At 38.8% G+C, this 72,089-nt stretch overlaps 2 protein-coding genes across 4 annotated transcripts; both read right to left on the bottom strand.

Moving 5' to 3' along the window:
- Positions 1–671: 671 nt before the first annotated feature.
- HMGCS1 (3-hydroxy-3-methylglutaryl-CoA synthase 1) lies at positions 672–28,691 on the bottom strand. 3 transcript variants are annotated; one of them, XM_034440828.3, is made up of 11 exons: positions 28,558–28,683; positions 27,870–28,041; positions 11,468–11,925; positions 10,229–10,354; positions 9,121–9,285; positions 8,161–8,329; positions 7,080–7,250; positions 6,347–6,453; positions 5,016–5,141; positions 3,815–3,975; positions 672–2,485 (listed from the first exon to the last, which is right to left on the bottom strand). In XM_034440828.3, the coding sequence occupies exons 2-11, from the start codon at positions 27,884–27,886 to the stop codon at positions 2,393–2,395; spliced, it is 1,593 nt and encodes a 530-aa protein (XP_034296719.2). In that variant the 5' UTR covers positions 27,887–28,041; positions 28,558–28,683; the 3' UTR covers positions 672–2,392. The 3 variants fall into 3 exon arrangements, with proteins under 3 accessions (XP_034296719.2, XP_034296720.2, XP_034296718.2); XM_034440829.3 differs by lacking the exon at positions 27,870–28,041 and having other exon boundaries at positions 28,558–28,691; XM_034440827.3 differs by lacking the exons at positions 27,870–28,041; positions 28,558–28,683 and adding an exon at positions 15,545–15,758.
- An 18,250-nt stretch (positions 28,692–46,941) lies between these two features.
- On the bottom strand, positions 46,942–69,119 carry CCL28 (C-C motif chemokine ligand 28). The gene is made up of 3 exons (XM_034440752.3): positions 68,966–69,119; positions 49,094–49,220; positions 46,942–47,167 (listed from the first exon to the last, which is right to left on the bottom strand). The coding sequence occupies exons 1-3, from the start codon at positions 69,024–69,026 to the stop codon at positions 46,969–46,971; spliced, it is 387 nt and encodes a 128-aa protein (XP_034296643.2). The 5' UTR covers positions 69,027–69,119; the 3' UTR covers positions 46,942–46,968.
- Positions 69,120–72,089: the final 2,970 nt, after the last annotated feature.

Raw genomic sequence — 72,089 nt, forward strand, 5'->3', positions numbered from 1 at the left:
CAGAAGCATGTTTTCCGAAAGGCAATTTCCTCACATTAACATTTTCCTTCAGATATGGAATTGTATTATAACACAGTTGAAAGAGGAAAGCATGGAAAGGATTAAATTAAAATTAAATTAAATAATTAAATTAAATATCAAATTGAAAAAATCGGAAGAAACATCTCCCCCCTGCCATCAAAATAGGATGAAGAGTTCTAATTTTCTCCCTATTTTTTTTCTATACCTTCACTACTACTATCTGATACTATCAAGAAGTAGCTGATTTAGCCTCTCAACTGAATTTCCAAATCCATTTGTTGAATCAGATCTCTCTAAAATGATGATGCAGAAGAGGACATGCCAAAACTTGCTCTGATTCCAAAGCATGTATAATCTGTACGTACGGCAACAGCCTGGAGGCTGTTGTTAAGTCTTTTGCAGTAAAAGCCATAGTTTTGCAGCACTTCAAAGATCATTTTATTTTTACATGGCTTGTGTACTCCATGTATCTGGACCATGATCCAAGAAAGCATATACATAGAACTAGGCTTTAAAGCACCATAGCACCCAGTGCAACCATAGATGACTTACCTGCTTAATTACATAGATCTGTCTTTTGAAATGCCTGCTACTAATTCCTTGTTGACAGGTTCATAGGATACAAAGCATAACTTCACTGACGCAAAAGATTCAAAGAGTTTTAACATTTATTTTTACAAGGCATTTGCCTCATTGGTTTGTGAGGTTTATAAAGGTTAAATTTGTGCTACAGTTCTCGGCCCATCCATTGCCTGCAATGGACTGGATACATTTCTGACATAAAAATGAATCCCACAGGTCTTAGGCCACCAGTTTAATCAGTTAATGTTAAGTCAAAGGATATGCATATCTAGAGATTGCCAAACCTTTGTCACTTTAAAAAAGAAAAGCTATGTAACACCAAAACCATCCGTCTTGTGATGTTTGCACAATCTGCATTAGTTCTTCAAGTTTTATTAGACAATGCTTTTTGAACTATTTTAAAGGAAAAGGAACCAAAACAGAAACTTTAATATAAATGCATTATATTCTACAAGCCAGAAAGGTTTTTTTTCCCCTCTTAAGTTCCAGTTCATCCAAAAGATAAATGGATTCTCTCAGTGAAGCCTATATTTGCAAAGGTTCAAATGCTTAAGTGTGATGGAGATCTACAGAAATCATTCTTAAGGAGAATTCACAGGCCAAAAAGCAGCCTACAAGTAATGCATTTCCCTTGACTAATGCTCTAGGTTTTTGCTGTCCATGACTGGCAATCAACATAGGAGCCACATCGAGCAAGCTAGATGCTTATCTCGTGAGTGGTCTTTGAAACAGGCGTGTCTGCTGTTAAGTGCTTGGAGATTGCAGTCTTTGAGTATCCTTTCAGAGGTGAAACTGAATTTAAATAAGCTTGAAATATCAAACAACTTACACAAGGGCAAAGCCACAGATATTCTTGCAGAACAACTTTTCAACACATCCCTAAAACAACACAAAATGTTCAGGATCATTGATCTTGGGTTGAACATCTGATCAGATCTTTATCACCTGGAAGCCAATGATACAAACTACTCTTGAGTAACCTTTATAAAAGATTACAAGAGAAAGGTTCCAAGAAATTTATTTTCCAACCATTTTTTAATTAAATGGCCACTATTTGGACAGTACTTTCAACAAAGAAAATCTGCTCAGAACAGAAACATCGTATTTAGGAGAAGGGAAGCAAAGGCGTTTACAAAAGTGTAAACACACACACACAACTGGAAGCCAAGTTATCAATAGTTACATGCCTGCAGCTTTTTGGATAGGATAGAAAGAACAACTGAAAAAAAACCCTATATCCAATTATTAGCACCTTGAAGAACAAGTGAGTTGTACTGACCTCAAAAATGTGGGGAATTCTGAAAAGTGGAATCAGAGTCATATTTAAGATTTAGGGCATTTTTATTGTTAAGGCACATAGGACCCTAACACTAAGATCAAATAGAGATATGAAAGGCTTTAAATCACAATAACTGATCGCAATAATGACTTTTATAACAAATCTGGCTTCTTCTCTGGAAACTAGTTTCAGAAAATGTTATAGAGATCTTAGTCAAAAAAGGGTAGGAGGAGGAGGACAACTGAAGTTACATAACCTATTCCTGTTTTTAATAAAAACTGTTTTCACAAAGAGCCCTTGGTAATTTTAGTTCCAAGAAGCACAAGAACTTTTAGTGTTATTAAACTACATACATCAACAAACCGCATCAGACAACAGAGCGTCAAGCTTAACATTTTTCATGCCCCAGTTAAGCAGTACTGTACAGCTGAATGTGGGTTATAACAGGTTAATCCCATGTATGTCCCCATGTTCCCCGTATCTAATCGACTTCCACCTCACAGAGGCGTCTTAATGCTCCCCATTGGAAAGGGTAACAGCAACTGCTTCAGTGTCCATTTTTGCAGGAATTCGTGGTACTTTCTTGGCAGGGCTGGGAATATGCTAGGAAAAGGAGAAAGAAGCCATAGATTAGAACCCATCAAAAAACAAAGCTAACAGTTCTTTTAAATGCGTGTTTCAAAACATAATGAGAAAACCTAATGACACATAAGGAAAGAGCAGCATAATAATAAATACATGGTTGTAAATACTTGAGCTACATAGTACTAAACACCGTTCAGGCTGAATTCTGGGAGTTGAAGTCTATGCATTTTTAAGTTGCCAAAGTTGAAAAAATGTTAGCAATGTTAGTGTAGACAATGCTCTATAATGCATAACCAAGTGGCAGTTTCACTTCTCCTGACTGAGGCGCATGGAGAGAGAACAGGTCAGGGCCCACCACATATTGGGGGTGGCAATTTATTCTCACCTGAATAATTGAATAATGAATGCCAAAAATCCCAAAGAAAACCATGCCCCAGATTTAAAGGACATTCGTGACAATAAATTATAATTAGGTAAGAATTGGATACTTTTGAATAGCAATAACATGAAATAACCTGGCATGCTTTAAAATTTGGAGAATGAAAACAAATAATCTTGAGTATCATGTTCCAAATTTAACAAAAGTCCAATTTATAATTTTTGGACAATATATAGAGCCACAAAAACTAAATGTGGTACATAGGAGAAATTGAACTCTGTATGTGAGAGTCCCAAAGGTTTTTTCAAGAGGCAACTGGACTTTCTGGTTTTTCTTTGAAGACATTTCGCTTCTCATCCAAGAAGCTTCTTCAGCTCTGAACTGTTGCCTCTTGAAAAAGCCCATTTGGGAGAACCATGATCTGGATGTCTGAGAATCTCCATAGACGTATATGTGAGAGAGGACACTCTTTTACATTAGCTCAAGAAAGTGAGAATAGACACGATTTAATAGGATTTAAGATTGTGATTTGCCAGAATAACAACAAAGTACAGATGTACTTTGTTACATGTGCTTGTTGCACAGCTATTTATTTTTCAGGAAATAGAAATACCAAAAAAGAAAGTTAACAGAAAACCAACACACAAAATAGCAAGGAAATGTGTTTGAGAGAAAGCAAGCAGATTGCTGCACTTCTTCCAAAAGAATACCCTTCCTTTGAGTCACAAAGACTGACATTAATAGTATTTAGGACACACAGGTTTGCATTTAAACAGAATTTCTATTTGGCCAAGACTCCAACTTCATTCAGCAAAGTCATAGTTAAAACAGAAGAGGAAAGAAATTTGCAATTATGCAGTTTTAAACCATAATTAAGACTTGCAGTTATGCAGCCTTAAACCCAGTCAATATGTGCACTTGCTCTTGGATATAAGGGAAGAACGGAGATTATATGACTGCCCGGTTACCTCGCCAGCCAGGTTCAGATGAACTTCCACTCCTGCTTCCAGAGGTCTGTCACCCAGCATGGGACGACGGGCATATGTCCTTCTGTGCTTTTCATCCACTCGTACTAAGTACCATGTTCCCTCAAAAAGGTCATCGACTGAACACTGGGGGATATAGTTTGCTGTAAAAAATAGGAGGGTTGGGAGGCAGAATTTCTAAATAGGCATTTTATCCCAGGTATTAACATACTGTAGTTATCAGCACCTTTTCAGATGACTCATTACTTTGAATAAAGCTAAGGTCCCAAAAATAAAAGTAAAAAATGAATTAAAGTTTAACAATCTTGAAATTGTTTCTTAAAAAAATAAAACTTAAAGCAATCTTTAAGTTTGAGGACCCAGTTTGTGGGGGCAATAAGCTGACTTTCTATAAATATACAAAAGTATGAAGGCTATTGCTTAACGCATTGTAAGCCGCCCTGAGTCTCCGGAGAAGGGCGGCATATAAATCAAATTAAAATAAAATAAAAAAAAATAAAAAATCTTACACATGAACACAGAAACCCAAAAGTTACTAGACATTTTTGTTTTCTACAAATTTGTATATTTTTAGAAATAAGTCGATAGTAACAAGCCTTGTTACAAGTGTTTCTTGGAATGCAGTAGGGCTACATAGAACGTTAGTGCAACTAATTTAATTTTTTAAAAGCTATTGATCCTAATCTGTTAATAACCTTCCTAATGATTAGCAAATCTCCTTCAGTGGGAACTGTAATACATTTTATGCATCAAGGTTTATTATCCGAGTACAAAATACATTATCCAGATAATTCAGAAGTTAAAAGGGGATGGATACAGGGCTTAAGCTGCAAATCCTTATTAATCACAAATGGGATGGTTTTATTTCCTAGATATGGCCTAACTTATCCACATATCTCTAACCCAAGTTGGATGGAAAGTTTCCTAATTATTGGAAAAGCTACAGATTCATTTCATTATTGTTTTTAGAAAAATAACCAATATTTTTATGTATCTGTAGTTTTAAGTTTTGATGTACAGTACATCATCCTTTATGTCATCTTAGAAAAGATGGAGTTGATAGAAAACAACAAACTTGCCAAATTTGACAAATTTTCTGATACAGGTCCTATTCATTTCCATAAGCATACACCAAATATGACTTAATCAAGATCAAATATATCACTGATTATCTACCACTCACCTAAGTGGTGAGTTCTTTCTCTCAGCATCATGTTTTCTGCAAATACTTCTGGTGAGATACATTTCCTTGAATCAAGCCTTGCTTTCAAATCAGTCAGGCTTGATATTATTTTATCCAGAGAAGAGCCTGCAGTATAAAGGATTAAGTTAAGTTTTGTGGGAAACATTATTATAATACACAAACAGCTACAGACTTGGGCATGCAAGAATAAAGCTAGTAAAACAACCCTTTTATTTCCTATAGATACTCAAGAAGGGAATTCTTGTGGCCCTTTTTAATGGCATTAACTCAAACTAGTAAAGCAGAAACTCACATTTTAAAGTTTCCTGACATTCATGCCAGCATAAACCTATTATATCACACATTAGAATAGAATAGAATTTTTACTGGCCAAATGCAATTGGACACTCAAGGAATTTGTCTTGGTGCATATGCTCTCATGTACATAAAATAAAAGATACAGGACTTAAAACAGGACTCATCATCACAGCTAAATTCTGATAAATTTTAAATCTATGGAATAGGGCTAGTTGATGTTACAGGTCTATATCCAAAATATGCTTCAGAGCATGCGAGGCCAGAAATGCAAGATCTGTCAGCAACTCCTTAAAGCAACTGAATTAATATAGTTGTTTTAAAGAGCCACAAGTAATGCTACGTTCGCACTCTGGTGCAAGCCAACGTATCTCTTTGGAATCTAACCTAAAATGCTGCCCAGACCTTCTAAACAATTTGCTTCAGAGAAAGTTATAGTAGACCACAGAAATAGCTTCCTTTAGTTTTAATGTTTTATACAAAAGAGATTTTCATTATACATGGGAGTTTCTTCCCAATCTATTGCCCTCCAGAATGGTTGATTTCCTAGAATATTCAGAATGATGTGAGTTGAAGATACCTGAATAACACAAAGTGGAGGGAAAGACTATCGTAGAGAAGACTTGGAGGTAAGTAGTGGACTTAGAGACAAGAATATGACTTAATCACAACACTTGAAGTCAAAATATAACCAGTAATAGTTGCTAAGGATTGGCATTTCCCTAAGTTGAATTCACCTCTCTATCTATGATCAGCAACTTTTGGCTTTCAAAGGTTCCTCAGGAAGCAACAGCATACATACATATTCATAACTCAACTATCACACATGCCTCCCTTTTAAAAAATTTAAACTCAAGATTCTAAACATGTTGAATTGTATGCTTGCACAGAGTCAAAACACTATAAACAACTACTAGTATTTACACCCAATAGGAATTCAAAATTGGCCATATCTTATTGTGCATGCATGTGTGTGTGCGCGCACACACACACACACACCTGGTGGCTTTCCTCACCTGGGGTTGCATCTTGGCTAACCTTGATAGAGTAGAGGGTAGCAGCAAAGCCAGAACCGTATGAGAAAACTCCAATCCTTTGTCCTGCCAGTTGCTGTAGAGAGTACCTGCATTTCATAGGAGTCCAGTAGTTAGCAAAAAGTTTAAAGAAGGTGAAGGAAAGCATCTAGAAAATCTAATTGGTTTGTTTCAGCCAATATTTCCTATTAAATTGCATTGTCCCTTTTTTCTCATTTTCCTAATTGCTCTTGGGAAAAAGCTACATCAATTCTTATTCTCTTTTGTTCTATTTCATGTACAATATTACATACATTTATAGGAGAGAGTGACTGGATGTTAATGTAAAAGCAAATATTACATCTGGATAAAAAGAAAACAGGCAGCTTTGCTGTTTAAAGGTACATGCATTTTTCTTCTTTCCTGCTTCTCCTCAAGTATTCACAATTCTACCCACAAAATGTATCAGAAAATACTTTTTTAAAAAAGAAACCTATGGCTTCTTGAAACAGTACATTAATGCTGTGTAAATTTCCAAGATTTTCAGTTTCAGAAATTCCTATACGGTTTCTAGAAAAAATATTTGGGGAACTTACAATAAAAATACCATTGACATCTTGGGGATTTGTCTCCGTTTCTTGACAAATTAAAACTGGGCTTTAGGAATACGCTATCTGAATCAGTCAAATCATTTCAATGCATCTCAAACATATTCCCATATTACCATCATACATACTGGGCTAACAGAGAAGCAAGGCAGCCATAAACAGATGGTGTATACATATTTCCGTTTTGATTGGAGACAAGCAAAGAAGCCTTTGTTTTTTGGCTGAAGATTTCAGAGCTAGCCTTCATAAAAGCCTTTTCCACATCTCTGTCAAAGTAGGTGTCTTCCAGTTTTAGATCTCTGAAAATAAGATAAATATGTAGAATAAATACATACAGAATCCTTTTTTTCAACCTGCTGGGTGATTTGAGATTAGTGAAGATTTGGAAGATGTCTTATCTAGAGGCAAAGGATTTACATATATTGGATTATGCTGATATATGAGGAACAATCCTAAGGCTTCACAATCCAAACTCACTTACTGAGTTATAAATTCCACTGAATTCTTTAGAAAAAAGTATTTCTGAAAAACTCTATTTATTTTTAACTACAATTCAGCTATCATCTTGACTTGTGCAAAGAAGCTTTCTCTCACATTCTTCTTCTCTACATTTTCTTTATATGCCCCTAGTGTGTCACTGCTGATCACTGGGCACTCAACAGCAGATCTCGGGCACGTTAGGATGGCATACAAAGGAGGGATATTCCTTTCCGCTGGCATATGCTCTTCCCTTTCTTATATATAATTTTATTAAGCATTTTATTTACAATAGTAAAAACTAATACAAGCTAAATGTAAAGAAAAGAAAATGCAAAGAATAAAAAGTGGACGAAAAAAGAATGAAAGAAGAAAAGAAATATAATAGAAAGAAAACAAATAGATAAGTAAACAAACAATCCCTCTTCACCTTCTATAAAGTTAAACAGATATCTCTTCATCCCATATCCCATCCCTTATCTATAAGCAAGTCCATAAAACATCAACTTTTCAGCCCATGCTCTTCCTTTCCTACGTAAACACTGTTGGACACAACCCATTGTTTCAGCCATCAGTGAGAAGGCTTAGTACAATTTATCTTTAACCAATGAAGAATAAAATATTTGGGTGACATAACTCTGTAGGCCTCATTTATATATTGCCATTAAGTACAGTGTTAACATATTTGCCAAATCTTGCTTTTGAGGTAACTATTGTATTGGGATAGTTTACCTAAATGCTTCCAGGCCATTGTAAATGTCATTTTCTTTCGAGAGTGTTGACTCATTAAGAAAGTCATTCAGAAGCAGGCGGGCTACAGATTTCTGAACAAGTTTGCAATATGGAGAATGAAAGATTATGAAGCCAAAATCATTCAGGGTGAAGTCCTTATCAATTCCCTCTGAAAAAATTAAAAAGAAAAACAATAAAAACAATGGCATTCTAGAAATGATCTGTCTAAAATTGCAAATCCCACATATGCCATTGAAAAACAGAGTTTATTCCATTTAAGCAAACATGGTACTGGAATGTAAATATATTAGTTATTCTAAGTTTAAGACTCCTGAAACAGTATTTACAATTTACATATCTTACACTTATCATTTAACAAAATTTGACACCATCTCTCAGTAGCAACTAAACACAAACCACCCCGGTTTGATTAAAGCCTCAATACACATAGGGCTAAGTATTTATTTATTGATGTGCTCTAGTTTTTCCTTACTCTTGCATACCCATACCTTCTTTATCTGTTCTTTCAATTTAGCACAATTCATTTATTTCCAATACCTGCGTCTTACATTTTTTTTATTTCATGAGTGGAATAGTATTCCTCCTTTTCAAATACCTATTTTTCCCCATTCACCTTTTCTCCACTTTCTAAAAGTTATCAGGTGGGCTTTCTCTTAAAAACTTACAGGTCTTGTGCATTATTAAAACACACCTCTCAAAAACTATTATTACTCCAAACAAAGCCCTTCCTGAGTCAAAATGGTATTAATAAAGTACTACAATGTCCTTGCAGTAAACATTTAGTTTCGAGACCTGTGTACCTAAACCAGTAAAAGATTTGTGTGCCATTTTCAAGTGTGCATGGGAAATGTTTTAAGTCTGTAGTAGCTTTCAAAATGTTAAAGAAAAGAATAACATCCCAAAGAGAAGAAAGGGGAGCCTGAGTCTACAACTACATACCTTTCTGCCACTGGGCACAGATTTTCTTGCGATAGACATTGTAACAGCGATCCAGTGCATTGAGGTAGCATTGTATGGATAGTTTGCCATCTACCACAGGATACTCAGATACCATATCAGGTTTATAAAAGTCATATGCATGCTGCATGTGGGTCCCACGCAATCCTACAGGGGAAAATTCACATACAAAAGAGTTATCGATTCACAAGCTGTTTTTCCAATTCCGAGATGCGCTATGCAGAACTAGAGTTAGATGGGAAGTGCTGAAGAAGTGAGACACTACTTTCAATTTTTCATTTCTCTGAGAAAATGAAACGTGCAGTATTTAACAGCCAAAGAGAGGGGTTTGGTAGAATTATTGTATTAAGTTCTCTTGATCATTGAGGTAATTCATTTGTATAGATCTGTGATGTACAAAGATGCGTACTACGTCTGGGCAGGTTTTGTTAGGTTGCTAAACCAGCCAGTCTATCCATATCTTAAAAAGCCGATTCTTTCATTCCAGTAGAACCCCACTGAAAGGGCAGGCTAATACTTGGTGGGAGGGGAGAAAAATTAATCTTGATGAATCCAGTAATCCCTATCCTTAGCATGCCCTACGTAATACCATTTGCTGACCTGTATGTGACAGGATAAGGATTACCAGTAGGTCAACAAAAACTAGAATATGCTACCATAAATGCTAGCATAGGATATGCTGGATCAAGGACTTTAGGCACTTTATCTCAGCCATGTGAAAGAACCCCAAACAAATGCCCTGGACTTGTGCATCAGGCTAAGCTAGCCAAAAAACTCCAATCAAAGTTAAACAATGGAGTCCTTGGTGCTCTGAGCTTAGTTTATTGCCCAACTAAGTGACCTCATCACTGGCATGACATTACCTAGTTGGGTAATGAAATGTCTGCAAGCAAACCATCAAACCTGGAGAGCACCAAGGACTCACAATTCAACACTGAGATACACATATTTGCATACGCTGAAGGTTAAACTAACTAGATATGTGAGTGTAGCACTGTAACTGAGTTGGCTAAGTGTGTCATGTGAACGTGGCCATTAATATGAACAAAAGCAGTATTTCTTTTAGAATACGTGGTAACAGAGCACTAACCTCGTTCAAAAATGAGGGGTGCATTTGGACCCACAAGCATAGCAACAGCACCAGCTCCTCCAGTTGGTCTGGCATTCCCAGTTGCATATACAGCTATGTCTCCAGCAACAACAAGTGCGTAACGCCCTGAAAAAATACAAATACAAGCTATGAATGGACTGCATCAAGATTATGAGAAATGTCAGTTGTGACAACTTTATGCGAACAGAAACAACCCTATCCAGAGTTATTCAACCTGCAATTATTTTAATCAACTGCAACCATTCATTTCTACATTTAGCATTTAAAATCCTATTAAAAATTTCTGATTATATTGTGTTGACACATATCCTTTTATACAAATTTGCATTTTGTATATGAGGACAAGTGTGAGCATTTCTAAGTGGCATTTGTGTCAATAACAAGGAAGTAGCACAGAGGAAGGTATGTCTAGATTAGCTGCCATAGAACTTGTAGGATAAGCAGAAAATGTTCATAGGGTAATAGCTTATGATGCTGGATTTCTTATGAAAGCCTGATAAACCATAAATATATTATCTCACAGAATATTTTTATATTTCATCTTAAGTTGACCTACATCATTATAACCTGTTAGTTGCTATACTCAATGACACTTATCAAGAGTTTTGTCTTGAAAATTTTTCTAGTACAGCAAGAACTGCTATAAAAGCTACTCAAATAAGTGTGATTTGACAATCAGAATTTATCCTATTTTACAGATAGAACAATGACTAGCATCGTTATCTTTTTGGGGATTATAATGTTTTTCATGCCTCACATATCAGGATACAAACCTCTATCCTCACCCAGATAATTTCTGATACCTCCGCATGTCAACATTGCACCATCCTACTTCATATGGTGTTGCAATGAGCAACTATTTCAACTAGATAGTTGAAACAAGTACTTTATACTTGGCTAGAAGCTGAAAAGCATTCATCATTAGTTCCTCCCATAGATTCACACTGATACTGTAATAATTAAACCTTTTTTAAAGTGTCTTCTGCAATGTAAACAACAGCAGAGGATTTGGCAATGCATTACCTCTCTGGATTTCTATAACATTTCTAACAAGTTGTGGCTAAGAGGCAATAATTGAAATACATATCGAGAAAATCTTGATTTGAATAGGTGTTAAGTACCAGGGTACTTTTATAGAGGGTTTTGGAAACTGTATCTTTGTTTACTCTTTTTTCAATTTATTCAAGGATTTGGGTTGCCCCAGGTGATCAAACTTACCATCCCAGGAACTAGATTCCACCCAGTTAATGGCATTGAAGAGTGCAGCTGTGCCTCCATAGCATGCATTTGTTGTGTCAATGCCCTCCACATCTGTGTTACCAGATTCTTCAAAGAGCTGCATCAGGACTGTCTTTACAGATTTGGATTTGTCGATGATCGTCTCCGTTCCAACTTCAAGTCTTCCAATGCAATCATAGGACAGACTGTTCCGCTCCATCAGCTTCTGGACTGCAGTGAGGCAGAGTGAATTGATATCCTCTCTGTCAGAGCAGAAGCCCATCTTGGATTGTCCCAAGCCAATGGTGTATTTGCCTGCATCCACTCCATCAAATTTCTCTAACTCTACCTGGTCAACATACTGGGAAGGGAAATAGATCTCCAAAGCTACAATTCCCACATCTTTTGGCCAACAGGCTTCAGCATTCACAGGTAGGGATCCAGGCATATTGGTGTATCTAAAAAAAAAGGTCATAGTTTTATACCAATGTACAATACTGAAATTTAGTTTAAAAAATATCAATAATCCAATATTTGACACAGTAATTGTCAAGAACAAATATTATTTGTTAGACAATTTTAAGCTATTCCAGAAACAGCTATGAGTAAACAGAAAGAATACTTCATACAGAAATGAATTCTTCTGCTTCAACTGATGCTATATATGTCAGCCACTTTCTAATTCTAGTCTATTACAGTGTTCTCAATCTTGTCAATTTTAAGACACGTGGATTTCAACTGTCAGAATTCTCCAGCCAGTCGTTGTTGTTGTTAGTCGTGTCCGACCCATCAAGACCCCATGAACAACTTTCCTCCAGGCCTTCCTGTCCTCTACTATCCTCTGGAGTCCATTTAAGCTTATGCCTATTGTTTCAGTAACTCCATTCAGCCACCTCCTTCTCTGTCGTCCCCTTCTTCTTTTGCCCTCAATCTTTCCCAGCATTAGGCTCTTCTCCAGTGAGTCCTCCCTTCAAAGTAGGTGGCCAAAGTATTCAAGTTTCATCTTCAGGATCTGAATTTCATTATTTTAATAAGAACCCGTTTTTTTTAAAAAAAGCAAATACTCATTGAGAATGTGTTTTCCCTACTCTAGTATAGATGAACATCTAACTTGTTTTGCTTCACACCTATTAATAATGTCCAAAATGAAAAAAAAAGAGCAAAAATATTCTGCCAGAATGGAAAATATAATTTGCATTCTTCCCCTAAATAGTAAAGAGCAAAAACATAAACCACAGGAACAAAATGATGTTAATGCTGTTCCTGTTCATAAAGATACCATATACCTATTGGAATTCAGAAATATATAATACAGTATCCAGTATATATACATATACTGTAAATATTATTAAACAGCATTTTAAAAAAATCACTATATCTGCAGGAATATAATTTTTCTTTTAAAATTATGAAATAGAATGGGAAGAAACAAACATGCAGGAGAGAAATGCCAAGAATGTTAAAGAAATTCAGAAATATATAATATAGTATCCAGTCATGGAAACTATATGCCTTTTAACACCTAGTTTCTATTTCCACATACTGTAGCTGGAACGAAACTAAATAAAACAAGCACATATGGTACAGAAGTCTCAATTCTGTTCAATGACTCATGCCCTACTGGTACTTTGCTACTCTTTGCTACTAACATTATACTACTTGAAGAACACCACTCTTGATTGAAGAGGCAATTCCAAGAATCAACTATTTCATATTCACAACAGTAACCTTTTTAGTCTTATTACATTTTTCTTACTTTTCCTATATCAACTTGATTTCTTTCTGCCATTCCCATTCCTCTTTGCACTGCTTTGTTTTCAAACCACAAAGTCAGACAACCATTGGCCTTTGCCCTGCTTATTCTTGAAAACTAAATTTATATTCTAATGAACTAATTAAGGAATGACAACAAACAACAGAGCTTAATAGTTATGGCCCTCAGGAATAAAGAGGCAACATTTGCAGCTACCAAAGCAGAAATTAACATAAGTGTCGATGTCAAAAGATAATTGTCTGAGTTGTGCTTAATTCATGGGTTTTTATGTTAGAGATTTCCCCGGGGGATATAGGTATTGATTTTTTTTCTTTCAAAGACATATTTACTATTTTTTATTTATTTTTCTAGGCTTATCAACTGACTCAGAGTAGTTTATAATCCTATTATAGACAAGCAAGATTAAAACAGCAATATAATCAGCAAGAAACAACTCTATATAAAACATTCCTATGTCAAGAAATTACACTCTTATATAGTCATGTATTCTTACAGAAACTTACTTCACCACACACACACACACACACACACACACACACACACATTCTGTACACCAGAATTTTACAGCATTTGTTTTTTCCTCTCAAGAGAAACTGTGGACCAGATTGACAGCTGGTTTTTTTTTACTCACAATATAAAGCATTTTTTTAAAAATACAAAAATAAAATTGGCAAAGTTGTTATAAAAATAAAGTATGTTACTTGAACACCTGTCTTCAGCAGAAAGACTGAAAAATACATATGGTGCATTTTCGTACACATCTGAAGAAATTTACAAACAATAAACATTACACACACACACACAAAAGTCAGAATGCGACCACCATGGACACAAGTCTAGAAATTCGTTCAACTTTTAACAGCTTCAAAGAAAATACTGCATGCCTACTGGTAGATATTGAGGAATCATGGGGCAGGGGTGGGCTGGGTAGCTGCAAACTGGGTAACAAGGCACATGTTTTGCATGGAGAAAGTATCTTCAGATAGTTAAAAGGAAGATTTTTTTTTCACTCGTTAATCCTTTAGCTACTATGCCTAATACACATAAAAGCCAATGCTAAACAAAACACTAAATAAAATTACTATTTACATTGCCAGGCATCTGCTACACACACACATGTATATATGTATGTGTGTGTGTATATGTGTGTGTGTGTGTGTGTGTGTCAATCTCTCTCTCATATATCTGCTACACACACACACACACATGTATATATGTGTGTGTGTATATGTGTGTGTGTCAATCTCTCTCATTATATATCTGCTACACACACATGTATATATGTATGTGAGTGTGTATCAGAGGTGACGGAAAGTTTGAGTAGTTCAGAGAAAAAATTCTGACTGGTCCCACCCCCATCTATTCTCTGCCTCCTGAGTTCCAGCTGATCAGGAGGAAATGGGGATTTTGCAGTAACCTTCCCCTGGATTGGGGAGGGAATGGAGATTTTACAGTATACTTCCCCTGGAGTGAGGTGGGAATGGAGATTTTACAGTATACTTCCCATGCCACGCCCACCAAGCCACACCCACAGAACCGGTAGTAAAAAAATTTGAAACCGTGTGTGTGTGTGTGTGTGTGTGTGTGTGTGTGTGTGTGTGTGTATGTGTATATATGTATGTGTATATATATATATATATATATATATATATATATATATATATATATATATATATATATATATATATATATAATTATCTCTCTCTCTCTCTCTCTCTCTCTCTCATTATATATATATATAAAATGAAACCAGAAGTTAGGATCTGGAGCATAACATCCAGAGACAGGGTTGTTTCTATTGCAGAAACAGAAACTGATTCTTCTCGATTAACTGTTCGAAATCAGCCCACACATTCTGGGAAGAGGGGGTTGGCCGCTTCCTCCAAAAGTCCCAGGCGGGGCAAGACGTGCCGGGCTTCGGCTCCTACAATTCCGAGCCTTAAGGTAGGGGCCCATGGGATTTGGAGTCCGGCACGTCTGAGGCGACGAGGGGAGACTGGCGGACTGCCTAAGCCACACTCGCGTTTCCTCCCCCCAAGACAGTCGGGCAAGGCAGGGGAAGGCGCCTCTCCGCCGCTAACCAGGCGATGCCCTTGGCCGCAGCCGCCTCCTTGAAGGCGCTCAGGGATCCCGAGGGGAGAAAGGGGTTGCCCGCCCTGCTTCCCCTCGCCCCGTCCAGAGCAGAAAAGCCGTCAAGGCAGAGGACTATGAGCCTTCCCGCCTCTCCCTCGGCTCCGCCACAGCCTCCCGGGCAGCCCTGGAATCCCGCCCGCGAAGGCCTCCCCCACTGCCCGGCCACTCACCCGCACTGGAATCCCATCGCCGGCTCCGGCAGACACCGCGAGCCCCTGGCCGCGCATGCGTACATGTCATGCCTTTTCCTCCCGTCAAGACCGGCACTGTCCTCTTAAAAGCCAGAGACCGCCCGCGAACCTCGTTTTCCCACCCACCCCTCCCTCCTTCCCTCTCCTGCTGCTCCTCCTCCTCCGCGGAGCCACGCCCCCCCTGCTTCATTCTGACGCGCCCGCCCAGCTTCTGTGCGACACGCCCCCAGAAATCGGGAGTCCTCGGACGCGTTTGGTGGCTCGCGCGGTCGCCCCTCCCATTTGACCCAAGGGCGGCCCCTCCCGCAGGCAGGCGCGCGTGCGCCTTTGCCGCGACGCAGAGGCGCAAAGCGGGAAGCGAGCCAGCGACCGAGCGAGCCTTAGCTGGGAGCTACGGATTTGTGTTCGCTTGAAATAGGGATGAATGCAGTCGAAGACTCCCGAGAAGTCAGGGAAGGGTTTCGGACTCGGCAATCTGCCATTGTTTTGTCTTGGATAATTATCGACAGAGCGTCCTTAACATTATTAAGATACGTCGATATTGTTTTTTTAGGTCTGCATTTTATATTAGGTTAGCAAGCAGAGGTCTTCAAACTTGGCCGCTTTAAGACTTGTGGACTTCAACTCCCAGAATTCTCCAGCCAGCATAACTGGCTGGAGAATTCTGGGAGTTGAAGTCCACAAGTCTTAAAGCGGCCAAGTTTGAAGACCTCTAAGTTAGCTGTTGAGCTCCAGATGTGCCAATACAAGCTCCATTACTGTCAGTTGTAATCCAATTCTAGGATGTCCCTGATATGCATCTACAAATATATAATTGCCGAAGAGTAGTTTCACTACTTTATGCTGGATTGCTTTTTAAATTTATTTATTTTATGATTTTTATAAATAAGGTGGCGAGCATATCCTTTCATCTGTTTGCTCCATAACTCCTCTTATGAGGTGAGGTGAGCTGAGAGCGTTTGACTGGCCCAAAGTCACCCAGCTGGTTTTCATGCCTATGGTAGGACTAGAACTCATGATCTGTTTCTTAGTTAGCATCTTAAACTGGCTACTTTACAAACTCCATTTGCCCTATTCAGAGCCCTGCAATGTGTATAGGGCTTGTGATTTTATCTCGGAGCTTTCTAAAGGTAGGTCTTTCTTTATTAAATCACTGCATGATTCTTTGTTCCACAAAAGGACTCCCACTCCTTCTTTTAATTAAGCTGCTTAATTTAGTTTACAAAATCGAGTGCAAGCTTACAACTCTCCTAGACCAGATTATTAAATGATTAAAGTTGTGATTGAATGCATACCTCGATAGCTACACATTAAGAAAATCATAGGACTTCATCAAAATGGTTGCAAAAGAGACTAGAATTTGTACACTCGTGTTTAGTACTTGTTCACATTTACTCAACCTTTGGTACTGCTAAATGTGCTGATGTTGCAGTAAGATTGGAGGACTGTGTGCAAACAGTGCTTATTACTCAATTTCACAGTTTTGCATCATTTGTCTGAGAAATCAAAGCAAATGCTCATACAGTTATACTGTATGCTGTTTCCTGGAAATCATTAAATGCGCATAGGTTGATTACAAGCAACTTGGGGCATGTACTAAATGTTCTAGGCATGCTTTGTATTTTGAATTTCTAATACAAACACAGTCTACTGGACAGGGTCACCCTGAGAACAGATCAAGATAGGTAAACAACAGACCTAGTTTCCCATAAAGTAGATGTCAGAAAAACAATATTTTGCCCTCAGCTTGAAAAAGTGCTCTCCCAAAGCCTCTCTTCCCTAACAATTAGGTCTTAAGCTTTTGTTGAGTGCAGTATTGTGGTACTGTTGAGTGTTTCTCAAATTTGGCAACTTCAAGCTGGTTGGCTGAGAAATTTTTGGTGTTGAAGTGAAATACTGGTGTAAGTAGAACTTCCCAGTTTAGAAAGAAACAAAGGAAGTCTAATAAAATAAAGTCAAGAAAGCGAGCATTGGGGAATAGAAGAGGTTCTGAATCAGGGGTGAAATCCTGCATGTTCAGACAGGTTCTGGAGAACCGGTAGCGGAAATTTTGAGTAGTTTGGAGAACCGGCAAATACCACCTCTGGCTGGCCCCAGAGTGGGTTGGGAATGGAGATGTTGCAATATCCTTCCCCCAGAAGTGGGGAGGAAATGGGAATTTTGCAGTATCCTTCCCCTGGAGTGGGGTGGGAATGGAGATTTTGCAATATTCTTCCCCTGCCATGCCCACCAAGCCACACCACACCCACCAAGCCACGCCCACAGAACCGGTAGTAAAAAAAATTTGGATTTTACTCCTGTTCTGAATGTGTCATATGTGGGTGGACAAGATGCTGTAGAAGTCAATGTATTTGCCAGTTGTGGCAAATATGCATTCCCAATAATTTGTACCAAGAACAGATCAGCGCTTTAAAAATTGTAATACTTAAAACTGTATGCTGTGCAACAGTCCAGATTCAAAAGCGAAAAAGTAATTAAATGTCTTTGACCAATGACCATTTATTTAATGACCATTTGAAATTAGGATGGTTCTAAAAGGAATGACTTAAAACTGGTCCTCGCACTTATGACTGTTGCAGTGGTCACATGATCAAAGTGTGGGCACTTGGCAAACAGCATGTATCTACGATGGTTGCAGCATCTGGGGTCGTGTGATTGCCATTTACAATATTCCCAGGCAGCTACCAATAAAGTCAATAGGGAAAACTGGATTAATTTAACAGCCGTGGCAAAAAAAAAAAAGTCATAAAACTGGGTGTGACTCACTTAACAACCATATAGTTTAGCAACAGAAGTTCTAGTCCTAATTATGATTGTAAATTGAGCAGTAGCTGTAAGAGGTCCTAGCTCACAAGGTTCTCTGGGCTCCTGCTTTTTATCAGTGCTCTGATCAGCTTGCCTTCCCACTGGCTTTTAAATTTGGAGAGTGGAGCCAAAGTCATTGCTTTTGCCTGAAAAATAGAGCATAATACTGAGGGCACTTCCATGGAATACAAAGAGGTTTTAAAGCTCCAGCTTCTAGCAATAGTACTTAGACTTATATACCGCTTCACAGTGCTTTTACAGCCCTCTCTAAGTGGTCTACAGCAGTGGTCCCCAACCCCCGGTCCGCGGACCGGTGCCGGGCCGTGGAGTACCTGGCACCGGGCCGCGCAGCGGCCGGGGGACATGAACGCTGCAGCGCAAAGGCTCCTGGGCCGTGCGCAAAAGCTCCTGGGCCGTGCGCAATGGGCCGTGCGCAAAAGCTCCTGGGCGTGCCCCCACCCCTGCGCGCGCTCAGCGGGCCGCGGCGATAAAAAGGTTGGGGACCACTGGTCTACAGAGTCCACCTATTGCCCCCAACAATCTGGGTCCTCATTTTACCCACTTCTGAAATATGGAAGGCTTGAGCCTGGTGAGATTCATTCTGCCAAATTGCAGGCAACTGGCAGTCAGCAGAAGTAGCCTGCAGTACTGCATTCTAACCACTGCGCCACAGCGGCTCTTGCTAGAAGAAATGGAATTAATCTTTTCCCAATGGCTCAATCTCCAATGATTGAGAACCAACCTTTAGCACAATATGTATTCCAAGAAGAAGAACCAGAGTTGCATAGAAGGCCTATGATATACTGTACATTACGTCCTTACTTTCACTTATTATTTATAAGTACTACTAATGATTTGTGAATCTCACCATCTTTTACTGTCCTAGGAATTTGAGGCCAAAGGTACAGGATACAAATGTTAACAGATTCATTTTAAAATATCTATCAGGGAGGAAAGCTTCTTGTTCATTCACTGCATGACTGAGTTAGTGTTCAGCTACGGTTATTTCTTGGGATGGAATTGTGAAGCAAATAATTCTTAAATGTTTGCTAACGTTTTCCTCCTCTGGCCTGCTAACTAGTCTGTTCATTTAAAACATCAAGATTAATCTCTGGGCCCATGCAGCAAAACATGGGAAACTGCCTCTATAAGGCAGAAACAATCTTGCAGAAATACTTTATATTTTTCCTCCAGATTCAGATGACATAGCATTAACTCTACCCTGTAAAAGTTATTTGGAGTGGAAGAAACAAAATATTAGTGAGGAAGTATAGATGATCTTTTGCACAGATTATCTTTGATTCCTTATTGGAATTGTGCATGCTGGTTTATCTCCAGTGACTTTTTGTTGTAGCCTCAATAAAGCAAACATCAATGCTAACTTACAGTAATTTAAATTTGCATTTGTGTTTTTCTTCTGAGAGAAAGTGAACTTCACAATTTAAGGGTGTAAAGAATCTTTCATACAATTTACTTTGGGCCAGCATGATATCACATATAGTATACCTCTGTAGAAAGAAGAGATATTTCTAAATGCAAGAGAAATCACACTCCAATAACATTAATCTGGATTTCTTCTACTGCACTCCTTATGCAGATAACACTACATTGCAAATCTATCTTTGCATGCTATAGCCAAAATGATTTCCTTTGGAGCTGGCAAATAAAACTATTGTTTTGGAGGTATTCTGTGCATACACATTAATGTCTTTTATTTGGTTCTTGCATGTTAAAGAACATTAAAATATAATAATATATTAATTGCACAATAGTGGTGCCAATTATCTTTCAATTAATAACATCTGTTGCGTCTCTTGGGAAAGACAATTTATATTTTGCATAATTCTGTCATAAAACTAAAGTCTACAACATGTTACTGATATCTACGATAAGGGATAAAATAGTAGCAGTCAATGTATAAAAGGAAATGTGCGTGAAATAATTAATATAGAAATAACTGCTGAGCAATTATAAGTTCATGCTTGACTCTTGTTGGACAGGTAGACAGTTTTATGTAGCATAATAATAGGCCATAATACCGTGTTTCCCCGAAAATAAGACAGGGTTTTATTTTCTTTTGACTCCCCCCCCAAATAAGGGCTTGGCCTTATTATCGGGGGGTGTTATTATTTGGGGAGTCGAACTCGCGATAAGGTTTTCTTTTACAGCGTGTTTCCCTGGACACAATGGCGAGGAAAGCGACGGAGCTTGAAAGGTAAGACCTGCGTCCCGCTTCTCACCTGCCACCCCCAAATTTCATCCCTAAAGGGGGCAGGTGGCTAAGCAAGGGGCAGGAATCCTGCAATGCCTGGCGAGGGGGGGGAGAAGAGACTGCAAGGGGAGCCACGTCTCACTCCATGCGTCTTGCTTTTCTCCTGCCCCACCTGCCACCCCTCTCGATAAAGAGACGGGGAAGGGAAGCAGCCAGGCTGCTGTTGCCATTGGTAGGGTGGGACATGTTGGGTCGCTCGGCCAGCACGAAGAACAGGGAGGAGAGGACATGTCCCCCTCCTTACCACCACCACCCGGCCTTGCCTCAACTCATTTTGGTTGCGCAGCAAGCAACTAGAGGAAAGGGCGGGACCAGCTGCACATGTGTGTAAGTAGTTGGTGGGGGGGGGCTTATTTTGCAGGGGTGGCTTATATTATCGCATGTGCTGAAAAGCTCAATTGGGCTTATTATCTGAACATGTCTTATTTTCGGGAAAACACAGCAATTTATTGTGTACTGTTGACCAGTAGTCCCCTTTTTGGCACCAGGGACCACCTTTGTGGAAGACAATTTTTCCATGGAGGGGGGGATGGTTTCGGTTTCACTTGCCTGCCGCTCACCTCCAGTTGTGCGACCGTGTTCCTAACAGACCATGGCCTGCTACCAGTCTGTGGCCCAGGGATTGGAGACCCCTGCTACAGACGATTCTAATTTAGCCCCTAGTCTCGTCAATAGTGAAGCAAATGCTACCTTCAAATCAGCAAAGACACATCTAGGCAGTTTTCTAGGGCAGTGGTATTTCTCTGACAGGCCAAGTATAGCCTAGCCCCAAGATCACTTGTAGTCTCCTACCCAAATAGTGTATTAACAAGGCCTGATGCTGTTGAGTTTCCAAGTTCAGTCAGTCATCCAGGTGCTGCCACCTTCTGATAGCAAATCATAAACCAGGAGTGGTCAACCACTGAATGAAAGCATAACTTTCCCCCCACAGATTCCCCTTCTTCCCTATGATAAGCGAAAGCCAATAATATCATGGCTTACCTGTAATGTGACGTGTAAACTTAGCTTAAAACGAGATGTCAAACCATTATGGCAATATTGCACTAGTTCTATTTCCAAAGTACATTGTATTGTGAAAAGAAGGTGGAAAATATGATTCACGCAGATTTGTTCTTTCAGTTTTTATAGATTTATGTAAATTTTCTGGCTTTGTGGCTCAGGAAACGTAGGACACGTTAATATTGTCACTTGCTGTCTTTTCATTCTGCAGCATTAAAACCTGTCCCTTTTCTATAGTCAAGCGAAGGCCTCATTGTTAAATGTTTTACGCAACATGGAAAATACAGTTAAATCTCCCTTTGGGTGTGGGGACTTGAACTTTAATCAGAGCAGAGGCTCTGGAAGTGGAATTCTTCTCCTTAAGTATCAGTATCTAGCTGAACTTGCTTGATGACAAAAAACCGAAGCATGATGATTTGTTAGAATCTGGACAGGAGGCTAGGAGGCCCAAGGCTGTAGACTAGACAGGGAAGAAAAAAAAAAATCCTGGAAGAAAATATTGCAAAGCACTTCTGTACTGTTGCAAAACCCCTAAAAGCATGTGTTCATAAAATTCTTGAGAGTGGAGTTTGACTTTACAAGATAATTTTATTGCTCCCCTATGCAGTCTGAATTTAATCTCTTAGCTACTTAGAACCCCATCAGGGATATCCACCCTTGGCAAGTTTAAAACCTGTGGACTTTAATTCCCAGAATTCCCCAGCCACGCTGGCTGGAGAATTCTGGGAGTTGAAGTCTACAAGTTTTAAATTTGCTGTGGCTGGATACCATTGAACTCCATCTAAAAATAAAAATAAAAGGTATGTGTGTAGCAATTCTACACAGGCTGAATTGACTAAACAAGCTAAGCGGTTCCCAAACTGAGCCACAATGAGCCTAGATATTTTAGATATTTTATTATTTCATAAATAGAACTGTCCTAATTCTCCCAGGGGCACCAAGCATACAGTTTGGGAGATGCTAAGGACCCTGTGAACTGAAAATATTTGGGAATTTCTGAACTTAAGTCAAAACCATACAAACCAAATTGTGGCTTAGCATGCTGTATTAATTTGTCATTGCTTTATTTGTTTATTGAACTTGCATGCTCCTGAATTGTATTAGCCTCAGAGCAGCAGCATAGGACAACAGCATAAAAAAATATCATCCAATCAAAATAAACAGCAGTAAATGAAACACAATACTTTTGGTGTTTAATACCTGAAGAGGAAAACCTAGCTTCTGGAGGAAGGCTGTTTAAAAATGTTGGAGCCGTGAAGGAAAAACATTGTTTTCTAGCTCCTGCTCCTCTCACCAAAACAGGGTAGTTCTCATAGCTGATAAAGTCACAAGTCAGCAAACCATAATTCAACACAACTTGTAAAAATGTTAGACATAGAGAGTGGAACAAAGTGGCTTGGAATAGCAGAAAGGCAGTCTTTTCTTTCCGGTTCCGATGAAGCATAGTCCGACCTTTAAGTCTGCATTTGAATGAGAAACTTCCAATCTGCTTTTGAAGCCCATTTTGCCCATTAATCTTCTGCTCTAAAATTACTTCTTCACTATTTTGCACATCCATTATCTCAATAGTGATAATTATAATAGTCTTCTTTGAATAAGAACAATTTATGAAATGTAAGGGACGCGGTAGCTCAGTGGCTAAGACGCTGAGCTTGTCTATTGAAAAGGTCTGCAGTTCAGCGGTTCGAAACCCTAGTGCCGCGTAATGGGGTGAGCTTCCATTACTTGTCCCAGCTTCTGCCAACCTAGCAGTTCGAAAGCACGTAAAAATGCAAGTAGAAAAATAGGGACCACCTTTGGTGGGTAGGTAACAGCGTTCCGTGCACCTTTGGCACTTAGTCATCCTGGCCACATGACCACGGAGACGTCTTCGGACAGCGCTGGCTTCTTGGCTTAGAAACGGAGATGACCTTTACCTTTTACCTATGAAATGTATAGGCCTTCTGAATCCCTATAACTTTGGGCGGCTTACAAATTGTTAAAACATTAAAACAGGAAAACAGCACAAAAGAAAAAAGATGGCAGAGATAACAAACCAGTGGGACAAAAAGAAGAGTAGGGGGCTTCTATCAAGCTCACCAAAGGCCTGGGTGAAGAGGTAGGTTGTCCAGTTTCTGTATGTATCAGGCACAGGGTGGATAAAAATCAATGATTTTTTTAAAAAAAATAAAAAAAACCATTTTTTTATTTAAATTGGATTTTTTGATTTAAATCGGATTTTTTTTTATTTTTATCGAATTTATTTTAATAAAAAACTTTTGGGGTAAAAATCTATCGTAAGATAGTTTTCTATTTAAGATACGTAAATAATTTAGTTTATTCAGCATGAAATGGAGCTTAGTTATGTAGCACAAGGATGTATATTCTGCAACACTGGGACTATCGGTAAGTCAACAGTGGGTCAAAGAGTAGCAGAGATGACAGTTGCTCTTTAAAAATTATGATTTAAATCGAGTTGATTTAAATCAAGCCTTTTTACTAGTGATTTAAATCATGATTTAAATTGGGATTTAAATCAACTCGATTTAAATCAAATCCACCCTGATCAGGCATGGGGGAAAGGCCAGACAAATTTGATCTTGTTCCCTCATTGTCATGCTCTAGATTTTTATTTTTTATTATTTTTTTGCAAGCCCCACAAATGCAATAGTGTAGTAGGTATCAGGTCAATTGCCAATAAAAAAATAATGTGTTAAAACTGTAGAAGGTTGTGGTTATGAAACCAAATCTAATTTTGAAAGTACAAAATCAGATATTCACCAGTTTGGAACAGATATGTACAACATAGTCGGCTGTCTATTCATATGATAAGCCCAGGAAGTCAACTGTAAAGAAGCCAGATTTGGGGATCTCCAGGTATATATATTTCTTTCACTCATTCATGCTTTACAATAATTATAGCACTCTGATTCTGAATTACCAGTAAGCCATTACTTAATCCATACTTAATACTATTAATAAGAATTAACTTACTTTAGCTCTATTTTTATCACTGTAGAAAACCACAAGGTGTCGCTGTTTCAAGTCTACCCAAGAGGACCTATTTTTTTTAACATTTCTCTAAGATATACTGGATCATTAAATCTATGTAGCATCTCCTTTCCTTTTCAGAAAAAGGAAAGTAGAATTCAACCTGCTTTTCGACTTTGCTCTTTTAACCATGGTTTGTGGAAGCTAAGTTCAAATTTTTATAAAACACGACATACCTCAACTAAAGAAGTCGAATAATAGAATGAGGCATGAATCAAGTCAGTCAAATTAAAAGAGTAGTAAGTTTTGAGGGGAAAAAAGCTTTTTCTCCAAACTGTCAGGTATGCAAGTATGTATGACATTTGGCTAAAATCATTCATTATGTAAGAAACTCAAGATGTCATTCATAAAAATACAGTTTTGTGGGGGCCTAATGCAATACACTATGAGGTAGCAAAGTCTTACATCACAATTTATAAATTGTTTAGGAGCCCACAAAATTCTATTTTTTCTTCTTTTCACACATTCTTACAATTATCCCCTCTGGAAAAGTTCCTAAATAATTGACAAACTAATGTTTCTCTTTCACACCAAAACAATTTTAAAAATACTGAACGATGAATGCAAATTTTCTCCCTCCCATCAGAAAGCCTTTTATAATGACCATATTTACAATTTTGGCCAATAAAGGCTGCTTCTTAAGAGCCTGCACACTTTTTTATGACCTTGAAACTAATTATTGCCTTCTTGTGGATTGTGGAGCTTTTCCTATATTTAAAATTATTCCCTTTGTGTTTTCCTAAAAAAAATAAATTGCATATTATAGGGAACAAATAGAGCAGTGGAAGGGTATAGAAAATTTGCTAAATGAATACATCATAGGATCTTTACATTATTCTTTTAGCTATTTGACTAACAAGCAAGCCAGGATCAGTGTGCTAGAGAAAAAAAAGCACACATTGAAGCTACTTTCTTCTAAGTCTGTTTTCAATTGGAAGGACTTAAACATATGCAGAGATCTCTCAGTGACATCAATACAATTTAGAAGAACTTAGGTGTAACTAGAAAGAACCCATTTATTTTTAATAGAGACTGAACAACTTATGACGTCATTCTGCTTGGTGAAATTTAAATTTTTCCAAAAACATTAGCCAGAAAGGGACACACCTTAAAATTCAACCACCCTAAAAATTTTAGAAATTTAAACAGTGGACCGTATTAGTGAGATCTTGGGACATTTTTGGACACGGAGTTACTGTTACTAAGCTCTGCCAAAATCAAGGAGATAAATTGCAACAGTGCAACTGTAGCAGATTTATTTACAAGTAAATCCCAACAGCTAATACAGTTCTGAATTTCTTAAAAAGTACCAGATGTCCAGTTAAGTGTGCCTCACTGATCTCAGTACTGCTGGTTCACATAAGAGTTCTTTTTTTTGCTAGTGTAATCTTTGCAAAGAGATGAACAAAATGATGCCTGAAATAATATCAGATCTGTAGATAGGGACGGATATCCCTAGAACTAGCAGACATTTCTACCAAAGTCATCATAATAAAAGTGTCCCGCTTCCATTTTCATCCTATAGGGATTAAGTCTTGGTATATTTCATTAAGCAGTGAGGAAGTGTAGTTAATCTAATGGCTAATTACCATTCCAATCCCCAGTATAATGTTCTGTTCAGCTTCTTTGAAATTAAGGAAAAGTTGTACATTCACTCTGGAACCAATAACATGCTTGGCCACCCAGCACCCCTTCCTCCTATTTTAGATAAAAGAAATCACAGATGTCTAGTAGCCTTCTGAAACACTTAATCCATCTGAGAAAAATGCATTGAATTGTATCCCCATCACGCACTGTGAAGAAAAAACAAATCTCCTGGTAGAAGGCAATCTCAGATTATTTCTATAAAGCTGCCAAGAAAATTGCAAGTTGTATTCCGGTGAAAGCTTAAATTCCCTAAGTAGAACTGGTGGAGGCTATTTTAGTCAGAGGCATCCTAAAGTTTGGTAGTTGGACTATTATATGTTGGATGAAAAATACAGAACATTCACTAGTTTCACAGATATAGTGGGGAGCTAATCTTCATCCTCCTCATCTAACCATCTGTTCATAATTTTACCCTTCAACTAAGACAGCTGTTCCAAATGCCAATCCAATTATACAGGTTGTGCTGGGTTCACATAATGTATTAAGAACCATATGAGCATACAAGGTTTAATGTATTATATGAACCCAATCGGTGAAAGTTCGGTCACCAAACTAAACATACTCTATGAGTGGATAATATAACGTATGGTAAAAATGAGTCAAGCAAGGATCATATCTAAATTTCTTCATACTATGAATCCAGATTGATTGTTTCAAATTAGAAAGTCTTAATTCTTTTTATTTAAACTGCCAATTCTTAATACTTTGGCTGTTTTAAGACAACCTCTGACCTGACTCCAGTATTATATTTGACTCCAGTATTATATTTAAACAGCCAAATATCTTTATACTTGTTTCAATCCAATACGATTTGTAAGAATTCTTTTCTGTTAATTTTTTGTAAATTTTTTAATGTTAATTGTTGTATCTTGAACAACTTTAATGCATTCAACTAAGACACCTCTTTTTTCCCCCCTTTGACATTATCAAATGTGGGGGGGGGGGAGATCATATATTTTGAATTTGAAGGAGTGCAATTCCTTTACTGGCTGGGGAATTCTGGGAGCTGGTCTACACCTCTTAAAAGTTGCCAAGGTTGAAAAGTCTGTCCTAATCATTATCTTCTTCATTGGTTATTTGAGAGAAATTCATGAGAAGGAAGGGGGAAGCACAATTTATTTATTTGCACAACTGGCCAAGTGGCTAATATTTTCAAGGAGTGAAACCGCTTCTGGATTTTGTTTGGGCAGGGCACCCAGAGAGAAGGCAGGCAAGTCAGTGACAAAAGAATGCCCACTCCCACGACCTACTTGCCTTCCCTCAGTCTCTGTGGGAAAGAATAGATCTAAGGCAACAGTCATAAGTAAGCTGTTTCAATTGCTGCCTCTGCCCACTTAAGACAAGCCAATTTTCTTGTTGCTATGCTGCCTAAAAGAAGATTTTAAGCAAGAGATGCAGGCAGCTCTCTCAGACAACCCACGCCCCTGAATGGGGTGAATGACTTGAGTTTTGCAGTAAAACCTAACCCCTACCAGGGTGCAAAGCAAGTGGCTGAGCAAATCATCTCACACTCTGGGAACATGTTCCACTCCACCATCTCCAAATAAATACCTTTGTATTAAGAGCATAATTATTAAAAGCTCAGATTACGACTGACTCTTCACACCCATCACTTGCTCTATATTCCTCTGCGGGTTATCCTTGGGTTCTTCAGCGGACTCACAATCATAGAGACAGGATTCCCAGGAGGAAGCAGGGAAGGTGAGCATGCACCAGAGACCTACTGCATAAAAAAAAAAAAAAGCTCCCCTTAATCTCAACTGAGCCTTGTGAATACTAAATCCCTTTCCCATATCTGGGATTCATCATATCTGGGATCTCTGGTGGTCTTTTTAGAATAATTTCACATGCTCACACATTTTTTACATTGTCCTTCAAGAAAACCAAAGAAAGCAAGAACAAAAAAAAAAAAAAACCACAACCCAATCTTAACCAAGCAAACAAGCCAAAGGTTTAGAAGAGGACTCCCATCTAATTTTATACAACTCCATAAATAATCTCGGAAGAATCCTCTCTCAAAAGGCAATCCCCTACCTATCCATTCAACTCTTCTTTTTCTTTTCTTTTTCATTCTATGCATTCGAGGTTTTCTGAAAGTGAATCCCATTGAGAATTTATAGAGAGGTGGAGATGACTGCTTTGTTGGGACCATACAAGTAGCACACTTAATAATCACAACCACAATAATAACAAAATAATAATAATAATAATGCCTCCGCTCCCTCCAGGTCCAACCCACCTGTGTGCAGCAACGGCTCGCCTTCAAACCTCAATCGCCGAATCGGTAGCTCTGGAAGGCAACAGTTCTGGAGATGCGCCTTTAAACCAGCCCCGCCGCCTCGGCTGCTACTCGAAACCGGTGAGTGGCAGCTCCCTCTGCCCTGTCAGAAGCCGGTGCTTCGAAGCCTCGCCCTCTTATCTTTTGCCGCCAATGAGCGAAGCGAAATGAAAAAAAAAAGGGCGGGGGTGGTGTGAGAAAGTGACGCCGCGTGGCCAGAGAATGGGTGGCCAATTGGCGCTTCTCTGAGGCCCAGGCCGGTAATGGAGTGCGTGACGTCAGAACCCGGCGCCCAATAGGAGTCCACTGCTGACTGCAGGGTGAGGGTAGTGCGGCTGTAGGTCCTCTGGTGAGAAAGAGGAGACGGTTGCTTAGCAACGGGAGGAAGGCGCTCTTCTTATCTGAGCAGAGAAGCATCGTGTTACTCCTCCAAGGGGAGGAAGCTTTCATTGGGAGGGGGAAATCAGTATGAGAAAAAGTTAAAAGTTCTGGTGATAGTTATTTAAAAAGTTAGCTTCCTTTCGTTGGACATAAGCAGCAACTGTTAAACCTGACACAAAGATGGAGCAAAACATACTGATTGGGAATGATGCTGTTGGTATTAATGATTCTCAATGATGTCACATTGGGGAAATTTCTCGTAAAAACATTCAAAAGGTTCTCTTCACTTCCTCACATCTTCAGTTTAAAAGACAATTGGTGCTGCATGGAATGAGCCTATTGTGACCATGTGGAAACTCTTAACACATCTTAATTACTTCCAATAAAAAAGGAGCTATTGGCTTGCAGTCCTCTTTTGTAGATTTATCCACAGCAGTTTGTCTGCTTTTGGAAGCAGTTTGTTGGGAAGAATATATTTTGATATTTGAATATGTTTTGATATTTTGAAAATATTAAATGTCCAGCATCTTAGCTTTGTGGAAAGTAATGATAAATTTGCATTATTTATTCAATTATTTTAATTCTATTCTTTTATTATTTCATTTATATCCTATCTTTAAGCTTACATAAATATTTGACAGGCAGGCACATAAATAATTACTCCTGAATATAAAGTTAGCAATAATATTCTACTTCATAGTTTACTCTTATCCTTTGCTAAAAGTAGAATATTGCTAACTTTATATTCAGTGAAAATATTGTGTTCTTGTGGGCATGAGCAAGAACTATCTCTAAGAAATAATACAAAGATTATTTGGAAGTGGAGAATACTTACTTTGTGTGCCAAACAAGCATAATACAAGTTGTAAGTCTATTTATAAAATTAAATTTATCCCGAGTAAATTATTTTTTGTTGCTTTTAAATTTAAATATCAAACCTGGCTTAATCTAGGTATTTATCTCCTTCAAATGCTCTGTTTTAAGTGTCTTAATGAAACAAAACATCATAAGTAGTTCTAATTTTGTTTAGTAACTGAATTTCTGACAATGTTACTTTCTCTAATCAGGAATTAGTTGTTGTTTTACCAATAATGAACAGGAGAACAGGTATTGTAGAAAAATAGTAAATTATTTCTAATACGTTTCCTGACTCATAAAAATCTTAACTAGGACTTTAAGTCCTAGATAAGACTTTAATTTACTTCAGGATAAATTTAATTTTATAAATAGGTTTGCAACGTGTATTACGCTTGTTTGGCACACAAAATAAGTATTCTCATCTATTCTCCATAATCACCTATCACAGGTAATGTTATTTTTTCATGTAGTTTGTGAAAACAAGGCTTTCCTTTCTGCCTCTATTTTTTTTAAAAATAAACTATTCATTTCCTATTCCAATGCCATTACAACGTATTTTCTCTTCAGTGGTCTTACATTGTCACATACCATATACCGTAGGTTGTGAGATGATTTCATGGAAAAGGAGAGGGTATGTTTTGTAAAAAAAGAAAAAAATCAGTTACAATAAATACATAAAGTATAAGTATACATAGAAGACAAAATGTACAGAAATCAGATATAGATTGCTTCTATTTTAATTAAACTAAGTTGCTTTTCTACAATGGCATTTTTTTCAGGTTTACTTAAATTTCCAGGAAGTACAGCTGTAATGTAACTCCCAAAGAACAGGCATTGTAACTTAGTCTCTTTGAACCCACCATTTTTCAGATGCTTGGGGCTACAACTTTTTCTCTCTCCAACCTTTTTTTTATTTATTCATCCAGTTGAGAAATATTGGAGGAATTAGATTTCTAGGCATTTGGGAAAAAACATTAAAATGTTTGGATAACATAGATGCAAATATGAGGTTTTCCAAGCAGCGGAATAGAAGTGTCATCTGATTACTTTCTTCTGAAATGCTATTTTTTTCTAGCCAGCTGTACATGGTTTTGGAGCCAAGGCAAAGTTAGCCACATTCCAAACTTACTACTAAGTTACTCATCTGGAGTATCCACAGGATATGGACCAAAAGATATGGACCAAAATATTGCAACTGATTGAAACTAGTTGTTTTTATGTGATTCAGTTGCACTGTTACACTTGCTATCTTGAATATTTTGATCATAGATAGGTCACTGCAGTTGGGTTATTGAGTATTTCAACTACCAATCCTTATGCAGTTATTCCAGTTTTTCATTCTAACAGATTTCTTGAAAAATTCAAAACTAAAAGAAATATGGTATCATAAACAGTGAAAGGATAAGAAAACAAAGGCAGTAATATCTAGACCTCCAGTAAAATTCTGCAAATGAGACAGGGCAAAACTACAATAAAAGCTTTATAAGAGACATTCTTAAGAACTGAGTTGCACATAAAGCACACTAAATATTTGAGTAGCATCCTCAGCTACTCACCCTAACAGAAGTTACTCTTTTTTTCAGATGAGATTTAGACATAGTACCCAGTGGTGGGATTCAAATTTTTTTACTACCGGTTCTGTGGGTGTGGCTTGGTGGGCATGGCATTGCTTGGTGGGCATGGCAGGGGAAGGATACTGTAAAATCTCCATTCCCACCCCACTCCAGGGGAAGATTACTGCAATATCCCCATTTCCTCCCGATCAGCTGGGACTCGGGAGGCAGAGAATAGATTGGGGGCAGGGCCAGTCAGAGGTGGTATGTACCAGTTCTCCAAGCTTTTCAAAATTTCTTCTATCAGTTCTCCAGAACTGGTCAAAACCTGCTGAATACCACCTCTGATAGTACCATAATGTTCAGCTGGCATATACAGTACATGCCATTCAGACTTCAAGGATTTAGAGTCAGTGATATAGCAGTCAATGGGTTGGATTAGAACTAGTCATGAAAGCTCCCTGGATAACTTTAGGCTAATTGCTTTTTTTGAGATCAACTTATATCAGATTTATTGGGTGTGTACAATGAAGCGAATTTCCTGGATAAGGTACCTTAAATTCTTGGAGAAAAGGCAAACTATAAATCAGTAAAAAAAAATTATATTCATTCTTCCATGAATAACTAACTCCCTGGGAGCTATAATTCTATAAGATGGCATGGAGTTTAGTCAAGGAATTCCTAATAATAATTATTTAGCACTTGGTATAATCCCATTGGCATGATATTGTTATGTAGACAGACATGCAAATGTCCATTTACTCCTTTGACTGACATGTTAGTCCATAAGGTTTGCAAGGCAAAAAGATTGATAAGGTTTCTTAAGGTAACTCTGAATATAATCTATTTGACATGGTCATGAATGGGAAAAAGAAAATAAGGGCATTTATTTAAAAAAAAAATCCTTGATAAATGTTTACTTAAACTGACTTGCTCAAAGTTGACTCAATTCATTACAGAAGAGCTGTTTTTTTCTAGGAAATGGTACTTGCGTCAAAAAGTTGCATGCCATTTATTTGCATATACTATGATGAAATCCAATTCCACAGGGAAAGAGTTCTTAGACAATGAAGCCAGATATATTGCAGCTATAAATTTGAACACTTTGGTTTTTATCCTAAATACACTGATTCTAGGATAAACTTCATTCATTTCAAAGAGTTGAGCCAGTAACCAAATGCCCTCTGATTTGTTTTATCAGTGTATTATTGAACTAATGCTTTATTAGTTCCATACTTCCAGCTCTTACAATACTAGATAACCCAGTATCAACAGTAGAGACCTTCAAATTTCTAGGTTCTACCATATCACAAGATCTGAAATGGACACCTAACATCAAAATCATTATCAAAAAAGCACAACAAAGAAAGCTCAAACTGCCCAAAGAGCTGCTGATACAGTTCTACAGAGGAATTATTGAGTCTGTCATCTGCACCTCTATAACTGTCTGATTTGGTTTTGCAACCCAACAAGACAGACACAGACTTCAGAGGATAATTAGAACTGCAGAAAAAACAATTACTATCAACCTGCCTTCCATTGAGGACCTGTATACTGCACAAGTCAAAAAGAGGGCTGTGAAAATATTTACAGACCCCTCACATTCTGGACATAAACTGTTTCAATTTCTACCCTCAAAACGATGCTATAGAGCACTGCACACCAGAACAACTAGACACAAGAACAGTTTTTTTCCATCACTCTGCTAAACAAATAATTCCTTCAGCACTGTCAAACTATTTACTAAGTCTGCACTACTATTAATCTTCTCATCGTTCCCATCACCCATCTCCTCCCACTTATGACTGTATAACTGTAACCTTGTTGCTTGTATCCTTACGATTTATATTGATTGTTTCCTAGTATGATTTGATTGCTTATTTGTACCCTATGACTATCATTAAGTGTTGTATCTTATGATTCTTGATGAACATATCTTTTCTTTTATGTACACTCAGAGCATATGCACCAAGAAAAATTCCTTGTGTGTCCAATCACACTTGGCCAATAAAAAATTCAATTCTATTCTATTCTATTCTATTCTATTCTATTCTATTCTATTCTATTCTATTCTATTCTATTCTATTCTATTCTATTCTATTCTATTCTATTCTATAGTCTGTTTCAGGATGGGCAATATTTTGGCAGCTATCAATCTCACTTCTAATATATGTATTGTATGTATGTATGTAGTTGAGGGCCACAGAAAGCAAGGCTATAATATCTTCAATTCACCAGAGGGCCAATTCACCAGATGATCTTTGAATGATAGGATGTGAGTTGCGACTTCTCCAGGCTGTTGTCATGTACAAAAACAAATTCCATAATTTTTTTCCAGCTGTTTGTTCATCAATCACAAAAGAAAAAACCTGGTCTCAGTTGTATATTAATCTTTAAAATCCTCTGAATTTTAAAGTTTGAAGTATTTGTGTCTTTGAACCCAGAATTTTCTAGTTCTTTTACATGGTCATCAAACATGATAAATTGTCCCCTCTTGTCATTCACATTTCTAACATAAATCTGAAGCACTTTTATATGTTCTCAACAATTTCTATGTAATATTTTATATTTAATTTATGGTTTTTCCAGAACCACACAAACTTACACATATCTTTCTGCTTCAATGGTACATCAGAAATTATCTGAAAGAAACACATAATTCTAGGTAAGGTATTCATTTTTATCACAAAAATTCTCCCCAGCAATGGCAGTATCTGTTTTTCTCATCCTAACATGTCTTTCTAATTTCATTCCAGGGGTGAAATGCTCTCGGTTCAGACCAGATCGCCCAATCTGGTAGCGATGGAGGCAGGTGGTTCGGAGAACTGGTAGCAAAAATCCTTGCCCCCCCCATGCCCAGCTGAGCCGCGTGATTATCAGAGGCTTTTAAAAAAATTTTAAAAGCATTTTTTCTACAACCTCTTTGGCTGAAAAAAATTTAAAAGCTTCTGCCAATCAGGCAACTCAGCTGGGATCGTCAGAGGTTTTTAAAAGCATTTTTTTTTACAACCCCTTCGGCCGAAGAGGTTGTAGAAAAAATGGTTTTAAAAGTTAAAAAAAAGAAAAGTTGGCCACGCCACCCAGTCACATTACCCCCCCACCACCACACCAAGCCACGCCCACAGAATCGGTAGTAACAAATTTTAGATTTCATCACTGCTTCATTCCATGTCTTAGTGCTATTATTTTGCAATAACATACAGTTCATATCTGTAACAGTGATACCCAGATATATTATTATATTCTCAATCTTAAAACTCATTTATTCATCAGTTCTGTTTGATCTTCGACTTTCATATTTTTGTTAACATTTTTTAGTTCTGTTGATTAATCTTGAAACCTGCAATTTTCCATTAATATTTCAATTCTCTTTAAAGGAACTTCCATAACCAACACTAAGTCATCTGCAAAAGCTCTTAATTTACAATTTTTTTTAAAAAAAACTTTACTCCCACAATTTCTCCTCTTTGTTTTATATCTCTATTCTGTATTTCAAGAACCAAAATAAACAATGGCTGAGACAGAAGGTATCCCTGTATTGTTCCTTTTAAAAAAAAAAAAATCTCGCAGGATTTTTTAACGAGTTCCATTAACAATCATTTGTGGTTTTTTGGGAAATGTAAAATGATCTTACCCATTTTATTAAGTTCTCTCCAAAATTATGTCTTCCAAAATCATTAACAAAAAACTCCAGTGGGATAACTTTCTTTTTGAACGACGTTCTCGGTACTTACTGATTTTTACAGTATTTGGATATTTTGAAAAAAGGGACTGCAACTACATGCTATAGTGTCAAGTGCTACTCTCTAGAAATGTGCAGATCTGCATAAATGAGTTGTGGACTACTATCCATGTTATTAGAGCAGTCGTCCCATCTGTCAAGATTTTTTTTAATGCTTTATTTTTCAAATAGCCATTACCTTCCCAACTCCTATTTTGTATATTTACTTTTCTGAGCCTAATAGAAAGCTGCCACTTATTAGACTGATATTTTACAATAATCTTCCCAAATCTATTACTGTCTAATGCACCTTCCCTCTTTCTTAGTAGGTATGACTATCATAACTTGTGACCCAATGCAACCAGAAGGTACCAGTTTGGAGAAGGATGATCTGTAATATAAGCAGAACCAAATTTACCCTCAGCTACCCTTAAATCAGTTCTACTTACTCTCTGCATTCTAATAAATATTTATTCAAATATAATCATACACTGTTAATAAAACACTTCTCCTTGATTTAGCATGACTCGAAATTTAGAAAACAACCCAGCTCTCTCTTGAATGAATAACTAGTATACCTGGCTAATTCCCTGGAAAAGTGTTGATGTCAATGCTGGCCTAGGCCAGGGGTCTGCAACTCGCGGCTCTGGAGTCACATGTGGCTCTTTCATCCCTCTGCTGCAGCTCCCTGTCGCTCAAAATATGCATCACAACTGCCAATGTGAGAAACCTGCCGGCATGCAATTTATTGAGGTTTTTGATCGATCTTTTTTTTTTTTTTTTGGAGTTCAAAATGTTTTTGTTGCATGCAGTAATAAAAATTAGTTTTCTCTGTAGCAGTTCATTGATTTCATAAATGCAACACACTATATAGTTTTTTTATACCTAGCATACAGGTAAAAAATGATATATGTAGTGGTATCTTCATTTTAGATGTCAAAAGGGTTTTGTGACTCCCGGTGTTTTCTTTTCTGTGGGAAATGGGTCCAAATGGCTCTTTGAGTGTTTAAGGTTGCTGACCCCTGTCCTAGGCCAATATCCAAAATATTATGTTCTTACAGTAGCAACCTAGATGGCTGTCAGATGTTCCTAGTCAACAACAGTGTCTTCTCGTCATGTATTTCAGTAGCTGGAGTGACATTCTGACTGGAAGAATGATCTGGAATTTATTATTATTTATTATTATTTTCTTTTAAGTAAAATATTTTTACAGGATTTGTCTTCTGTATACCGGATGACTAAGGTAGGAGAGATGCAACGCTGCAAGTACAACAACAACAGCTTGCATAGGGATAGATAAGAAGATTGCAACCCCACGTTCATTTGGGTGTGAGTACTATGAATACTGTAATCGGTATTTCTCAGTAAATCTGGTTGGCTGATCTCCAAAAACTTACAGGGTTGGACGTGATTACTACTTGGGTAGGAGACCAAAAAAGATTCCTGGTCTTCCGATGGGCTGGGCTAGGAAGCTGGAGAAACATGATGGCAAGCTACTTCCATACTCTTGTCATGAAAAACATCTGGACAAGTCCACAAAGTCACCAAGAGTCCATTCCCCTTTCTTTAAAAAGAAATGTATAGATTCCCTCTTCAATATGGCAGTCTCCAAACAGGCTAAGTTGCCACTCAACTAATTCCAGATCAAAGTTCTAATCCAACCACATTTGTATAGTATAGCCTTTATTGTCATTGTACATCATGTATACAACGAAATTGGTTTTAGCCTAGTCATACGTATCTGGTTGTGCATGGAGTGACTGTGGTTGTGTTTAAGAGTCTGACAGCCCAAAGATAGAAACTATTTTTAAATCTATTTGTTCTGCTGGCTACGCTTTGATGTCTTCTGCCTGATGGTAGAAGTGCAAAGAGACACTGACCAGGGTGTGAATCATCTCTGAGTATCTTCCTTAGTCTGCTAAAGGAGCGAGACCTGGCGATGTCATCCACTGGTGTTCGGGGGCAACCAATGGTTTCTTGTGCCAAATTGATCACTCTCTGTAGTGCCTTACTGTCCGGAGCAGTTAAACCAGTGTACCATTCTTAATGCAGTATGTGAGGATACTTTCTATCATGGACCGATAGAAAGAGGTCATCAGCCATTGTTTCACCTGATTTTTTCCACCGGACTCTAAGGAAATGAAGTCTCTGTTGGGCCTTGCCAACCACCAGCAATGTGTTGTTTTTCCAGGTGAGATCTTGACTAATAAACACTCCCAAGAATTTAAAAGAGGAAACCCTCTCCACATAGCCCCCCTCGATATACTGTGGGGTAGGTTCCTCTCTGTGCTTCCAGAAATCTAGCACCATCTCCTTTGTCTTACTAGTATTTAGATGTAAGTTGTTTTTTGAGCACCATGCGGATACCTTCTGGACTTCTTCCCTGTATGCTGATTCATCACCTCCAGTTATGAGACCCAGCACCATTGTGTCATCTGCAAACTTTATTATGATGTTGGGTGGATCAGAGGATATGCAGTCATGTCAGGGGTGAAATGCTCCCGGTTCAGACCAGATTGCCAGATCCGGTAGCAATGGAGGCAGGTGGTTCGGAGAACTGGTAGCAAAAATCCCTGCCCCGCCCCCATGCCCAGGTGAGCCGCGCAATCATCAGAGGCTTTTTAAAAAATTTTTAAAATCATTTTTTCTACAACCTCTTCGGCCGAAAAAATGCTTTAAAAAGTAAAAAAAAAAAAGCCTCTGATGATCGTGTGGCTCAGCTGGGATCGTCAGAGGCTTTTAAAAGCATTTTTTCTACAACCTCTTCAGGTTGTAGAAAAAATGCTTTTAAAAGCCTCTGATGATTCCAGTTGAGTTGCCTGATTGGCAGAGGCTTTTAAAAGCAATTTTTTTACAACCTCTTTGGCCGAAGAGGTTGTAGAAAAAATGTTTTTAAAAGAAAAAAAGCCTCTGCTGATCAGGCAACTTAGCTGGGATCATCAGAGGCTTTTAAAAACATTTTTTACAACCTCTTCGGCCGAAGAAGTTGTAGAAAAAATGCTTTTAAAAGTAAAAAAAAAAAAGTTGGTCACGCCCACCCAGTCACATTACCCCCCCCACCAAGCCACACCCACAGAACCAGTAGTAACAAATTTTACATTTCACCACTGAGTCATGTGTATACAGCGAGTACAGGTAGGGGCTGAGCACACAGCCCTGAGGGGAATCTCAGATGTAAATGAACCAACCCTTACTGTTTGTGGATGATCCGTCAGAAAGTCTTTGATCCAGTCACAAGTGAGGGGAGGGAAATTCATGTCAGTCAGCTTTTCAGTGAGAATGCCTGGTAAGATGGTAAAATGGAGGGATCAGGATGAGAAAGGCAAATGTATAAAATTGCACTGTACATCTTTGTTGTTTTCTTTTTTTTTAGTTGCTATGTACTCTTTGCAGTAAGACACCCTTACTTGCTTCCCCACCTTGAGCTGAAAGTTCACTGAGGTAGCACTTGCTCACAGTTAAGTGGATTACAGTACAGGATTACTTGTTTTAGACAGAGCTCCTTTATTTTTGCAGAAGATGTTTTGTGTGCCTTTACTGCAATTTAAAGAGACTACCTTGTTATGATAATTAGTCAACTGAGGATTAATTACACATTGGGAAATCTATACAACCTGCCTGATGCACTGTATCTCAAAATAGGACTGTATTGTATGAGCAAGGGAGTAGACTGGCAAAACTTGATAGGGTTCCTGTACTTAAGAAATGATGGCCTGTTTTAGTGATTTCATGTACTGTGCTTGATTGTTTCCTACTTGTGTGTGTGTGTGTGTGTGTGTGTGTGTGTGTGTGTGTGTGTGTGTTATACATAATACAAATGTCTGTGAAAACCTTTTTTGTATTCTCAAAGCTGCATGTCTTTCGCATGAAATTGATGTGGGGTGCTGGCATGAAATAGAAGTGGGTTGCTGACAATACTGGTGCAATGCTGGAATGTTCCTGTTGTTTTGCCTCACCCCAGATTGCTGTTATGTTGTGTGAATGAGAGACTTTATAGAGTTCTCTCATCATTGCATGCTCATTTGTGTGTCACATAGATACACACAACATTGTTTTATCTGATGTCAATATACTATCATGTGTATATTTGTTTATTTGAATCATTTATACTTCTCTCCTAAGCTTGAACAGGTCATCTTAATAAAAAGACATTTGGAGAACGAATATTAATGATCTACCACATATTCCACCTTCCTAAAATGCCTGAGAAATCCAGAGCTGTTTTGCAATTCTTGTTTAGATATTCCTACAGTTTCACAGTTATATCCAATCTTCAGTTAAGATACATGAAACCAAGTACTGGTTCCGTTATTTGCAGGACTTAGAAACTCACTTATAAAGATTATGGATTGGCTGAAATGGTTCAGTTGATGTTCTTACAGGCCATCTTCGCACTCATGTAGATAAAATTGCATTGTAGAAATAGTATCTAACAAACAAAAGAGTCTATTTTGGTGTGAACTTTTAGTTGTATAGGATAGATTTTATTCTGCCTGGAAAAGCATGCTGATCAAAAATAAAGTATTATGGTTTTGCGTTCTTGATATCTCTAGGAAAAAAACATTGGGCCCAAAGTGGCCTATTGCACCTCAGTGGCCCACGAAGGGGCCATTGCAAACACAGCTCCCTCTCCCAACTACTATTTGTGTCTGTAGCTGCTCAAGACACAAAGCCAACTGAACAGCAATCTGAGTTCTCCCTCACCCAGAGTATGGCTACTCCACAGAGGCCAGTGCTGAAAGGTCCAGAGGAATGAGCATGGTACAAAGACTGAACCAGTAGTAAAACCAACGGGAGGCTCCGCCCACTGACCCCGATGTCATCAGAACGCTTCTGCGCATGCTTAGAAGCTTCTGTGCATGCACAGAAGAGTGCGCACGCAGCCCCATTACAAACCAGTAGTAAAGGTAAGTAGAACCCACCCCTGGATTCCATTGATGAAGTTCCCACAACTTCTGAAGGTAAGCTGTTCCATTGGTTGATTGTTCTCACCGTCATAAAATTTCTTCTTATTTCTAGATTGAATCTCTCCATCAGTTTCCATTCATCATTCCTTGTCTGGCCTTCAGGTGCCTTGGAAAATAGCTTGACCCCCTCTTCTCTGTGACAGCCCTTCAAATATTGGAACACTGCTATAATATCACCCCTGGTCCTTTTCTTCACTAGACTAGCCATGCCCAGTTCCTGCAACCATTCTTTTTAGCCTCCAGTCCCCTAATGACCCATGCCTTAGGATGGGATGGATGTTTGAGATAAGATCTGTTTCTCATCTCTATGAGTTTCTATGAATCAATAAACAAAGAATAGTTTCAATGAGCATTGTCTTTGTTGAAAGGAAGATTCTGTAACATCACCATATGGCAGCACCTTTGTCCAAGTGAAACTGTTGAAATAATATTGGGTGTGTTTGTATGGCACGTGCATTTGCATTGCTCTTACACTACTGTAAATATTTCCTCCACCATTTATATAATGCATATCATATTTCAAATGCTTGATAGAGTAGTTGAGTTTTATTTAGCTTTTTCTTTGTCCGATTGCAATTCTGCAGCTTTTAAGAAAGTCACCAAATTTCATGTAGTTGCTGGAAAAGTGTACAATAGTTTACTTGTATAGATGTAGATGTTAGTTTTATATCTGCTACCTTAAATCTGTATTTGCATCTTGTCTTAGATTTGAGGTGTACTGGATCTTTGCATCATATTTTTGTATCTAAATAAAGTAAACCTTGATAATAAATTTATCTCATCTTCTCAACTTATCATTTTATCATCTCTAATTCCTTCACAGAACTACACAGCCATCCATCTCCATTTTTCTCACTAAATCTCTTATTATAGAAGAAAGGCTGCCACAGAGCTAGCCAATGTAACATCTCAACAGATTGCATGTATCACACAGGCTCATTGACAAGCTGTGGAATTACCAGGAAATAAATTTTTACAGCTCCCCAAGCCTAAATCTCTTCGATTAAAATTTCAGTTTTTATTTTATTTCTGCCTGTTTGTTTGGCCTGACTGAAGCAGTTTAGCATAATGAAAGCTGTTTCATGGGGAAAAAAATTTTCAGTGGAATTTCTGACGTGTTGTTTTTAGTTTTGCAAATCAGACACTCTTACACCTTTTTTTGTGAAAGAGCTTTAAACTTCTTGGCTCTGCTGATATTCACAAAGCACATTCCTAGCTACTTTTGAAGTCAGAAAGTTGGACTAAATAAATATCCCCCAACTTCATGCGTTGGATAATATCCAGTTAGAGCCAAATTGATGTAGTGGTTAAAGCACCAGGCTAGAAACAAGAAGACTGTGAGTAATAGTCTTGCCTTAGGCATGAAACCAGCTGGGTGACTTTGGACTAGTCACAATGGCAAAGGGAAAACACTTCTGGTTTGCCAAGAAAATTGCAGGGACTTGTCTAGACAGTCATCAGGAATTACTGGTACCACTCGTTATAAGCAAAGTGATTGGTTCTCTGTGTGGACTTTGCTGCTATCCCTCTTCAGCATGTCACACATCAGTGGAGACGCATGAAGTAGGAAGTATGTAGTAGTAGTAGTATGAATGGGATGGGACTTGTATTATTATGTAATTGTACAGTTTTGGAACTTTTCTTGAACTTCTCAAGAATATTTTCCCCCTTGTGTCACGTCACACATCCCATCTAACCATCCCACAAATTCAAAATGATGGAAAATAAACATATGGGAAAGTGGTTTCCAATCATAAACATGCACCTACAAAACTGTTTTCATAATTAATTAAGCAATATTTGTAACGTGGACAATACAGACAAAGACAAAAAGACACATCAAGGCAGAATCAGTTCTAGAGAGAAAGGAGACAGACCTGGTCATGATCATGTATCAGCTAGGTCTGTACCAGTGGTGAAATCCTCCGTGGGTTGCCACCTATTTGCTGCCCATGCATGCGCGGTGAGTGCCAAATGCACGCTGCAGTGTGTGTGCAGTGCACGCCAAATGCATGCTGTGCATGGGCAGTGCACACTTTGCATGCGCTTCGTGCAGAAAAAGGAGCCTTTTGAAGGTAAGTAGAACAGCGAGGGGAACAGCTGTGCTGTTTTCTTCTTTCTAGCGAATATAAATCGCGCGGCACAGCTGATTGTTGAAAATACCGGTTTGGACAGTTCGGTAGCTTTTTTTTTTACTACCGGTTCACCTGAACCGGTGTGAACCGGTAGCATTTCACCCCTGGTCTGTACAGTGATAAAAACCAAACCTCTAGCCACTGGGGCAAGTTCAGGGGCTAATCACGAGTAGGGAAGTGCGTGCGATTGACAGATAATAACTCCAAGTATTATGTCTCCCATTACTTTCAGGCCATTTCAGCAAGGAAAAGCTATTTTGCAACTTCAGCACAAAAAATTTCCACTGTTACCATTTTAGAATTTTAGAAATACTGACTTTAAAAAATAAACCATTATCTCCCATCAAATAAAACAGTGAAAGTCTGCTTTCCTCTCCTTATCTGGCTTAGAGCCTGTAGAAAATTTGATTTCAAAAATAGCCAGGGGAGGAGATGATTGATAGGAGAGGAATTCAGGAAACAAAACATTAATGGAATGGGGCAAATACTGCAAAAGAAATGGCTGTGCTGGAATTGGCTAATGATCAGAGGGAGGGAGTATACTCTCAATCTCCCCAGATGCTCAAACCTACCATGGGTCATATCAACTCTAACCACACCCTAAAGATAATAATGGCAAAATATTATAGATCTGAAATGGTGGTGAGATAATCTTGGATTTAGGAGGAAAATAATACTTTTCTCATGGCTTATGAAATTCCAAAAGGCTGTTCAGCCTGTGTTGGGAAAGGGATATATGATTAAAGAGGAAGATTATGATGGTCATTGCATTATAATCCTTTTGTAAAATGCAACTGGTTTAGCTTGTGTGCTACAGTTTTACTTTTTTTACATATAGTGAATAAAAAAAAACATGGAATATTCTGTAGCAGTGAATATTTTCCAAGCCTTTTACTAATGAATTGCATTAAAATGAATTACCGATATGTGTAAGGTGCCATCTTGGGCTGTGGTGTACGTACTCAGATTGAGATTTGTTTATTTGTATCCTGCCGTTATTATTTTTACAAATAACTTAATCAATCAGAATACAGCTGGAAGGGACCTTGGAGATCTTCTAGTCCAACCCCCTGCTCAAGCAGGAAACCCTACACCATTTCAGACGAATGGCTGTCTAGTCTCTTCTGGAAGACGTTCAGTGATGGGGCACCCACAACTTCTGGAGACAAATCATTCCACTGGTTAATTGTTCTAACTGTTATCAATCAATCAATCAATCAATCAATCATTTTTTTAAAATTAATTGTTTTAACTCATGCTGGCATGCTCAACACATCTTCTTCCTATTTTCCCTACAATGACACCCCTGTGAAGTGAGTTGGGCTGAGAGAGAGTGGCAGACCCAAGGTCAGCCAGTGGCTTTCATGGCTAAGGTCAAGAGTGGGTTGCTGGGGGTTCACAGGGGTTCGTGAGAACCTCTAGCTAAGATTCTATGCAGTTTGGAGAACCCCAAATCCCACTCCTGGCTGGCCCCGTCTTCCCTGCCCTGCCCCTCCCAGAAGTCCCCACGTGGCCCATTTTGGATGCAGGTAAGTGCAGGGCATGCGCAGAGGCTCAGGGAGGTTGAAAAACGGACCTACTGGAAGTTTGGGAAGGCCGGAAACAGGCCTGTTTCCAGCCTCTAGAGGGCCTCTGGAGCCTGGAAAGGCTGTTTTTGCCCTTCCGGAGGCTCTAGAAAAGCCTCTGGAGCCCGGGGAGGGCAACAATGCCCCCCCATCATGGTGCAGGAGGCCAACTAGTCCACGCCCACCATGGCCATGTCTACCCAGCAACCAGGCAAAGAACTCCTTGCTAAATTTTTTGAAGCCCACCCCCTGCCTAATGTTCTCCTCCTTTCTAACCTGAGTGATTTAACCGCTAGACCAAACTGGCTCCGTTTTTAATACAGTACATTTTTTTGTTCTTGGCCTAAACATCTCTGCCATTTGCCACTGAGAGAGTCAGCACCGCCAGGCAACCTTTATTTTTAACAGCAGCATAGACTAATTTATTCTATAATTGCTCTGAGTTGGATTGGAACATTACTCTCTCTAATTTCCAGTGTTGTTTATACCCAACATGCTCCCAGTCTGTATACAGATCAGTGTTAAGTGCACACACCGTTCAATACAGCTAGCTTTATGTTTACTCATTCTCAGTCCTAAAATAGCAGTGAACTGATAAAATACTTTACAAAGCAGACAAAAGCAAGGAAATATAGACAGACAAATAAGCAATAATTCATATTATTTATATCAAAAGGAGACAGAACTTTCCAAAGCCTCTGGAAACAATAAGCATGGAGTGTTCCAAAGGGAGTTGCCTTGGGTTTCGCCAGCTTTAACCCTTTTATGGCAATATAGCTATATAACAGCAGCAGATTAGTGGTGGAAAGTCAGACACTAGGGGTTGTTCTCTCTTCTATTCTTGATCTTCAATTGGGGGGATGGAAATGATGCATCCAAGGAACAGAAGCAGGTGCCAGGAGCAAAGCAGGAATGGAGCACTGAGGATGGGAATCACTATAGCTGCTCAGAGACAGTGGGGAGAGACAGGATGCTTTGCACATAAAGTGAACATGTGATGAAAACAAGGAATTTCTCCACTTTGCTCACCTGCTTTCCCTCCTACCATCCCCATGGCCATAGGACTTACAGAGTGAGTGCAGGTGCAGAAGAAGAGGGAAGCAAAGAAGAGGTAGAATTGGCCCTTTGGGATTGTATCCCTAAAGGTAAAGATAAAGGTTCCCCTCGCACCAGGGGTGAAATCTAAGATTTGTTACTACCGGTTCTGTGGGCATGGCTTGGTGGGTGGGTGGGATAATGTGACTGGGTGGGCGTGGCCAACTTTTTTTTTTTTACTTTTAAAAGCATTTTTTCTACAACCTTAAGAGGTTGCAGGAAAAAAATGCTTTTAGAAGCCTCTGACAATCAGGCAAGTCAGCTGGGATCGCCAGCGGCTTTTAAAGGCATTTTTTTTCCTACAACCTCTTCGGCTGAAGAGGTTGCAGAAAAAAATGTTTTAGAAGCTTCTGACGATCAAGCAAGTCAGCTGGGATCGCCAGAGGCTTTTAAAGGATTTTTTTTCCTACAATCTCTTTGGCCGAAGAGGTTGGAGAAAAAAATGCTTTTAGAAGCCTCTGACGATCCCAGCTGAGCTGCGCGATCATCAGAGGCTTTTTTTTTTAACTTTTAAAAGTATTTTTTCGGCCGAAGAGGTTGTAGAAAAAATGCTTTTAAAAGTAAAAAAACCAGCCTCTGATGATTGCGCGGCTCAACTGGGCATGGGGGTGGGGGCGCAGGAATTTTGCTACCAGTTCTCCGAACCACCCACCACCATCGCTACTGGATCGGGTGATCCAGTCCGAACTGGGAGCATTTCACCCCTGCCTCACACATATGTGCTAGTTGTTCCTGACTAGGGGGCGGTGCTCATCTCCATTTCAAAGCTGTCGGAAGATGTTTCCATGGTCATGTGGCTGGAATGACTAAACGCTATAGGCACATAGAATGCTGTTACCTTCCCACCAAAGGTGGTCCCTATTTTTCTACTTGCATTTATACGTGCTTTCAAACTGTTAGGTTGGCAGAAGCTGGGACAAGTAACGGGAGCTCCCCCCCTTATGTGGCACTAGGGATTCGAACTGCTGAACTGCCAACCTTTCGATCGACAAGCTCAACGTCTTAGCCACTGAGCCACCATGTCCCATATTGTATCCCTACCCAGTCTTAATATCTCCCAGGGATTAATAGACAGTGGTAGCAATTTTTATTTGGAAGCATTTTTCATCCTGGTGTCGGCAGAAGATTAATTTGGGACAGAGTGTCATGGAAACATGGAATCAGTGGTAAGGGCAAATATGTGGATAGGAATTAAGGATTTATTTTTAAGAAGAGTTAAGTGACTATTTTTTAACAGGTATGTATGATAGCTCAAAGATGAGAACGTCTGTGATCAATTGCAAAAGTGTATGTGCATGCAACCTGGCTTAGGGCCTAATTAACTGAGTGCCTACCTCCACTTGTTTCTGCTTGCCTGCTGTATTTGAATAGAGTAGGGACACTTCAGATCCAGTCTATTAAGCGCTGCCATTGTATGGGGCTGAAGAAGTCTGCCTTCTCTGTCACAGCCTGCACCTTCTAGAACAGGGGTGTCAAACTGGCGGCCTGTGGGCTGGATGTGTCACGCGCAGGCCATGCCCACCCCATCTCCATGAAGATGCCATCCATGCCATCACATGATGGCAACGTGACATCGCAAGTTTGACACCCGTGCTCTAGAACATCATCCCCCCCCTCCCGAGTTAAGGATGATACTCACTCTCAGTCTTGTGGGTCCAGGAAGTCCTTATCCCCAGACTCTATTCCCTGATCTGGGGCTAATGTATTTGATGTATCTGTAGGGCTCCTGCCATGTTTATACAGTTTATTGTTCTAGTTATTTTAATTCAGGTTGCAATGGTCATAAATCATTTTTTTTCAGTGCCATGGTAACTTCAAACTGTCACTAAATGAATGGCTGTAACTCAAGGACTACATGTATAAGCCAAAGTCAATGATTGCATGTTGGTTAGTAATATGTTGCATTAACCTGCACAATGTGCTTTGTCAATCACAGGTCATGACTTAAACAGAATGTGTAAACTAAGAACAATGGTATGATTTGTGGACCTGGCCATTACCTGCAAACATTCAGCTATGGTGTTCTTTTCAGGAAGAAGTTTTAAATGAAAGACAAGTTTGTTTATGGGATCTGTTATTCTGAGACTTTTGTCATATTTATTGCATAGTACAGATTTCTTTCCTGCACATAGCAAATATGTGATCTTTCCTCAGAGTTTTCTTCTCCCTTCTGAGTTTCCTTCTCGTCCAGATCTCTGGATCACTGTTCTGGCAACACCTGGTCATGTGCTTCATCCATCTCTTCACAGTTTTATTCAGTGAACTTACACATAGCTTTTTGCGCCTGGTGTGAAGGCTATAGGGATAAAGGAAAAAGAAGTTTTTAAAAGGAACTAATAACAATATCTGCAAAGAATATAATTTGTCTGCAGTCAAGAACTGGTGGGACCATAAAACAGACAAAGTAAGAGAAAATAAAGAATCTAAGGTGCTTGGTGACTTTAGAATTCAAAGAGACAAGCATTTGTCATATAACACCCCAGAGTTAACAATTGTCGATAAAAAAACAACAAAAAAGTCTGGACAATGGATGTTGCAGAACCTGAAGAGAGCAAAAAAGAAGAGAGAGAACTGGAGAAATTCTCAAAATACAAAAAAAAATGTAGAAGGATAATGACTGTGGCAAAAGAAAGCAAAGATAATGCTTGGTATTAGGCACGAAGATCCTTGGTTCTTTTTATTTCCTTGAAGACGTTTTATTACCAAACTAGATAACATCATCAGTGCTAGTAAAGAGTGTGGTTTGCTCTCAATTTATATTCCAGTGGCTAGCCCTGTTAATGTTGGTGCAAGTGGTTCTTTGGCTGAACTGTTTACAGTTAGCTTGTTTGGCAGATGCTTGACTGGGGTACTGTTTACTTCTTGATTGTTGGTCTGATGTTAATTTTGGAGCTAATCTATACTCATCTGGGTGCTGATTGATGGTCTTTTTTGTTCCCTTTTTGGCTTGTTGATTGTCTCTTTTGAATGCTGTATAGATATTGTTTATGTCTATGTGCCCATCAATGGATGATTTGTCAAAGGGGCCAGGCTTCCAGGAATTCTCTAACTTTTTGGTCTTGGCTTGGTTTAGGATGATCACAGTTTCCCAGTTGAAACTGTGGCTATGTCTGTCCATGTGTTGTGAAATTAAAGAGTTTTCATCATGTCTTATGACTGCTAGTTGGTGTCATGGATGTATTCTGCTAGTCTTCTGCCTGTTTGTCCTATGTAGTGCTGTAGTGGTGGGTTCCTCCCGGTTCGGCCTGGTTCTCCCGAGCCGGTAGTGGTGATGATATGACATCACCGAACCGGTTCTGCCCCCCGTCCCCCCGTGCCCTCCCCCCCACCCCCCACATTATCCTTACCTTTTATTTGGCCCCACCCAGGGCTGTCTAATTGAATGGTTTTAAATTGGGTTTTAACTTTGGGTTTTAAAATTTGGCCAAAACTATTTAATGATTTTAAATTAATTTTAACTATGATATTGTATATTTATGTTTTTAATTTTGGCTGTACACTGCCCCAAGTCCTTCGGGAGGAGGGCGGTATATAAATAAAATTATTATTATTATTATTATTATGGCTAGAGGGAACAAAACTGTTTAAACTCTTGCCACGGGGCTTCAAAGGGCCGCCCTACAGCTGATCAGTGTTAAAAGAAAATAAATGAGTAGACCTGTGCCTGCAAAAATACATGAGTAGATCAGTGCCTGCAAAAATACATGAGTAGATCAGTGCTTGCAAAAATAAATGGGTAGATCAGTACATCTCTGCAAGCAGTTAAAAGCCTGGTAGACCAGTATCTCTGCTAAATCCTAAATAATTGTCACATGACCATCAAGCCATGCCCATAAAATAAGACATGCCCACAGAACCGGTAGTAAAAATTTTTAGAACCCACCCCTGTCTTTACACTGTATGTTGTAGGTAGCTCTTGTTTTTTCTTCTGGGCTATTCAGACGTTTGGTTTACTTAGGATGTTTTGGAGGGCTTTAATTAGCTTATGTACTACACTGATGCCATGTGGTTGCAATAGTCTATTGGTGGTTTCTGAAATGTATTTGATGTATGGTAGTGTTATCCTTTTTACAGCTTGTGTTGGTTGTGCTATATTGGGTGGAGTGGTCAGGCAATTTTTGATGAAGTTGCGTGATTATCCATTTTGTTGGAATATCCTGTTGCTGGGTATGCGTGTACATCTATATGTGGTGTACCGTTATGTGTGTTATGTACCACTTACATCACAGCTGGTATTCTGCATAAATCACCACTCTTTTGGATCTCAAATTTCACTACTCTTCTTAACCATCTCTTGGGGATGTGCTGGGCTACTTCTGTGCAACAGTCAAAGAAGGCAGGAAATATAGCTAGAAGAAATAGAAAACATTATGTTTATTATAATTCAGTAACCAGTGTTGCTAAAAATAAGGGCTGCTCAACTGAGATTATATACTGAACAGTCACGAATCAAGTGATACTAGAATTATCATGAAGTTCTCTAAGTGCTTTAGAGTAAAATTTCCAAGAGGTCAGCATAGTTATTGCTCCAGCAAGCTTTGTAATTATCATGGTGTTTAATTGCTGAGCATATGCATTCATTCTTAAAGAAAAAAGGAATAAATTAAATTACAGAAGTCAGTTAGAAATTGTACTGGCTATCCCATAGGAACAAAAGGTTATAGATTTTGGACTTAAGAACTGGAAAACTAAATACATCCAGTGTTGCTCATTTTAATGAAGAAAAAGGGATATCCCCAAATGACCTGCAGTCTGTAAATGCAAGCCAATCTGGTTTGATGTATGGAACTCAGCATTTACCCAGGAAGCAAAAAGGGAATAACAATATCAACATCTGAAGCACCACTTGAACACCGTCGGCATTGACAAAATCACCATCAGTCAATTGCAAAGGACAGTTTTATTTGGAATTGCATACATCAACGATGCTTTTAACACCATCAAACCACAACTAGTACCTAAGGAAGGATTCCATAGGTAGATAAAAATGCCAAATCCAGTATAAATATTTGGCTGACTCTGCAACTAATTATAATAATATTTCAGTCAGAAGGGGCTATTGAAAATGAATTTGGGGAATTTTAAATACATGTAGGTCTCACTTACTGACTGCCTCATTTAATATCCATTTGAAGTCAGGAAGGCTCTGAAAAAGTAACTTTAGGATCTGTCCTTGCATTTAAGACCTGGGCAACATCACCAGGGTCATGTAATCGAGATTCAGGTACTTCTCAACTGGCAGGGATTTACAACTGCTTCAGCATTTCATGGTCACAAGATTGCCAGTTGTGTGTTTCCCAAATGGCTTGTACAAGCAAAGATAATGGAAAACACGGAAGTAAAATCATAAATTGTAGTTATATGATATCTTGCTTAACGACGTAGTGGAAGTGAAGTCATTAGGTTATCATCATGTGATGTTTCACTTAACAATTGTGGTGCTTAGTATTGGTATAGTGTGTTCCATTTGTGGTCACAAGGTGAAGACTATCTGTAGCAACATTTTTCTGAGGGACTGTTGACACCTAGAATTAGAATGATAAAGATCTCAGAAATTTTACAAAGGAATCCTAAATCCTGCAAGAATGTGCTGCACAATTGGACAAGGGGTGTAAGTGATCACAACTCATGGAAAGAAATTGAATTCTTGTACTAAAACAAAACACGGATTCTAACAGAGCTACCAAAGTGCCAAAAAAGTGTGTTTTCATGAGTGGGTTTTCAAAACAACACATGATGTCCTTTTAATGCCATAAAAGCTAGATTTGTAACAAAAGCTGACACGCAAAAATTTTGCCAGATGATGATTTCCACTTGTAATTAAATATACAAATGTCAGAAAATGTTTTAAGCCTAGCAGCATTTGGAAAATGTGGCATGTGCAACCCTTTGCTTATTAAGAGGGCTTTTCTGCATAAAAATCTGAAAGATGAGGCGTACATGTATACAACTTTAAAATTGCAAAAAGTGGAAGGTACTTGCACAATCAAACACAAAAGATAATAGGCCTAATGAAGTTTTTAGATCTCAGTGAGGCAAAGGAGCTCAGCGTACTCATAGAAGCTGTATATTTAAGTGAAGGAGGAAACCAAAGCAAGTAACGAGCAATGTAAGACTGCTGAGAGAAAACCATTATACACGACAATTGTGAGTAGATGTGATACAGCCAGCTGCAGGAAAGCAATACAACAGGATGGTACAGCAGTAAAAAGATTAGGCAGAGATTTAAAAGGAATTATGAATTTTTAATGAACTTTTTATTTTTAATAATCTTTACATCTTTCATTTAAAACTGATAATCCAAAGTTTACACCCAGGTTCACACTGGGCTGGAGATGAATCTTATGACATCACTTACAGCAGTGGTCCCCAACCTTTTTATCGCCGCGGCCCGCTGAGCGCGCGCAGGGGTGGGGACACGGCCCAGGAGCTTTTGCGCACGGCCTACTGCGCACGGCCCAGGAGCTTTTGCGCACGGCCCAGGAGCCTTTGCACTGCAGCGTTCATGTCCCCTGGCCGCTGCGCGGCCCGGTGCCAGGTACTCCATGGCCCGGCACCGGTCCGCGGACCGGGGGTTGGGGACCACTGACTTATAGGATACGTATTGTTCTGTGTCCTTCGCCTGTGGGGCAGAAGATGCACAATAGGCTTGCTATCTAGAGAGGCTGGGTAATAAGTTGCCAAATAAACACGCAGGGAACTTCTGTGGCTGCACAAACTTTTGCTGACTTTGAATTAAAGAAACAACCCGTTATTTTGGAACAAGATTAAATATATCAGAAATGCAGATACCGGATTTTGTGTTTGCAATGAGCAAAAAAAAAGATGAAACTTTGGTTCTGTTTTTGTAAATTAGACAGTGTTATTGTTATAGAAATGGCTTGTATATATTGCTGTGTAAAAGCAAAAAATTGTAGTTGTAATGTTGCTACCTTTGCTACCTTTGACTGTGCCAAAGAGAGTTGAAAATTGGTTCCTTTTTTCTTTTTTTCTCCATTAACCCCCTCTTTTTCCCTTCTTCTCTTCTTACTTTTCCAGGTTTTTTTCTTTGTATTTTATACTTCAATAAACTAATAAAAAGTTTTGATTGGGAAAAAAAAAGAAATGCAAATATCAAGCTGTCCAGATGCAATATGAGACACATAGCTATTAAACTGCAGTGTGAAGGATGTACAAGAAAAGGGGGCAAATAAAACTGAAGTGTGACGCAGTTTGGTATTGTGATTAAGTCACCGGGCTAGAAACTGGGGGACCATGAGTTCTAGTCCTACTTTAGACACAAAGCCAGCTAGGTGATCTTGGGCCAATCAGTGTCTCTCAGCCCTAGAAAATAGGCAATGGCAAACCACTTCTGAAAACTTGTCAACAAAACTGTAGTTCTCAGGAGTCAAGACTGACTCAAAGGCAAAAGAAATGATAAAAACTGAAGTACTGCCCAACTGATGACAAGATGGCAGATGTACTTACCAAGCCACTGCCTAGAGATCACTTCTTCAGGCTGAAAGAACCATTGGAATTCAAAGCCTGAAATGATGCATGGTGGTACCACCTTTAGAGTGCATAATTAAGTGCATGGAGCTGATAAGAATGTTGGCTACATCATTTACATCCACTATTTTTTTTTTCATTCATGGAAAAATAGAGAAAGGATCACCTGGTGTCCTCCTTTCATTTTTATTCTGCTGCCATTGTGTACCTAAAGGGGTTAAAACTAGAATAATCCAAGGCCACTCCCTTGAAACTGGCCATGCTGATTACCCCAGAATAGTTTCCAGCAACTTTGGAAAGTTTTGTGGGTTTAGATAAAGAGATATAGATTGCCTTTATTAAATGATCTGACCTTTTCTATCCTTCCTGTTTATGTCTCTCTCCCTGCTTTTAACTACCGTTTGATCTATTTTGACAGTTACCTGATCGTAATATTATCTTACATTGAATAAATAAGCATCTAGCTATTATTTTTTTGCTAGTTATGCTGAGCAACATGCATGTTTACTCTGATTCAGTTACAGTAAATGAATTAACTGAGAATTTTCTGAGGAGAAATTAAATAAGAAATTACCATTAATAAAGGGTAAGTTTTTTTTCTTCAAAGAAAAAAACAAGAAAGTCCAGTTACCTCCTGAAAAAAGCATCTTTGGGACAACCGTGACCTGGATGACTGAGAATCTACATAGACTTTTACCCACAATAAATTTCCCACAAGTTTTTGACTATGAAAGAAACCTTTCATTCATGAACATTCATATAAGAGAACTAATAAGCAATTAGGGCTTCCTTCATTCCTGTCTTTAAAGTTGCAAAAGCATTTCTGCCATTTCACGTATGTGCCATTGAACTGACCAAGTTACACCAATGTTTCTCAACCGTGCCAACTTTAAGATGTGTGTGGACTTCAAATCCCAGAATTCCCCGGCCAACTGATAAAGAGGCAAAGCTGTAAGTACAGAATATAGACTGTATTCAAATAAACCTTCCTCCCCATCTTTAATGTAATTTTAAAAATTACAATCTTTAATGGACTGTCCATTAATTTCTGCAAAACACAACATGTAAAACACTGCTTTTTCAAACCTACCTAACTCTACACAGTTCTCTGGAATAGGCGTTAGTGCTGGGAAAAGTGAAAGGATGTCAGCACTTCAAGCTTCATTTACTCTAGTGCTGACATAAGAAGGAGAAGCGGAGGCGTCTGGAAAGGGACGTTTGACTTTTCACCTACTTATTTTCCCTGGAGATAATATCCCCTAGGAGATCAGATGGGAGGGGAGAAATTCCTTTGAGCTGGAGCAGTAGATTAGGGGTAGAATGACTTGGAAGATGGCCAATGAGTGCAGGGGAGTGAGGAACGGAAAGGGAGGGTTTTGGGTCTGGAAGTCAGTGTTGGCTACGATGAGCCAGGATTTAGAATGTCGTGCTCAATAAATGGGAGTTTTTATCAAAGACTTTGTTTGAAATGCAATTTATTTGAGACGACTTCGAAATTTGACAGATAACAGAAGGACCACAGCAGCAAAAATGAGATTCAGTTACAGTAGAAATCAGTGCAACATTAGAAAACCTGAAAGACCAGTCTAGGGACAGGTTGTCAAGGAGAAAATCTCTGTGGTCAAGAACTGACGGTGATTTGATGGCAGATAATCAATCAACCAGTCAGTTTCTATATACAAATATTTTCTACTGTCAATATATAGAACCCTTTGTCTATGGACAGTCCCAATTATCCAGGTCATGGCTGTCCCAAAGGTGTGTTTTTTTTTCCAAAAAGGCAACTGGACTTTGTTTTTATTTTTATTTTTCCTTTGAAAATATTTTGCTTCTTCATGACAAATGAAATGTTTTCAAAGAAAAAACCACAAAGTCCAGTTGCTATTTGGCAAAAGCACCTTTGGGATAAAAGTCCTATGTTGTATTTTGTATATTGTATTGAGAGAGCCAGTTTGGTATAATGATTAAAGCATCAGGCTAGAAACTGAGAGACCGTGTGTTCGAGTCCTGCCTTAGGTACAAAGCCAGCTGGGTCACCTTCGGCCGGTCACTCTTAATTCTAGGAAGCAGGCAATAACAAGCCATTTCTGAAAAACAGCTTTGCTAAGAAAACTACAGATATTTGTCCAGCCAGTCTCTGAGAACTGCACACAATTGAACAGGAGGGGGGGAGGGGAAACTGAACTGAAATGTAATTATTTGCATGCAGACTTGTATGGAACTACAACACCCAGCATCCTCATTGTCAAACATATTGGCTGGGCTTCTGAAAGTTAGTGGTTCAGAAATATCCGGGGGTCACTTGTTTTCTCATCTGTTGGTTTATCCCAAATGGGCAAGATTGATTGATTTGGATCATTTTTTTCAAGCAGTTTCAAAGATGTGTCTGGAATCATTAGAAATATACAGAAGATATTGGGGTTCAATTTTGGATTATTGAAATGGAATGTAATGCATGTATCTTGGCACTTTCTGTAACCTTTACAAAAAATCCCAGAATAAATCTTATTTCTCTGGCATCTGTAAAACAACTTTAATAGGAGTTACACTTTTGGGCTGATTTTATAAATATAATATTTTCAATTTATTCTGTTTTTGACGTTCCAAAGCAGAGGAAAAATGGAAAAATAAAATCGTAAGGAACAGACTTTGTAAACAGAGGATTCTATGTGTTTCGTGGCTACTTCGCCACGAATTGACTGCTGGAGATTAGGCAAAAATCAGTGGGAATGGAATATAGTTTTGGAGAAGTGTCATAAGGAATTGCCTGGAATCTTAAACAGGTAATCCGAACAGAAAGTTTAAGTAGTGTACCTTTAAGTCCTCAACTTACAATCTTTCATTTAGAGATTGTTCGATGTTACAACAGCATTGAAAAGAGTAATTTATGTCTATTTTTCATATTTATGACCATTGCAGCATCCCTGCGGTCACATGATCAAAATTCAGACGCTTAGCAACTGGCTCATATTTATGACCATTGCAATGTCCCCGGGTTATGTGATTATCTTTTGCAACCTTCTGACAAGCAAAGTCCACAGGGAAGCCAGATTCACTTAATAACTTAATAATTGCAGCGATTCACTTAAACAGCAGTGGCAAAAAAGGACAAAGCTCACTTAACAACTGTCTTGCTTAGCAATGGAAATTTTGGGCTCAATTGTGGTTGTAAGTCGAAGAATACCTGTATTTCAGTCAGGCGAAAGTTAAGAGTAAAAGATGGATAGGCTCAAGGTATTCAGAAAATAAAGCCAGAAGGTAGGTTAGATGGTAAAGATTGAAGTAAAATGCCCTATCTGCAAGCCTTAATACTAGTGTTTGAAAACTCCCTGAGGAAAAAAAGAAGAGAAACAGAAAATAAAAGTCCCCATCTTATCTGTGAACATTGACCCTTTTTCTAATACCCATTGGTTATTATTTAACAGTCCTTCCTCATGGGTTATTTATAATATCCCCCAATGGCCACAAAAATCTAGGTTTTGCCCTTGTCCAGCTGAGACTGATTGTGTCTCATCGCAACCTTGACTTCTATGGCTTTTTCTCCATTCCTCAAAACAGTTGCCAGCCAAAAAACACAGAGGACACACAAGACAATCCATTTCTGCTTTTTATTGCCCCAGCAAAGAATAGTTACCACTAAGAACAGTTGCAGGGAAATAATTCTAAGAGCCTTTGAGTTAGTTGTGGTTTTGGTCCCATCCTGGAAGCATCAAGACACTATGCCAGTATGAAGCTTGACAATCATAACCAAGGGCATATGGGTGTGTAAGGATATTTTTACAGCCTTAAAGTGAGGCAAGTTAAGGAAAGAGATTAGTGCAGCGTTTCTTAATCTTGGCCACTTGAAGAGGATGGACTTCAACTCCCAGAGCTCTTTGCTGGCTGGGGAATTCTGGGAGTTGAAGTCAATCCCTCTTCAAGAGGCCAGGGCTAAGATTTCCCTAACAAGATTAGCAACATTCTGGAATAAAACTATTCTTGATTAGCACTAAATCACTGGTTTTTTTTTGTCTTTTAATGACCCTGTAATTCCTTACATCGGAGTGGACTTGGGAAGATGGAATGGAACTGAGTGCTTAAGGACAGCACTAAATTAAGGACAGCTGGTTATTGGGGGGTGAATCATTGGCCCCCACGGAAAGGGCCCGCAACTTGGGCGTCCTCCTGGATGCACGGCTGTCCTTAGAAGGGCATATGACGGCCGTGGCCAGGGGGGCTTTTTATCAGGTTCGCCTGATACGCCAGTTGCGCCCCTTTCTGGATCGGGACTCCCTACGCACAGTCACTCAAGCACTCGTCACTTCTCGTCTGGACTATTGTAACGCTCTCTACATGGGGCTCCCCTTGGGGTACACCCGGAGGCTCCAACTGGTGCAGAATGCGGCCGCGCGGGGGATTATGGGAGCGACTGGGCGCTCCCATGTGACTCCTCTCCTGCGCGAGCTGCATTGGCTTCCAGTGGACTTCCGGGTGCGCTTCAAGGTGTTGGTGATCACCTTTAAAGCGCTCCATGGCTTAGGGCCAGGGTACTTACAGGACCGCCTTCTGCCACCAATAGCCTCCCACCGGCCAGTTCGCTCCCACAGAGAGGGCCTCCTCAGGGTGCCGTCGGCTAGACAATGCCGGCTGGCGACCCCCAGGAGGAGAGCCTTCTCTGTGGTGGCACCTACCCTTTGGAACAATCTACCCCCAGAGATACGAGTGATCTCCGACCTCCGGACCTTTCGTCGGGCCCTAAAAACTCACCTCTTTCAGTTAGCCGGTCTCTCTTGATTTTATGATTTTATGGTTGGTTTTAAATTTTGATATGGATTTTAAATTGATAAATTTTAAACTATGGGCCAAATTTAATTATTTTAAATCTATTTTTAATCGTATTTATGTATAAATGTTTTTATTTTGGCTGTTCACCGCCCTGAGTCCGAAAGGAGAAGGGCGGTATAGAAATTCGAATAATAAATAATAATAAAAAATAAAAAAAATAAATCTCTGTTCAACAGAGGGAATATGGATAGGGGAGGGACAGGCTGAAAAGACAGAGACATGGGTAGTTTATTGACAGCTCCTTATTTCTCCAGGTCTGTTACCAAGACAATTGATCTACAGCAGGGGTCCCCAAACTTGGCAGCTTTAAGACTTGTGGACTTCAACTCCCAGAATTCTCCAGCCAACTGGCTGGACTTGTGGACTTCAACTCCCAGAATTCTCCAGCCAGCTGGCTGGACTTGTGGACTTCAACTCCCAGAATTCTGGGAGTTGAAGTCCACAAGTCTTAAAGCTGCCAAGTTTGGGGACCTCTGATCTTCAATGTACGTGGGTTGCCTGATACATTTTACAGGAAGAAAAACATCTTTGTCCATTATCTAAATTAATTAACAGAACAGAATAACAGATTTGGAAGGGACCTTAGAGGTCTTCTAGTCCAACCCCCTGCCCAAGCAGGAGACTCTAGTCTATACCATTTCAGACAAATGACTGTCTAGTTTCTTTTTAAAAGCCTTCACCCACAACTTCTGAAGGCAAGCCATTCCACTGACTAATTGTTTTCTTGTAATGGGTCTATTTTCATCCAATGGAGATGTCTTTGTGATGTGCATTTTATAGCTACACAACCTTCCAAGGTTACTTCATTTGTGGTAGATGATAATTCTGTCATTGTAATTTGGGCTTTTTATCCACTCAGTGGTCACTGATGTCCAGAGGGATCAGGAGGTTTCAACAAGAAAGAGGATAGTTTATACAGGGGTAAGAAATTGCTAATACCAAAAGGCTTTTAAGTTATATTTTGAATGCTGTGAAGGGGCTCCCTTGTTTAAAGTACCTTCCATCGCCTAATCAAAACTTGCGGTGATCAAAACGCTGTGAGGTTTTTCTTTTATATTTTCTCTGTCTCAAGCATTCAACAATAAAGAAGCAAAAATCCTGTTTCTAAGGTCTGATGATAAACCAACTGTCACATTTCAAAAACATTTCCAAATTGGCACCTTTTATACTCCTGACTGTGAACTAAATTATCTCTGTGTGTGCAATTTTTGTCTCAAACATACATTAATTTACTTCCAGTTCATCTGTATATTTAATTTTATTTGCTCCAAAGGAGCCTTATTTAGGAATTTGTTCTGAAGGAGGGAGGGAGAGAGAGGGAAGGACGAAGGAGATGAAAGGAAGGAAGGAAGGAAGGAAGGAGGAAGGAAGGAAGGAAGGAAGGAAGGAAGGAAGGAAGGAAGGAAGGAAGGAAGGAAGGAAGGGAAGTCTTAATAGTTCAACAGCTCTTAGTCTGGTTTGTGTTTCCACAGGAAATCTGGTAATCTGTGACTGCCTGGCAAATGAACTTGGATGCTGGTGTCAAATTCTCTTTCTTTCTGTCTTGGACAAATGGCAATTTTTAAGAAGAGACTGGACAGTCACTTGTCTGAAATGGTATGGCGTCTTCTGCTTGAGTAGGGGGCTGGACTAGAGGACCTCCAAAGTCCCTTCCAGCTCGATTGATTGATTGATTGATTGATCTCCCCGTAATTGTATAGAACTTCTCAGAAAAATATTAAAATCCATTGAGGCAAATTACCAAAGGTTTTGTTTGATTTAATGGAGGATTCAGGGCAGATTGATCAATGGAGACAGAAAAATGGCAATTCAAGAGATGATAGATGTGATTTTTTAAAGAACACATATGATTTGGATTTCAGAGAACGAGGCTATTAAGGTTTCTAAGTATTACAAAAGATTTTTTCGGATCAAAATCCTGTGAATTTAGTTTATAAAAGGAAATCTAGTTCTTTTAAATGGAGACCAAATGAAACTTGCTGCAGAAAGTGGAAATAGTGAAAAACTGTAAAAAGAAATGAAAATATTAAAAAAAAAACAATTTAGGTAAAGGCATCGATTTATGAATGGTTTATGATGGAAGTAAAGCTTTCATTAGAGGTTACATACAATATAATAATGAAGAGCCAAAAGAAGAGCTAAGAGAAACACAAGCTGTTTTGGATGAGATAAAAAGAGAAGAAGAATTAAAGAAATGTCCAAAGAAGATGAAGTATTTCTCAACAAATTAAGATTTTACAATGACAATTGATTCTGTTAATAGTGAGAGAAATGGAAATAAAATGAATTATGTAATAGAAAAACATTCAGTTTGCAAATAAAACAGAGAAGTGGCTGGCATATAAATTATGAAAAGAAAGAAAGAAAAGAAAAGAAAAGAAAATTGAACTTGCAAGAGGGAAGGAATGACTGTATTAATGGATAACAGCTCTACAAAAAGCATTGCATCAATATTATTCTAACTTGTATAAAGGAAGTGACATATCTCTAGAGAAAATAGATGGAAACAAAATTTACTGAGGATTACAGAGGAACAGAGAAAATTATCAATGGATCTGTAACAATAGGGAAGTTTTGGAAACTGTAAAAAAGCTTAAACCAAAAAAGATGGCTGGGCCAGATGGATTATCAGGAAAATGAAGACTGTGTTACCTGGTTTTAAATTGTAGTTTGCAACTTGTTGTTTGGTTTGGATGAAAAAGTGACTGCTGTGAGAAATAGAAAGCTCTTGGAGTTAGAAGGACATGACCTGAGATTTCGGTGGCATGGTTATTGTAGTATGACAAAGTCCAAGTCAATGTGGATTTTAAAAATCTTTATGTAAGATGTGCCACGTTGAGTGGAAAGAACAGATATAAATCCAGGTTCTGTCCCAAATAACCTTTGTTAATCTCAGCATAAGAAGTATTGTATAGAAGAAAAATAATAGTGAAACAGAAATGGTAAATTGTGAGATACTAGAATTTTCTCAATTTTCTTCTGTAAAATAAAATTATTTATTTATTTGTTTATTTATTTATTTATTTATTTGTCATATTTCTATGCCGCCCACTCTCTGAGGACTCTGGGCGGCTTACACCAAAGACAGTATACTAAATAGCATATTGCCCCCAACAATCTGGGTCCTCATTTTACCCACCTCGGAAGGATGGAAGGCTGAGTCAACCTTGAGCCGGTGAGATTTGATCCGCTGATCTGCTGAACTAGCAGTCGGCTGAAGTAGCTGCAGTACTGCACTCTAACCAAAGATTGATGGCAGAGAGATATAGTTGTCAATGGTTCTCTTATTTACAGTTACTGAAAGATTTAATTTAAAGTTTATTTCAGTTGAAACTTCGAAATAGAATTGTGTACAAATGATGAACACATAATTGCTAAAAAGTATAAACTTTTACTGAAATTTGAAACAAAAGCAGAATAAGTGAAAGAATGTGTGATAAAGTGTGCGAAAAACAATGGGAAAATACAAATAAAGGAGAATATTTGTAGTTCAAGATTGAAATGAGGGGTCCGTGGTGCTCTCTGAGCTTGGTTGTTTTTTCCTGCAGACATTTCCATCTTTGTGCATCAAATAATCTCTTGAGTAATGATGATGATGGGTAATAAAACATCAGCAAGAAAACAACCAAGCTCAGAGAGCACCAAGGTCCTCACAATGGGGAAATATGCGGTTGAAAGGATTAAAATTCACACTAAGTTATAATCTGAAAGATAATTTTTCTAAATGATGTCCCATTCTTATATGTCACTAGATAAACTATCTACAATGTATAAAGACACTTAAAATTTATGTTGGAAATGTGAACAACAAAGACTTTTTATCATGTTTGGTGGCTGTGTACAAAAACTAGAAAATTTGGAATTCAAATTACATGCGCTGCTTCTGAGGATTTGAAAGAGTAATATACAATTGAGAGCAGAGGTTTTTCTTTTGGGATTGATGGACAAAGAACTGAGGGAAAAAAGTCATGGAACATTGCTTTTGTACTTGATAACTGCAATGAGATTATTTGATGCAAGACGGAAAGATTTGACATCGCCACCAATGGAAGAGTGGTTGGTGAAGTTGATGGAATTTACTGAAATGGTTAATTGACTTCTTTGATTAAAGAAAATATAGTATCTACATTTATTGATGACTGAAAACCCTTTATGTAATTTTCTCATGTAAAAGAGAAAAAAACAAGTTTATGGTTTTGACGAATAAATTATAGAAAGAAGAGAATTATGTCCTATAAGAGTTAGGTATATATAAAAAAAGCGAAGTTGGGAGAGGAGAGGAAAATAAATTGTTCCACAAGGTTTTATCACCTTATTTAAATAGACCATTGCTATTCAAACTTGGCAACTTTAAGATGTGTAGACTTCAACTCCCAGAATTCCTCAGCATAGTTAGGGAATTCTAAGCATTGAATTCCACACATTTTAAAGTTGTCAAGTTTGAAAAATACTGAAATAGATGGTGTCCCCAGATTGAAGAGAAACATCAACTTGCACATTTTCTTTCTTTCTAAAAGAGTGATTGTTTGCTATTGTTCAAAACAGCGAGTCAGAGAGGAAAGGAAAGGGTAAATCACTACCTTATAGATTGGTAGGCATGCAGAAGGTTACAAATTGTGTTATGGTTTCCTCCCCTACTCTCCTGTCACCACCAAAGAAATGGTTCAGATTAGTGGTGAAATGTAAAATTTGTTACTACCGGTTCTGTGGGCATGGCTTGGTGGTGGTGATGGTAATATGACTGAGTGGGCGTAGCCAACTTTTTTTTTTTTTACTTTTAAAACCATTTTTTCTACAACCTCTTCGGCTGAAGAGGTTGTTAAAAAATGCTTTTAAAAGGCTCTGACAATCCCAGCTGACTTGCCTGATCAGCAGAGGCTTTATTTCTACTTTTAAAAGCATTTTTCGGCCGAAGAGGTTGTAGAAAAAATGCTTTTAAAAATAAAATAAAAAGCCTCTGATGATTGCGCGGCTCAGCTGGGCATGGGGGTGGGGAGGGATTTTTGCTACCGGTTCTCCGAACCACCCGCCGCCATCGCTACCAGATTGGGCGATCCGGTCCGAACCGGGAGCATTTCACCCCTGGTTCAGATCCCAATTTGCAGCAACGAGACTGACACTGTGCAAGGCCTGTTTATTGGTTGGAACCACTTGAGAGATACACTGGAGTATTCATTACTAACATTACTAACATACTAAAATACATACTAAAAACCTGGTTCACTTATAGATTTAAGATGTAATCTGATTCATAAGCTCATTTACTAAGGCTCTAGTTGTCTGTGAATCAGGTGCACTGGGTTGCTCAACAGCCACTACATAAAATCTCTAATAACTGAATTACCAGTATGGGTGAAAACAGCCTGCCTTTGTTTCAGTTCTCCAGAAGCAACCTGACCTGCCTTACAAGCTTAGTAAAACAAATACATTTTTTAAACTATTAAGTTTTCTTCAAATAAAAGTTGGATTCAAGCCATCACTAAACAGTGAAGAACAAATAATATTGAAAATGTAATGACACCTTCTGAAAAAGAATTAATGCTGCTAATTTTCAGAATGACAGGTGATTGGGTTGAGGTTGTATGTAAACAATGAACAAGGAGACCATAACTTTCACGAATTTGCTTCATGCCTCGTTGTTTCCTAGTACTTTTTAAATTTTTTTGGAGAGAGCCAAATTCTATACTTTTGACACATGAGGTAAGATTTGCTACTGTCTTCCAAGAGAATGCAATTACTCTTTGGCTGCTCCATGTAACATACAGGTGGTTGTTGACTTATGACAGTTTGTTTAATGACAGTTCAAAGTTTTGGCACCTCGTAATCAGTGTTGATTCCTGGGGATTGTCTGGATCAGGGGTGATAAACTGGCGGCCTGCGGCTGGATGTGTCATGTGCAGGCCACGCCCACCCAGCTCCGCAAATAGGAAAAACATAATGAAATGTCACATGACAGCAATGTGATGTCGTGAGTTTGACATTCATGATCTGGACTAATCCCTGCAGCTTTCTTGGCAGGTTTTTTGGAAGGGGTTTGGTTTGAGAGAGTGACTGCTAAGGTAGCCGACCTGGCTTTGGGCCTAAAGTGGGACTAGAACTCACAGTCTTCTGGTTCTATCCTGGTGCCTTAACTCCTACACTAAACCAAATCTCTCCTATGGTATCAAGCCATCATCTTTTCTGTAGGACTCGTTCAGCTGCCTTTGATTTTCCAAACATCAGGGTCAGCGGTGGGTTGCTCCCGGTTCGCCCCGATTCAGGCGAACCAGTAGCGGCGGCAGGAGGCTTCGCCCACCCACCCAGATGTCATCAAAACGCTCTGCGCATGCACTCGTGGGCTACCGATAGCGAACTGGTAGCACCAGGATTTGAAACCCACTACTGATCAGCGTCTTCTGAGAAGTTTGGAGTTACTTGATCTAACATTGAAGAATTTGTTTTTCTTGCTATCTAAGCCATAGGAAAACAATGACCAAGACAAGGCACATCTTTTCTTTAATCTTTTGTCTAGATCTGTCATAATATTTCTCCCAGCTATGGAAAAATATATGGTTACAGTTACCATACCTGTGAGTTTTAAAAGTTTTAAGAAGATCAAGTCTGTTTCTACTACAGCTTCTTTGCCTATTTGCACTAGGTTAGCGTTGCTATTGACATAATTTTAGTGATATATGTGTGTGCATGCAGGTGTGTATATATTGCTTATATACACACAGATTGACATTTACATCCTGTTCCTTAAATGCTCTTCAATTCCAGTCATCAAAGTGGTATTAACATATGTCTGAGTCTGATGATGTTTCTCCTAGCAATTTTAATTTCTACAAGTTTTCTTTTAGTCCATTATATTTCATGCTATATTGTGCAAATAAGCTAAATAAAGTGATTGGATATAAACCTGATGTACTCTTTTGCCATTTGTGAAGAGTTTTTTTTTTTTCAAATTATGCTCCACATTTTGTTCTGTTGTTTCTTGGTTATCTTGTGGCCCCCATTCACCCATGTTTTTAGGACTAAGCACAACATAGTGTGATCTGCACACTCAAAAATCTTAATAAAGGTTTGACTTGTGACCACAATTGAGACCAGCATTTCCATTGCTAAGAAAGGTGGTTATTAAGTGAGTCATGCCCAAAACGTGCTGGAATGTGCTGGAATTTCTAGCATGTATACACTATTGAAACAGCGACGTCTACGCTGGCTGGGGCATGTCATGAGAATGGCTGATGGTCGGATTCCGAAAGATCTCCTGTATGGAGAATTAGTGCAGGGAAAGTGCCTCAGAGGGAGACCACAGCTGCGATATAAGGATATCTGCAAGAAGGGATCTAAAGGCCTTGGGAATGGACATTAACAACTGGGAAACCTTGACCTCCGATCGTTCAGCTTGGAGGCTAAAGACGCAGCATGGCCTTCTCCAATTTGAAGAGACACTTGTTCGACAGGCTGAGGCAAAGAGGCAGTCCCGGAACCAGCGATATCTGGGGACTGGGCAGGGAACAGAATGTATCTGCCCTCAGTGTGGAAGGGATTGCCATTCTCGAATTGGCCTTTATAGTCACACTAGATGCTGTTTTAGGACCTCTTTCCAGAACACGATACCATAGTCTTTTGAGACTGAAGGATGCCATGCCCAATTGTATGACCTATTTTGCTATTGTTCTTAAGTGAGTATCTGTAGTTGTTAGCCAAATCTGGCTTCCACCATTGACTTTGCTTTTTGGAAACCAGCTGGGAAGGTCATAAATGACACACACGGCCCCAGGATACTACAACTGTCATAAATATATACTGGTTGCCTGAATGTTGATCACATAACTGTGTGATTGGGACAGTCATTGGTGCAAGGAATGGTTATAAGTCACTTTTTTCAGTGCTGTTGTAATTTTGAATAGTTGTAAGTCAAGGACTACCTGCATAGCCAGTAAAGAAAAAATACCTATCTTTTTGGATCTCCCTTGTTTTTCTCCCATTGTCTATTGAGTGTTGGCAATGGGATTGTTGGTTCTCCTGCTTCTTTTGAATCCCTCTTGCACCACGTTTTTGGTTTGAAAGGGCTTCGGACTGAAGAAGTATAAGCAGCAAAATGTTTCAAACCAAAAAAAGAAAAGAAGTCCTGCAACCATGACTCAACTTCCAGACAACTCTACCCCGATGACTGAGAATCTGAAACAGCAGTGTGCTGCAGCTGCCAAGAAAGCCAACGGAGTTTTAGGCTGCATTAACAGAGAGATAGAAAAAAGATCATGTGAAATGTTAATACCACTTTATAATGCCTTGGTAAGACCACCTTTGGATTATTGCATCCAGTTTTGGTTGCCATAATATATATATATATAAAATGTTGAGATTCTAAAAAGAGTACAGAGAAGAACAATAAAGATGATTTAGGGACTGGAGACTAAAACATATGAAAAACGGTTGCAGGAATTGGGTATGTCTAGTCTAGTGAAAAGGGGTGACATGATAGCAGTGTTTCCATATTTGAGGGGTTCCCACAAAGAAGAGGGAGTCAACCTATTCTCCAAAGAACAGGACAAGGCAGGACAAGAATCAATGGATGGAAACTAATCAAGGAGAGAACCAACCTAGAACTATGAAATTTCCTAACAGAACAATTAATCAGTGGAACGACTTTTCTCTAGAAGTTGTGGGTGCTCCATCCCTGGGTGCTTTAAGAAGAGATTGGACAACCATTTCTCTAAAATAGTATAGGGTTTCCAGGTTGAGCAGGGCGTTGGACTGGAAGACCTCTAAGTCCCTATTATTCTATTAAATCTTTATCCACACATCCAATAGTTCTCTTCGCACATATTGTTGGAGTCTGTGTGGCAAAATCATGAGCATATTTTACTACCGGTAGCAGGTGAGATTAGAACATTTGTTTGATCGTTTGTGCAAACATTCAGAAAAATAAGATATATATATAGTAAGAAATATACAGACATTGAATTAAAGCAGATACAGAAATCTAGATTCAGAATAAAACCCAAAGACTGATCTTCTGGCTATTAGTTATCCATTCAGAGTGCAGGATAATTAATTTACATTTAACTGAACTCACGACAAAAGTTTTACTGGCTAACATCCAGAAGTCACATTAGAAACTAGACTATGCTATGTTCTAACTTTTAATACTCGCTAGAGCAGGAAATAAATGTTTAGGAATGGTGTGGATGTTGGTTATTATGCTCAGTGCAATCCTAAATTAGCTTCTCAGATGTAAAATCTCATTCGACCTACTGAAGTTTTCTAATGAGGTCAAGATTTTCATTATTATTATTGCTAATATTTCCAAGCCAGCTTTCCTATTGTTGTCTCATAGAACTCATAGAATCATAGGGTTAGAAGCAGGGGTGGGTTCTACTTACCTTTACTACCGGTTCGTAATGGGGCAGTGGGTGGGGCGTCCTGCCGGTTTTACTACCGGTCCAAACCAGAGGCAACCCACCACTGGTTAGAAGGGACCTTGGAGGTCTTCTAGTCAAACCTCTGCCCCAGGCAGGAGACCTTATCCTCATCATCCTGGAGCAGGGGTGTCAAACTCAATTTCATTGAGGACCGCATCAGGGTTGTGTTTGACCTTGGGGGCGGTCAGGGGGGGCATAGCCAGGGGGCACCGCCAGCTCAACATCATTCATGTCAGAGGCGCCTGTGGCAGCCCAAGCACTCTGCCAGCTAAAATGGTCCCCGAGCTCTGTTTTCAGTTGCAACGGCCTCCTGCAACCCTCTGCCAGCAAAAACAGAGCTCAGGAGGGCCAACCACAGCCCTCCTGAGCTCTGTTTTCATTGGCAGAGGACCGCAGGCCGGACTTTTGCTGTTTCCAGGGCAGCCCTGTGGGCCAGATCTAAGCACCCTGCGGGCCAGATCTGGCCCCCAGACCTTGAGTTTGACACCCCTGTCCTGGAGAAATGGTTATCCAATCTTTTCTTTAAAATTTCCAGCAATGGAGCACACACACCTCCAGGAGGCAAGCTGTTCCATTTGTTAATTGTTCTCACTGTCAGGAAATTTCTCCTTAGTTCCAGGTTGTATCTCTTTTAAACAAACTCCAAGACAACATGTGAAATTCCAAACCCTGCATTCTCTATCGGTTGAGAATGTTGATCTTAGATACCAGGGAGTCAAGCTGTGACAAGACCTACTATTAAGTTGACATATGCCAGGTTTTGATTAGGAGTGTCAAAGGCCCAGTTAAGAGGCACATGTATAAAAGAAGAATCTTAGCAAACAACAATGCAATCTTCCCATTGTGCCTTTCATTTAAAAGAACTATTAAGAACCATGACCAATGAGTATCAGATGAGAAAGCTATCATCATAAAAAAATATTTGAGATATATGTGGGTGCAATCAAACACATACAGCCTGGTCCTATACATCTTTACTGAAAAGAAGTAATAGTACTGTTGAAGAAAGCTTTCTTCCTGTTTTTGTCATCTCCAACTCACTGGTCTCCAGTAAAACTCCCAGAATCCCAAGCCAGTAAAGCCACCAGATTGTGAAGATTGTAGTATTTTAGGAATTATTTTCTTTTCTTTTAGCCAACAGGTGGCTCTTGCATATTTCACGAAGCCAGTTTATGATCAACAGAAGCTTGCCAGTCAAAGAAAGTACAAGATTTGCATATTATGCACTACATCCTTATTCACCGTGCACTGAAGGAAAAGAGCCACCTTTATCACCAAGCTATATTTCCACTTGTACATTTCCTTAATTAAGGAGAATGATTTTTATGACCTTTATTTGACAGGAAGTTCCATTAAAAGTCACCGAAGGTCATGCTCATTATTAATAGCTGGGCAATATATGAAATCGATTAGTCTGCATACTTAGAAAGAACTTAATTGGAAATATAGGTTCACCAGAGGTTTTCACCCTAGAAACCACTTGATGCATCCCCAAATCATTCAGCTCCATAGCACAGGTCTTGTTTACATAAAGTACACAGATGGACAATAAGCAATAGCAGGAAATACTTTGTTTTAAACTCTTAGAACACACCTTGCTTTGTGGATATGTAGGATGGTGCTAACTAGCAGGAGTTTTGCCTGATGTGGCAATGCTGCCGAGCCAGAAACATGTTAGACAGTGTTGTGGGTTAAGAAGAAAGGATTTAATTCAAAGAAAGCTTTCTACATTCATTCATTTTACCTAATATAATCTCTTAAGAAGGGCTGTGCTTAAAATAACTTCTTTTAAAGAATTTTGAAATTTTAATATAAGTGGCTTAAGCTACAAAATGTGCTTAAAAAGAAAAGATTTAACAGCCATCCCTAGCTGTTCTTTGCTAACATTTGCTACCTCTCACTGATCCTGTTTCTTTTAAATCTAATTGACTTATAGAATATCTTAACAAAAAAAAAAAACTACCTAAAGGAGATACTCTGATCTCTGCTTCCTTCTCCACTTGTCACATTTTCGCATATGAAATTGTCACTGAAGAAGGCATATCTACTCTTATTTTATTTTTAGCACATTTGTACTGATATAAATATTCAGATTGATAACTGACAGCTTGTGCTTCCTTTCTACAACTGCTACCTTTCTACTTCCGACTTCAAAATTCAAGGATTTTTCAGCGTGGTTGTCCTGTTTATGGTTTTATAGAACATGGACTTCCAATATCTCACTGGTAAATTTAAAAATGAAATCATTCATTCAAAGATGACAATTATGACTACTGCACGACGTAACTATTTTTCTGAAGACAGCAAACTGCATTGCAAAAAGGGCCCCAAATGTAAAAAAATAATCTGCATTATTCTTAGAAATGACTTACCGTCAGACATATGATGAATTAGGACAATCCCAAATGCGATGAGGATAAGGTGAAAATTCATGTTTCCTCATACATAGTACGGGAGGTATTGAAAGTGATAGTGAGTGAATTGCCAAGGCTATTACTACCTCCTTCAGACTTGCAAAGAAACGTAGCTGCCCCACCCCTAGCAAAGCGTAAACATTGGCTAGAACTCAGTAGGGATTTTTGGAGTTTCCAGTAGGAAAGAAATAAGTTATTATGTTCCTCAATATATCATTGTGTCCCTCTGAAGTATCCTTCTGTGACCTACCAGCAGTCTTCTTCTAGCATCATCCTTTCAACCAAAGATGCTAGGGATTGAATCTACCTTTTCTGAAGTCAAAGCAAGTGTTCTACTAGGTAGGAATTTCAAACGTCAATCATGTTGCTCTCTTTCAAAGCTCAGTTTACATCTAAGGTAGAGATTGCTGTGGTAGCTACAAACTCTTGTGGATAGATCAAGACAGGACGTAGTTACCCATTCAGTTATCTGGACTAATTCAGTACTTTAGCTGTATAGCTTGGAAGCCATTTGGACAAGCAGCTGGAGACATTTGCTTTGTTAGAGAAAATGTTTTGGGAACTAGACACTTTGTAGCTGAGTATATGGGAATTCAATATGAATTATAGAACTATATGAGAAAAAAAATGAAAAAATAGAACAATAAGATTGCTTATTTTCAATCTTTATAAATTTTTATTAACAGTATTTGGTCCTGTGCCTTGTTTAGTCAAGAACATTTATTAACTGCATTCAGAAAAATGGAATACTGCATTCAGTTTTGGTCACCACGATGTTAAAAAAGATGTGGAGACTCTAGGAAGAGTGCAGAGAAGAGCAACAAAGATGATTAGGGGACTGGAGGCTAAAACATATGAAGAACAGTAGCTGGAATTGGGTATGTCTAGTTTAATGAAAAGAAGGACTAGGAGAGACATGATAGCAGTCTTCCAATATCTCAGGGGCTGCCACAAAGAAGGGGAGTCAAGCTATTCTCCAAAGCATCTGAGGGCAGGACAAGAAGCAGTGGGTGGAAACTAATCAAGGAGACGAGCAACTTAGAACTAAGAAGAAATTTCCTGACAGTTAGAACAATTACGCACCGCCCTGAGTCCTTCGGGAGAAGGGCGGTATACAAATTTAAATATAAGAATAAGAATAAGAATAAGAATAATAAGAATAAGAATAATAAGAATAAGAATAATTAATCAGTGGAACAACTTGCCTCCAGAAGTTGTGAATGTTCCAACACTTTTTAAGATGTTGGATAACCATTTGTCTGGTGTAAGGTTTCCTGCCTAACCAGGGGCTTGGACTAGAAGACCTCCAAGGTCCCTTCCAACTCTGATATTCTATTCTGTTCTGTTCTGTTCTGTTCTGTTCTGTTCTGTTCTGTTCTGTTCTCTTCTCTTCTCTTCTCTTCTCTTCTCTTCTCTTCTCTTCTCTTCATTGTTTGAATTGTACACAAGCACTTATGTAGGTTTTTAACTGTCATATAAAAGTAATAACATTTCTGTATAGTGCTTCATCTTTTTTCATATTATATTGAGCAGATCAAGATTTTTCTTTGTTTCTGGATGATTGGTTGGATCAACACCATCTGGAACTTGATGTGATGAATGTAGTGGCCAGTTTCCAGGAGGAGGAGGTTCTATTCAAGAAGAGTAAGAGATAATTCAGTTCAGACAGTTTGTATGAGAAAAAGAGGGCGAAGACAGCCCCTCCGTAACAGTTCATATAGTAGTACTTCATGTAAGTATAGCCAGTTTCAGTTTGGCAAGATTCTGTCCATGGGTATAAAACAATAGAGAAATCTGCTTGAAAGAATCTTTCTGAACATTCAAGAATCTTTCTTGAAGCCACCTCTGTAATGTTCCTTTTACTTTGGTACTGCTTTGGTTCTGTGGTCCCAGTCATCCATAAGCACAGTGATGATTCCTAAGATGCCATTCAGTGAGAAAAGTCAGGTTGTGATAAATATGCAAAAAGGATCAGTGCTGTGGTTCAACTGAGATCCTATTTCTGATTATGAACTTCAGCATGGTGCTTATGAGACGTATAACACCAGTATTATGAAAATACTATGTCTTCTTAGTGTTAAGAATATTGTTGTGGTTACCAACCAGCAGAGTGTAGAGCACAGAGAAACATTGCTGAGAGCAATGAATAAGAGATGTGCAAACTGGTTTATCAAAAGTTTATTTTATAGTGAAAAAACAATCTCATAGTCTTTAAATCAATCCAAGTCTTTGCCAGTTAAATCAGTCCAGTGATACCAAATCTTCTTACCACACAAACAGTAGTTGGTTAGAATAACAAGCTCACTCTGGTTCACAAACCACAATGGTAGCAGATCCATCCAACCGATGATAGCACAATGGTTGCAACTCCACACACAATGGTAGCTTATCATCAACTGAATACGTTACAGTACCTTTCTTAAATACGTACACAACTAGTGTAATTATCTAATTACAGCATGACTCAGCATTACAATGAATCAGCAGTAAAACTTTAAAGTCACACAATACATATTCATATTAAAGTCACAGAACATATATATTGCCTGGACAACTTGTTAGGGTCAAACCATATCCTAACACTTAGTATAAATATTATCACAATTCGATATACACTGGATAAGACAAGAAAATGGACCAAAAAATTGCAAGATAATGTGAATTATCTTGCAAACTTTACTGACATTGTCAAGTTGAAATATTTCCTGATATCCTAGAGCAGTGTTTCTCAACCTTGAAAGCTTGAAGATGGGTGGACTTCAACTCCCAGAATCCCCCAACCAGCAGCGCTGGCTGGGGGATTCTGAGAGTTGAAGTCCAGCCATCTTCAAGCTACCAAGGTTGAGAAACATTGTTCTAGAGCAAGACAGTTCTGCTAGAGCAGGGGTGTCAAACTCAATTTCATTGAGAGCCTCATCAGGGTTGTGTTGACCTTGTGGGGCCATGGGGGGCATGGCCAGCTCAACATGTCTCGTATCGGGGGCGCCTCTGGTGGCCCAAGCGCTCTGCCAGTGAAAACAGGCTCCCAAGCTCCATTTTCAGCTGCAATGGCCCTCCTGAGCTCCGTTTTCACTGGCAGAGG

The sequence above is a fragment of the Pantherophis guttatus genome, chromosome 2 (genome assembly GCF_059756535.1).
Source record: "Pantherophis guttatus breed Tessera chromosome 2, ASM5975653v1, whole genome shotgun sequence".
In the NCBI taxonomy this organism is placed as follows: domain Eukaryota; kingdom Metazoa; phylum Chordata; class Lepidosauria; order Squamata; family Colubridae; genus Pantherophis; species Pantherophis guttatus.

Bases quoted from the DNA above. Each gene is read 5' to 3' on its own strand.
- HMGCS1 (XM_034440827.3), bottom strand. From the start codon at position 15,609: ATGTACGCATGCGCGGCCAGGGGCTCGCGGTGTCTGCCGGAGCCGGCG. The intron at 8,330-9,120 runs GTATGTAGTTGT...TAATTTTTTCAG, and splicing joins CTGTGCCCAGTGGCAGAAAG to AGGGAATTGATAAGGACTTC. The intron at 6,454-7,079 runs GTATGTATGATG...TATGAAATGCAG, and splicing joins CTTGCTTCTCTGTTAGCCCA to GTACTCTCTACAGCAACTGG.
- CCL28 (XM_034440752.3), bottom strand. From the start codon at position 69,026: ATGAATTTTCACCTTATCCTCATCGCATTTGGGATTGTCCTAATTCAT. The intron at 49,221-68,965 runs GTAAGTCATTTC...TATTTCTTCTAG, and splicing joins AATTCATCATATGTCTGACG to CTATATTTCCTGCCTTCTTT. The intron at 47,168-49,093 runs GTAAGTGGTACA...TTATCCCTATAG, and splicing joins TGCAGAATACCAGCTGTGAT to CCTTCACACCAGGCGCAAAA.